General features: G+C 33.7%; 4 protein-coding genes and 1 long non-coding RNA gene across 9 annotated transcripts; 3 read left to right on the plus strand and 2 right to left on the minus strand.

The window, feature by feature from the left end:
* Positions 1-8,429: 8,429 nt before the first annotated feature.
* Positions 8,430-12,993, plus strand: LOC131008876 (calcium-dependent protein kinase 10-like). 2 transcript variants are annotated; one of them, XM_057935975.1, is made up of 7 exons: positions 8,430-9,350; positions 9,426-9,569; positions 9,642-9,794; positions 11,488-11,603; positions 11,771-11,938; positions 12,101-12,331; positions 12,420-12,993. In XM_057935975.1, exons 1-7 carry the CDS (start codon positions 8,705-8,707, stop codon positions 12,591-12,593), a joined length of 1,632 nt encoding a protein of 543 aa, XP_057791958.1. In that variant the 5' UTR covers positions 8,430-8,704; the 3' UTR covers positions 12,594-12,993. The 2 variants fall into 2 exon arrangements, with proteins under 2 accessions (XP_057791958.1, XP_057791956.1); XM_057935973.1 differs by having other exon boundaries at positions 8,535-9,350; positions 9,426-9,794.
* A 1,279-nt stretch (positions 12,994-14,272) lies between these two features.
* On the minus strand, positions 14,273-15,525 carry LOC131008877 (deaminated glutathione amidase, chloroplastic/cytosolic). Its single transcript, XM_057935976.1, has one exon. It carries the CDS (start codon positions 15,304-15,306, stop codon positions 14,440-14,442), a length of 867 nt encoding a protein of 288 aa, XP_057791959.1. The 5' UTR covers positions 15,307-15,525; the 3' UTR covers positions 14,273-14,439.
* Positions 15,526-25,614: 10,089 nt separating this feature from the next.
* On the plus strand, positions 25,615-36,382 carry LOC131008878 (plasma membrane ATPase 1). Of its 4 annotated transcripts, none has more exons than XM_057935980.1 (22): positions 25,615-25,921; positions 30,868-30,944; positions 31,048-31,167; positions 31,450-31,548; positions 31,631-31,768; positions 31,849-31,983; positions 32,058-32,237; positions 32,328-32,534; positions 32,628-32,747; positions 32,835-32,954; positions 33,045-33,167; positions 33,263-33,367; positions 33,448-33,592; positions 33,873-34,037; positions 34,138-34,376; positions 34,505-34,537; positions 34,653-34,734; positions 34,984-35,144; positions 35,254-35,439; positions 35,524-35,706; positions 35,787-35,965; positions 36,059-36,382. In XM_057935980.1, exons 2-22 carry the CDS (start codon positions 30,888-30,890, stop codon positions 36,153-36,155), a joined length of 2,874 nt encoding a protein of 957 aa, XP_057791963.1. In that variant the 5' UTR covers positions 25,615-25,921; positions 30,868-30,887; the 3' UTR covers positions 36,156-36,382. The 4 variants fall into 4 exon arrangements, with proteins under 4 accessions (XP_057791963.1, XP_057791961.1, XP_057791962.1 ...); XM_057935978.1 differs by lacking the exon at positions 25,615-25,921 and adding an exon at positions 30,237-30,465; XM_057935977.1 differs by lacking the exon at positions 25,615-25,921 and adding an exon at positions 30,515-30,765.
* Positions 36,383-40,358: 3,976 nt separating this feature from the next.
* LOC131008880 (uncharacterized) lies at positions 40,359-41,862 on the plus strand. The gene is made up of 4 exons (XR_009096361.1): positions 40,359-40,745; positions 40,822-41,075; positions 41,188-41,245; positions 41,599-41,862. It is a non-coding gene; the product is annotated as an uncharacterized LOC131008880 (long non-coding RNA).
* A 649-nt stretch (positions 41,863-42,511) lies between these two features.
* On the minus strand, positions 42,512-46,154 carry LOC131008879 (protein NRT1/ PTR FAMILY 2.11). The gene is made up of 4 exons (XM_057935981.1): positions 45,823-46,154; positions 45,522-45,739; positions 44,274-44,830; positions 42,512-43,448 (listed from the first exon to the last, which is right to left on the minus strand). The coding sequence occupies exons 1-4, from the start codon at positions 45,905-45,907 to the stop codon at positions 42,545-42,547; spliced, it is 1,764 nt and encodes a 587-aa protein (XP_057791964.1). The 5' UTR covers positions 45,908-46,154; the 3' UTR covers positions 42,512-42,544.
* Between the last annotated feature and the right edge of the window lie 10,791 nt (positions 46,155-56,945).

Below are 56,945 nucleotides of genomic sequence, written 5' to 3' on the forward strand. Positions count from 1 at the left end.
GACATTACCGACGGCGACCGGCCGCCGCCGGCAATTAACGGCGGCACAGCCGCCGGAATTTCGGCCGTTAAACGGCGGAGCAATGCCGGAGAATTAGCGGCGGCATTAATACCGTCGGTGATTTCCACCGGCGTCCGGTGGAGATCTCCGGAGTTGGCCAGACTATTAGCGACGGCGTTTGCCGCCGCTAATTAGCGGCGGCATTAATGCCGTCGGTAATAGTCCACCGCCGTCCGGTGGCGCATCGCCGAAGGTGGCCGGCCTATTATTTGGGAAAGAAATAGGTGAATGAAAAAGTTGGCAAAAAGAATAACAAAAGGACTACATCATGCCTCGATAAATTTGGATATATATATATATATATATAGGGAAGGGATCAAAAAAGAAAGCTAAATGTAGGAAGAATAAAGAATTAATCACAAGCTTTCATTTCAGTTAATCAAACGATCCATATATTTAGGGATTAAATTATTATATTAATTTCAAAAGGGCTATAGTGTAATCCTTTAGCTTGAGTAACGGATTCTGCATTGATTCACAAAAGACCATATCTTTTTTATATTAGGTAGGATTAATCTATCCATAAATATATTTAATTATTATAGGTCAACATTAGTTACTTTCTTTCACCGTGTGCCATTCAGAAATTTACTATTATTATTATTATTATTATTATTATTATTATTATTATTATTATTATTATTATTATTATTATTATTGCATTTTGTATATATGTGTGTTGCTGTATTTTTTTCGTTTTTATGTATTTTTCATATTAGTATTTAAAATTCGTGAAATAATATTTATCTAATTCATCATTTTAGTAATTCATGTAGCATTTTATTTTTTTCATTATTTCAAAACATGTACATATTAATTTGGTTCTTTGTGTGATAATAAATAATTGTATTGTATTTGAATACTAATTTGATGAATAACGTAACTGTTACTCATAAATTATGAATAAGAAAAATATTAGTTGAATAAAGTAACATTATTCATGAATATATCGTTTTCGAATAAAAATCATATTTATTTGAATAAGGATAATAGTTTGCTGAATAATTTATATGATACTCATAAATTGTGAATAAAGAAACTATTTTGTTGAATAAAGTAACATTTTTCATGAATAATCGTATCTGAATTTTGTTCAAGATTTATCGAATAAAAATCATATTTATGTGAATAAGGAATAAAGTTTGCTGAATAATTTATATGATGCTCATAAATTGTGAATAAGGAAACTATTTTGTTGAATAAAGTAGCATTTTTCATGAATAATCGTATCTGAATTTTGTTCAAGATTTATCGAATAAAAATCATATTTATGTGAATATAAGGAATAAAGTTTGTTGAATAATTTTTATGATACTCATAAATTGTGAATAATAAACAAATATGACATGACCACACATAATAAAGGTCAGATTTATTTGAATAAACTACAAAAGTTAATGAATATACATAGAAAATTTTAGAATAAACTACACAATATACTGAATTTATAACGAATATTCAATTTATAACCATGTATCTAACACGACAACACATGATTATAAACTTTAATCCGTTCTACTCTTTGAGTTTGTATGAATAGCTATATCATGTCCAACTTTTGCCTTTTTGCATGCCTGCACAACGTCTTCAGAGTGCTTACCCATTGGTGAGATATTTCCAATCATATATTCGCGATCTTCTTTGAGAGAAATTTGATCGCTACATCTGCATTTGATCTTGTTGGTTTCATTAATTCCAGAATATACACAAGTCATATTTCCTTTTTCTTCATGCAAAATCACATCTTAAACACCACGTTGCAATTAAATTCTGAATTGCAATCAAATTCACCAAATTGTCAACCTCCAAGATAAAGATAAAACATCCATATCATTAGAATGATGTCAGATATAATAGATAAATGCAGAAAATGTAAGAAAGAAACTACATATACACAGAGAGAAGACCACATAATTAATGGTCGGAGTCGAGGGAGAATGGAAGAGGGAGGACCGACGGCAGAGCGGCTCACCATGGCAGGCGGCATCAACTCTCAGTCCTCGGCCGAAGGAGTAGTAGCGTTGGCCCAGACCCAATACTTGTGCGACGACGGCGGTGAGGCGAGGCGAAAGGGCGGCGGTGGTGGTTTATGGTCAGCAACAATTTGACCGAAGGAAATATGAAGGTATGAGATGTGATGCTGTCCGGCTGCTTCAAATGGCGACATTCTCACTGGAGAATTTCTGAAATCAAAGATTTTATTGTTCGGAAAACCCTAGACTAGAGAAGTTGAAACAGAGAGAATATGGAAGAGTAATTTTCGGAACTACTCGATTTACATTCGTGGTAAATACCCAAAACTGTCCTTCCGTATTCAAAATCTCATTATTTCTGTATTTTTTTAATTTTTTTCTGTTTATTCGAAATTATATCTACCGTCAGATTAGGTAGATCTTAAGGTCTAGGATTATTCTCTATTCTTTACTTAGAGGTTATTCTTTATGGATCTATCCCCTATATATATATATATATATATATATATATATATATATATATATATATATATATAGGTGTGCGCTCCAGTGAGACCCCCTATTTTTCGTGTAACATGAGTACAATGAATAAGACATATAATACTAATGAACAAAACGTATATCTAATGAACAAGATGTATATACTGATGAAAAATAAAATAATATACAGGGGGCCGCTCCAATGAGACCCCCTAATTTTAGTGAGATCTAGGGCACGATCTGGTGCGTTTATTTTATCAATCCTATGGCTGATATTGTATCTGGAGGGTGATTTTTTTTCGCAGGGTTCGAATCCTGGAGGGAGCAGAATATTTTAAATTTTGTTATTCATCAGTATATACTGCATTGTTCATCAGTATATACGGCCCTGTTCATCAGTATATATGTCTTATTCATCACGAATTTTTTAAATTTTATTTTTCATCAGTATATACATCTTGTTCATTAGATATACGTTTTATTCATTAGTATTATATGTCTTATTCATTGTACTCATGTTACACGAAAAATAGGGGGTCTCACTGGAGCGCGCCCCTATATATATATATAATCAAATAGGTATCTATAATTATCTAATCAAATAAGCAACTCGCACGCAGGCAGAACCTCTACACCACATAAATATGAAAAAATAACCGCACGCAGGTGGAACTACTACCCACACAACAAAAGTGGAAAATTACACTCACGCATGCGGGATTGAACCCAAGATCTCTTACAAATGAGAGTCTTTGGCTATATTTTACTTAAGTTGAATATTTGATTGTTTCAATTTAGTTTTTTTTTTTTTTTCTACTTACTTTTATTTGATTGAAAATTTACGGAAAAAACAAATAAAGGAAATAAAAAGTTGGCAAAAAGATAATAAATGACTATAGTTAAAATTTAAGAAAAAACAAAAAAAGTAATTGAAATGTTGAAAAAAATAATAATAAAATGACTACAAGAGGCTTCACGGGGGTTTGAGCTTAAAACCTAGTATTTTAAATTATAATCCCTTGTCAATTTACCCAACAATAAAAACCACATTTAATTATTAAAAACAAATAATCTTATATGTTTAACCCTACTTTTACCAAAAAAAAGAAAAAAAAAAGTTGTATTGGTGGAGATTGATTACACAATTGCTCGATTTTGGATAATCGCTATTACTATTATTAGTTTTCCTCATGCAATGCACGACTATAGTAAGTTAGTTGAAGAGTAGTTAATGAGTTTGATTGTCTGAATCCCTGGTACTATTGTATTTGAGTGTTGATATTATTTCCTTTTCTCGAATTTATGGTTAGGAGACTTTTAAAAAAAAATAATTGAACATTGCTAAAAGTTTATCCATTTTGTAAGTACATATACATCTCACTCACTCAATTATTCAAAATGAGTTTAATTCTTGCTTACTCAAAAGCAAACCTCATTAAATTCGGTCGAATTAAAGGTAGGCAAAGTCTTCACATAGTCTTTTTTTTTTCTTATAATTATTATTAAAAGGAAAGTCTTCATATAGTTGTCATAGACTCATAATGTGATGTTCTCATGTTCCACAATTTTTACATCACGAGCATCATAAATCTCTCTCTCTCTCTCTCAATTTGAAGTTTAAGCCAAGCAAATTAAATACGTATTTATTTTTTATGTTAATCATAATTTTTAAAGTGGGGACTCTTCGAAATTTTGGGAAGTTTTGGTTACTTTCATAATAATACGCAATTCAAATATTTTATTGTCAATTTATGCGACATCTTCTATTGCATTAGTGAATTGAATAATTGAAATGTGATAATATTAAGTTTAAAATTTAAAATTTATATAAGAAAAATGTACACCATAATATTGAACAATCTTAAAACATTTAGGATTATCATATATTAATCATCCACAAATGCAATAAGATATTTCATATAAGTTGGCAATAGAGTATCTTAAATGAATTTTATGAATCCTCAAATTTTAAAACAATACAAACCTTTATTGGGCATTAATTAGCTTGATAACTAATCTAAATCATTTTCCCTTTTATCATTAAAAAATCAATAAATCATATGCCTTTTTCTTATATCTTCAACCAAACCAATTTCCTTGAATCGTGATTGATTCGTTACCTAAGATTATTAAGGGCATGAGTGCTCCTAGTATTTTGAAACAAAATATGGTACTGCATTATTTGATATGAATTAGATAATAGTATCACTTATTTTTACAAGCATTTAATTTAGAGATAAGTAAATTTTATTTCACGTAGACGAGAAGTGTTACTCATTATTGAGATACAAAGTTCAAGAAATACGAGATTAATGCCATATCCCAAAAAATCAAGAGATTGAGGTGAATTACGAATTCAATCACAACCATATTTGCAGTATATAATTCATAATGTTGTTTATTTATCGTCTTATTAATGGTATAAAATACGTGTAATTAATTGAGATAAATATTATTTACATAAAGGATTATTATATATGTAGAGGGGCCTCAAATTCCCAACTAGAAAAGCTACAGCTAACTTCATTTATAATCAAACTACCCATTGCCACTCTTTGAAGAAAAAATCATAGCACAAGATTGTTTTTCATTAATGCCGATGGCAACCGGCCATGCAAGTTTCTCCATCATGAAAGATTGTAATTAAAAAAAAAATCATCTCAGAGTGGAAAAGGGAAAATAAATAAATAGATAAATTCCTCTGTCAATAAAATTCCCATAATCTATAACATTCTTCTAAGTATAAAAATCAACCTTTTTGAATCTGCAGGTTGATGAAGATTATTCTATGCTGTTGTATTTTTCAACAAAAACATTTGTAGTAATTGGTTATGATCGGGTTAATGATTTTTAGTTTATATTGAAAAAATTGTGATTTCTGTTTTCTACTTTTAGTTGGTTTGATTACTTGCCCTGGTTATGTTGTTTTTTAGTTTGCCCTGCTTAATGATTCTTTTTTTTTTTCAGTGAACTTTTTTTATACTTATGTTTTTATAAAATTTGATTTATATTACTAATAATAAGTCTGTTAGTTAAACAAACAAAACGAAAAAAAATAAATTTGAAATTAAAATCCAGAATGAAGGTTACACACCAATATATTGATAGTTCAGTTTTATTTCCATTTGATGATTTTGAACACTATATATTTGTTCAACTAACTTAAATTTCGATTTCGTTCGATTTTATTCGCAAAAAAAGAGGACACCTATAGAAATTATAATAATAAAAGATAAAATAGATTATCATAATGTTGACTTAAAAACTTTATCATAATCAGGTGGTGTGGTGTGGTTAATTAGATGTTAACCACTACTCTAAGGTTAAGATTCTCCCAACATTGTCCCAATTATTTGGTTCACCAACACCAACTTAGGCCGCCACCTGCTCAATTAGAATGAAAAATTTGGGCCAACCTTTTCAATTAAATCTCAATTTAGAAAAAAAATTACTATATACCCTCCAATACATCATAAACATATATCAACTTCTAGAATAATTTCATTTTCTTGCTACGACTCTTAAGTCAATTCGCACGACACTTGTACAATTAAATTAAAAATCAAGATGTATATAGTCAATTTTAACAAATAAAAAAGGTGTATATAGTCAATGAGTAATATTGGCACGGAGAGCTTCACTTACAATGTTCACACCAACTTCGCACGACATTTATTCGTTCCACTCTCTTTTATAATCGGGTAAATATAACTTTAAACCCCAAATTATTTTCGCACTATCAATTATATTTTGAACTATTGAAAATAATTTTTTAAACCTTGAACTATCAATTTTGTATCAATTGTATCCTTTATTCATTTTTCATCCATTGAAGTTTTAATGAGTAATGCATATAATCACGTCGTTTTATATAATATAGGTAAAAAAAAGAATGATTCTAAATACATTGCAGTATCCGGTAAGTCGCGCCAAATTTTTGAAGCTAAAAAAATGAACTAATGGTACAATTGATACAAAATTAATAGTTCAAGGTTTAAAAAATTATTTTCGATACTTCGGGATATAATTGATAGTGCAAAAATAATTTGAGATTTAAAGTGATATTTAACCGCATTTTTATCTTATCGTAGTATATGATTATTTAGGAAGATTGTAGTGCAAAGATGTGTGTGCTCGAATTTATTATAGTACAATAAAGTAATTATTTAAAAATAAAACATTTCAAATCAAATAGGATAATCCAAAAAAAAAATATTCTTCTTGTCCCACTAAAAATGGTCCGTTTTTCATTTTGGGTCGTCTTATTAAAAATGACTCATTTTCATAACATACAATATTTAACTGTTTAAAAGTTATAGATCCTAACACTTTTATTTAATTTACTCATTATGAAGCGAGTCGTGTTTAATGGGACAGAGGGAGTACAAGTTAAGTCAGATGGGAGGGGGGAGGGGGGAGGGGTTGGTGGATGTGATAGATAAAAGTATAAGATTGGAGGGGGGTTTATTTGTTGATTTTAAATTCAAATTTAATGACGGGAGATTTATTTTTATTTTTTTTTAATTCACTTTTTTTTTGAAACAAAAATCCATCACACATTTAAATTCGTACTTTATATTTTAAATAAGTTTATACGTTTATCTACATTCTTCTAGTCTCCCTTTAGTAAACTAAGGTTGTGAAGAATAGTGATGCTTTAAATTCGACGGCAGTCGGTAGGTGTCTTTGGTTGGAGACTTGGTAAACGTAGTCAAAATGAAGAAGCAAAGTTTAATTTTAGATATTCGATTTCTTGTTTGTTTCGATTCCTTTCTGCAAAGTGGAAAAACACCTTGACTTTGACTCCTTCCAAGAGTAATTACCCGACAAAAGCAGTATGTGGACAGAATTTTGGTCTATAATTAGAGCAATCATTAACTAAACATTCATTAAAATGGCCGGAAAAATAAATAAAAAATATCAACTAGTTTCTTGGAAATTCGTTTTTTGTACACTACCTCTTGTTTCTATATTCATCAACGCAAGGATGTTGATTGATAGCAAAGGAAGAAAAAAGTTTGCCATGCATCTACTTGTGAGATTCCTTGAGTGATAAACACAATCAATTCTTTTATATTATTGAAATAATTTTTTTTATCAGAAAAAAAGAGAATATTGAAGTTTAAGTACTTAACCTCACTCTCTACTTCAAAATGTCTTCAAAGAGACATTGTATCTTCTTAATAGTGCATATTTATATTTTATTTTATACTCTCATTTTTTGGGGAAATGATACTCTTAATTATGGGATATAATAATAACAATCTTTAATTAGAATTTAGTAATTTTAAGTAAATTGTAGTATTAATTTATAATAAGTGATAATCAATCAAAAGTTTTTACATAATTAAACTTATACGACGCACCCATTCTAATTAAGTTCAATAAAAATGTAGGAGTATTAGTTTTCATTAAAGTTTATCAATTATGATTAAAATAGAGAGCCTCATTAAAATTTAGAAACACAAAACATAGAAACAATTCAACAAATGAATTGGCGCAACTCTCACTCCACGGCTCCAACTTCCCCACCAAAAAGAGTAGGCATGACCAAATGAGACCATTAATGCCACCGACTAATAATTTGTTGTTTTTTATTTCATCGCTCAACCAAAAAGACAATTCACCTTTCAATTCTTGAAACATGCTCACAACCACATCATAAACAACAATTTATTGCAGATATTGATTATTGTTGCATTAATTGAAGTTTGGTAATAGTTTTGTTAGCATCGAAGGTCGATATAAACCTTCTTCCTACACTACGTATGCACATCAATTTAACAATTTGAATCAACAATTAATTCCACCTCCAAATTAAGTTAAAAGGGACAAAATTGTTCAAATGTGAAACCTAGGGTAACTAAAAAGATAGTTCTCCCCTCAAAAAAGAAAAAGAAAAAGAAAAAGGAAAAGAAAAAGAAGAAGATAGTTTTCCGATTTAAATGTGAAACGAGATTAGAACGCAAAATACGCCAAAAGAAACACAATATTTAAATATTAAACATTATAAAAACTCCTTTTTCAAACACTAAAACTTTTCCTCCAAAATTGACCCCGCGTTTTCTCTCTCTTACTAAACTATCTTCTTCTTCTTCTTCCTCCTCCTCCCCATCGTTCTCCACCACCACCACCACCACTGACGGCGGCGCTGTCACTTTTCCTAGCTGCTGAAATCTCAACTATCCTCTATGGGAAATTGCAACGCGTGCATCCGACCTCCTGAAAAGGAGTCCCCAAATTCAAAACCACAAACCCCCAAACCCCGCAAAAACAACCGCGGCGAGCACGTCCCCAATCCCTACGCCCGATCTCCCGCCCCGATCCGCGTGCTGAAGGACTTCATGCCGCGCACGCGGATCTCCGACAAGTACGTCCTCGGGCGCGAGCTCGGCCGCGGCGAGTTCGGCGTCACCTACCTCTGCACCGACCGCGAGACGCGGGAGGCGCTCGCGTGCAAGTCGATCTCGAAGAAGAAGCTCCGCACCGCCGTCGACGTGGAGGACGTCCGCCGCGAGGTGGCGATCATGTCGAGCCTGCCGGAGCACGCGAACATCGTGAAGATGCGCGCCGCCTACGAGGACAGCGAGGCGGTGCACCTGGTGATGGAGCTCTGCGAGGGCGGGGAGCTCTTCGACAGGATCGTGGCGCGCGGCCACTACAGCGAGAGGGCAGCGGCCGGCGTCGCTAAGACGGTGGCCGAGGTCGTCCGGATGTGCCACCAGCACGGCGTCATGCATAGGGATTTGAAACCGGAGAACTTCCTCTTCGCCAATAAGAAGGAGAATTCGGCGCTCAAAGTCATCGATTTCGGATTGTCGGTGTTCTTCAAGCCTGGTAGGTTTGTGATTTCCATTGTTTTCAGATTTAGTTGCGATTAATAAACTCTGAAGCTTGAATTAATGGAATCAGGTGAAAGGTTTTCTGAAATTGTGGGGAGTCCGTACTATATGGCGCCGGAGGTACTGAAGCGAAATTATGGACCTGAAGTTGATATATGGAGTGCTGGGGTGATTCTGTATATTCTATTGTGTGGTGTTCCTCCGTTTTGGGCCGGTATATTCCTCATTTCGATCTCCAATCTTAGAGCCAATAGTAAACAGAGGATAACTGCTGTGTTTGTTGCAGAAAGTGAGCAAGGTGTAGCACTTGCGATTTTGAGAGGAGTGATTGATTTCAAGAGGGAGCCATGGCCACAGGTTTCTGAAAGTGCCAAAAGCCTTGTTAGGCAAATGCTGGAGCCAGACTCCGACAAGCGTTTGACAGCCCAGCAGGTTCTTGGTGAGTTACGTTTCTCTAGTACTAGTATTCTTTTACAAATCTGAAAAAGTGAGAGTCGTAGTGTTTGTGTTATCCATGAATACTTTGATGGTGAGGAGAAAGGAAATCACACAAAACTGACTTCATGCTATTCCATAGAACATCAAAATCTATAACTAGTCACTCAAAGATCTCAAGGTTTTGGGCTCAGAAACTTAAAATTTTCCCCAACAGTGAATATCAAATGCTTGGCTTGCACTTAGGAGTTAGGAGTGAGCAACACCGAACCAAAACCGAATAGTTGAATTATGGTCTGTTCGATTCGATTTTAGCTACATTTGGTTCGATTCGGTTATAATTTTAGGCATCGGTTCAGTTTCTGGATTAAAAATTTTGGTTGGAGCCGAACCGACCAAACTTTTAGTGTTTAATATTTCTTTAATTCTAAACCGTAAAAAAATCTTAGGCTTAAGATATTTATTATATTAATATATCTCTTTTATTTCTTTGATTGATTGATTTTGAATTTATTACTATGATGATTTTTCTTTCTACTATTTTGGGTGCTAATCTATATAATATAAAGAGGAGTTTTTTCCTCCATTCCTTCCCTCTATTTTTTCTCTCTCTTCTTCCATCAAATTTTTTCAATATTTTCTCTTCTTTTTTATAATTTTAATTATTTTCTAAACATCAAAAAAATTTATTTATGAAAAAAATATTCAATATGCATCTTAAATTTAATTTTGTGACAATTTTTTTAATATGGTGATTTTTTTATCAAAAATGAATTTAAAATGAATAAGTTATGAAAATTTTAAGATATTTTATTTTCTCTCTTCACTAAAATTTTATAATTTTTTTATTTATGTTAGTCCATGAGAATATTTATTCATTTAATATGTCGTGTAATACTCTATAATAATAATGTATAATGTTAATTTTCATTATCAAAAAATTTGAAATTATTTAATAACTATGATTATCATTACACATTATACAAAGTTAAATTTTTAATTGACGAGGTTTATCTTTAATTTATTTTTAAAATATATTTTGTATTTAATTATAATTTATCTAATATTTATATATTTTTATTTAAAACATGTGGTTGATTTCGATGTTCGTCGCACGAATGGTCATACTAGTTTTGATATAAAAATGAGAATATAAAAAAGTTATGGTTAACCGAAACCGACATTTGAAATTCGGTTTAGTTCCGTTGCCCATTTTTAAAAAATTAGCGTACCACCCACGTGGAAACTATTTTATAAATTGCGATATTAAATAAATTTAAAATATAAATAATAAACATAGACAAACTTATAATGTAATTGAACCAATCCAATCGAGTGCCCACCCCTACTTGTACTTACTATTCGGAGCATAATGTTCGATTCTTTCTCATAAACTTTGAGCAATCCTAAATTGCTAGCAATTCATGGAAAGTATTACTGATGTTTATAACAGTTCTTGTTAGATGTAGGAATCACGAATGCCTTAGCCAACTAGGCCTGTGGAAAGTCTGGATTAGTAATACACTTAAATCTTTTAATATAAGAACAAATTTCATGCAAATGTTTTTTTGGAGTAAAAAATGCGTATCAGAGCATATGAATATCACAGCTTGCTAATCTTGCAAATCAAGACATGTGAATTTATGCAGCATTTTGTTTCTGCGCGGCAGCTCTAACACTTGTGTGGTTTTGAGTAGATCATCCATGGATACAAAATGCGAAAAAGGCTCCAAATGTACCGTTGGGAGATATCGTGAGAGCACGACTCAAGCAATTTTCTGGCATGAACAGATTGAAGAAGAAAGCATTGAGGGTGAGCATCTAGCTTTAATGTGATATATTGGTAAACTTCGAGCTCGTTATTGCAAACACAAAGTTCTTCCTCAGCACAGTTTAGTTGTGGGCTCTGCCAATGCTTTTTTGATCATTAGTTACATCTCTCCGTCGTAACGATCATTTAACCTTAACACAACTGTGTAGGTAATTGCGGAGCATCTGTCAGTTGAAGAGGTAGAAATAATTAGAGATATGTTCGCGTTGATGGATACCGACGATGATGGGAAGGTTACATTTGAGGAACTAAAAACTGGCCTGAGGAAAGTGGGTTCACAGCTTGCAGATCCTGAGATAAGGCTGCTGATGGATGTGGTTAGTTCTCCAAATTTTTAACCTTGAAAACATCAAATGGATTTAAGATTATATGTTTCGCTATTTTATCTATTCAGCAATCCCTTTATCTGTAGCCCTGAAGCCAGATTTTTGCCAGTGTCCTATTCCTAACACAAGAAGTCTTGTGTCTATTTTGACTAGGCCGATGTTGATGGGAACGGAGTGTTGGACTATGGAGAGTTTGTGGCTGTCACAATCCACTTACAGAGGATGGAGAACGACGAGCATTTCCGCAAAGCGTTCATGTTCTTCGACAAAGATGGGAGCGGGTACATAGAACTAGACGAGCTACGAGAACCTTTAGTGGATGAATCGGGGGAACCTGAACTTGATGTACTCAACGACATCATGCGCGAAGTTGATACTGACAAGGTTTAAGATCCTAAATTCTTGCCCATCTTCTACTATATCTATAATCAACAACTGAGTGTTCACTATCGCATAAATGGAGTTCTTGCAGGATGGGCAAATTAGCTACGACGAGTTTGTGGCAATGATGAAAACTGGGACGGACTGGAGAAAAGCGTCGCGACAGTATTCAAGAGAGAGGTTCAAGAGCTTGAGCTTAAACTTGATGAGAGACGGCTCTCTGCAGCTGAAAGATGGTTTTACAGGTCAAACTGTTGTAGTTTAAATTTTTGGGATTTCTACCATGTCCCCCCTTTGCTGGAAAGAAAACCAGCTATTTCTCGAAAACTCGAGGCTTCTGAAAGTGAAGGAGCTTCGAGGACGACCCTCATTGCGATTCTGTATTCTCGATTTGCAATGTTCCATTGATGCGAAATGGTTTTCTTCGATGAGCAGAGGAGTTTCAGGGAAGATGTGAGTGAGTGAGTGGTAATTCTTTTGTTCATAAGATGTGCAAAGGATGCGTGATAGGTAAGGAAGGAGGTGCCCATGTTTGTGCTGTATATTTTTGCAATCTCTACTCTCTCTCTCTCCCTCTGTATATGTGCCTACTTAGGCACCTAAAATTGTGATTTGAAATGTTAAACGCTGGAAAGATTCATTTATTCAATGATTTATTACAATAATCTCAGAGTAGCCTAGTTCATTTTGATTGTATTCCTACCTACCTGCTTCTGAAAAGAGCAAATTCGTTCCGAGCATGAAACACTAATGTACAGGAGTCTGATAAAACTTCAACTACGTCGGAACAACTCATTTTCAAATGGTTACCACATTGTTCACAAACTCATTCTATTCATTTCAGAAGTTTTTTATTCATCCAAATCACTTCATGTTGAATGTACACATGACGCATTGAGATAAAAAAGATCCATGATTCATATAATTTAAATTGCAATGACCTCAATCCTCTACTTCTCAGTTCTCACATAAATGACACATATGCACATGTTGTATTCACGAAAGTAAACGTTTCAAGAAACAGTCGGATCACTAACCCGGTCTTATCCAGCAGTCTCCTCATGGCGGATGAAAGACCTCATCCACTTCACTTGAAGTACCACGGGCCATCAAATGACGTCGTGATACTGCTACGCAGCAAAGCAACATGGTGATGAAGGGCCATTAAACTGATTTAAGACTTGATAGCAAAGCAATAACATTCTTGATTCCAACAGATAACATGTTTATCCATGCACGAGACATATGGTGAATCAACAAAACAAGAAAGTAGATGAATCAACAATAGAGGAATGCAGATCAACCAACAAAGAAATCTGAGAACACTTATCAAGTCCCTCTTAACACGAATATATTCAAGATGACCCGGCCATCAAGAGATTGTCCGCCAAGCCAATAAAGCATTTTCCGAAGGTACATATCACCAAGATCAAGTTTGAAGACACTTCTTCATTTCCTTCTGTGGGGGGGTATATCTTTGAGATCACAGCAATAGATGTGGAGACATTAAAACACCAAACTAATGATTGCCTATTGCAAATGATCGCGGGAAAAAAGTGAAATATGAGGACCCCATAAGCGAAATTCACTTTTCATGATTGACAATCTACATGACTGAGTATTTCTATCCTCACTACAAGGATTTCTTCAATCTTATGCTTTCGATGAGATATGAATCAACCAAAAATAGCTTAATTATCAAGGGCATTGGGATATCCCAAAGTTTCAATTCATCTTAGTAAACAATGGATTAGCCTATACAATTTTTATCTATCTAGATTAATTCTGAAAAGTAGACATCCCTTAAAGGGTTCCATCATTTATAACAAAGAGTTCTATCTTCTATATCCATATTGTTAAGACTGCCAATATATATATATATATATATATATATATATATATATATATATATATATATAGTTCGATACACATGTAGCGCATATATGGCCTGAATGAGCAAATATTAATGAAAATGTTACGAGAGAATGTTATCATCATGTTCAGCAGTAGCATAAATTCAAGCACAGTATATAAATACAAATGCGGCAGCATGAAAAAGGCGACGCTGGGAAGGAGATACTGTACAGGAAAGCAGAGCTGCTTCTTCGAACTCACAAAGAAGCCGCCGATCTCCAGAACTCACTCGGCTTTCGGTGCCGATCGATCGGCATCTTCTTCCTAATCGAATCAATCGCCGCAAAATCAATATCCGCAACAGCAATTCCAGTGGACAGCCGATCAGGCAGCCGGCCAACAACCGTACCCCAAGGATCAATAATCATACTATCACCGTAACTCTCTCTCTCATCACTGTGGATCCCAGCCTGCGCTGCCGCTATCACGTAGCACTGAGTCTCGATTGCCCGTGCGCGGAGCAGAATCTCCCAATGCGCGTGCCCCGTAGGTTTAGTGAACGCCGCCGGCACCAACAACACCTCCGCGCCGCGGTGGAATCTCAGCTGCTGGTAGATCTCCGGAAACCGCAAATCGTAGCAGACTGTTAAACCTAATTTCCCGAACGGACTATCGACGGCGACGATTTCTTCTCCCGCTTCTGTAAAACTGCCCTCCTTGTACACCGCGCCGCCGGGAACGTCGACGTCAAACAAATGCATCTTACTGTACTTGCTCCTGATGTTCCCGGCGTCGTCGATTATCACGTGCGTGTTGCGCAGATGCGAATCGTCCGATCCTTTCTCCTGAAATCCGCCAAGCGACAGCCAGATACTTGAATCCCTAGCTAGTGAGCGGTACTTCTCCATGATCGGACCGTCTAGTGGCTCGCAGATCGTGAGGCTGTCGCCGGATTTCGAGCCGACGTAGGAGAAATTCTCCGGGAAACAGAGCAACTTGGCGCCGGCGGTGACTGCTTCCTTCACAAGGCGAGAGCAGGTGGCGAAGTTGGCGGAGAGGTCGTTGACGGAGGTCATCTGCGCCGTGGCGACCCGCACGGTGTTGACCATGGCTGCTGCTTCCATCAAGCGACGGAGATGAAGAGAAGAGTGTGTTGCGACTTGTGCTTGTGAGCTTACTTCGTAAAATGTTTGATTTTAACGGCCGTTGGATCTTCTATGTTTGGCTTATATCAAACGGCTTCAAATATCCTTACAATGTAGCGGGTCATGGATCATATCTCGGGTAGGGTACGACGATAATGGGCCTAAACGAAATTTGTCAATTTATATTGGGTTGGGCTTTTGCCTCGTATTTCTTTGCGTACCAAGAAATGCATTGATGCCTTCACATCCAAATCGAATTTGTGTCAAGTTTTCAAATTTCACGTGATGTCAAATTATTTATCGTCGCAAGTCAAATCGAGCTTGAAAATCTTTCAACTATTAATTTATTGACCATTGGATAATGCTATTTGGTATATATGGTCACATCAGCAACAGTGAATCTCAAATTATCAATCTACTAAAGTCTAGTAGCATTATTTGATTTTATAGTAATAAAGGGGCAATTCTGTAATCAGCACGTTGAGACAGAAAAGTGGGCAAACTTGTCTTTAAGCTCAGTTGGGGTGGGGCGAAGATTATTCGTATTTCGTAACTAATTCTTACTTTCAAATTTTATCAAAAAAAAAAAAAAACTTACTTTAAATTAATATGAATTATGATATTTAGAATGAACTTATAATTTCAAATGAGATGCAATTTATTTAATTATTTGAAAGTATAAAAATAAACATAAAAATATAAAAACATCTCGTACATTGCAATAACGCATAGTCTCTTTTTAATCATTAGTAGAATGCAGGGATGTCAATCGGGCCAGCCCACCGGGTTTCGGGTTAATTGGGTGCGGGCTAATCGGGCTGGAGATTTTGTCGGGTTATAAATTTTCAACCCTAACCCTAAACGTTCGGGTTTCGGGCTAGTCTAATGCGTAAAAATAAAATAATCATTTGTATTTTGTTATTTTTAATAATATAATGTATATATAATGTATAAAATATACATAGAAATCAAAGATATAAATTATATAGCAAGCATGAAATACAAAAATATAAGATATTGAAAAAAAAACATCAAGATTACATAACATATAAAATAAGTTGGTAACAATAAAATGTTCAATTTTGTTAACGAAAAAATAATAAAATATCCAACAATAGTTTCAATTTATAGAATCAAAGCATCTCAAAAATACAGAAAAGTGAAATGATGAGACTTTATAATATTTTGTCATTTTTTTATTTTTATATCTAAATATTTAATATTAATGTATTCGGGTTTCGGGCTAACCCATCGAGTTAGTCGGGTCGACCCTATCGGGTGCCGGACTATTCGGTTACGGGCTAATCGGGTTGTAATTTTTATCGGGTTGAAAATATTCAACTCTAACCCTTTCGGATGACGGATTAATCGGGCCAGCCCACGAATTTCGGGCTAAATTGACATCCCTAGTAGAATGCGCCACAATGTTCAACTGATTTTGGTAGCATTTTGAGGAAATGTTCAACTGATATGGTAAATGGGGAAATGATAAAATAGTAGTAGTAGCAAGTTATTATTAGTGGCTGTTCTAAAAAAAAGTTATTATTAGAGGCAATGAATGAAAACCCACTTCTGTATTTTGACCAAGAAAACAGATCGTTAATATGGTCCACAAAATAAAACATCTGTTATTGAAATATAAAAAATGATTGGAAAAAGCTGAAATCAACAGAGAACTGACTGTATCGTATTTTCCTAACTAAATATTCAAATAAACAAAACAATCATCTCATTCACATATTTTTCCTTACAAAATAAATTTATCTGCATTTTTTATAAATAAGATTGAAGATCCAAGATGGATCACTGATTGATGGGCCCCAACTTTAAATGCACATGAGTACAACTGAGAGTCGTTAGGAAAGGATCATGTAATCAAATTGGGCAGTCTGTTTCCGCATTCAATATCATGCCATTATCCCTAAAATAATGGATCCATGTTATTGAACCGAGCAATTAATATATTTGGTGAAATATTTTATCTATACATTATGAATGTGTTAGTGATTGTATGATTAACTATGATACGGTGGATAATGATCAAACTTATCTAATGTCTTATCTCTATATTTCATAAATACTATAGTTTGTGAATTGTGACTGTATTTGGATTAACAATAGAATAAATTGTGATTATGTTCCGGTATGAAGGAGGCATTAGTTATAGTAAAAATTATTGTTAGTGTTGAAATTATGAATTAATTTGGTTCATAGATTTTGATTAAATTTATGGTCATTGTTATTTTTCATGCCAACCTCTTCTATTATACAGTTATACTCCATGCGTCACACTACAATAGGCTCGTTCTATATTTATATGATATGATAATGCATCCATTTATGATAGATTGATAATTGTGAATTACACAATGATTAACGATCTAGATTTATTTTTTGTTTTTACAAGGGAATTTTTTCTTTCCATTCTCCCGTGAAACGCGTTATGTTATATGTATGAATATATAATAACATACGACATATTAATTTCCATTGATGAAATCTCAACAGATCTATTAGGCGTGGCTTTTTTGATATGACTATGAGATATCGAATCATAATAAAAATATACTGTTTTTGTATTTGAACGAATTAAACTACAATTGCTCTCAAATATAATGTATCTCGTGGACTCTAATATGAGCGTTGATTTATTTGATGATTCGTTAAACTTGACGCTCTAATGACCTTATTTCATGGATTAGTTGTATAAGAAATATTTTATTTACTTAAAAGTAAAAATATTTAAACATATATGATCGGACATAATTTTTGAACAAATGAGTTATATTTTAAAAGTTTAACGTCAAGAATGTTCGACTTGACCCAATTTATTGTGTTGGCTTCATAGGCTCGAGTCGGAGAAACCAAGCACGCTAAAACTTAGGCATAAAATAGCTCAATATTAGATGATCTTATACCTTAAGAAAAACGACATAGTAATATATTTTTTAGAATAATTTAATTGGCTTAACAGATTTTTAGATTTTTTTATTGTTCAGTGGGTTCAAGCTAGACCACTAAAGCAAAAAAAAAAAACATTGAGATCCTCTCCTTTGTTCTATCAGTGGAATAAGTTTGTTAATAAAGTTATGAATTTGAATTTTCAAAGATAACTTAATTACTTTTTATATTAAAAAATTATTTGTAGTCATAAGCTATTTTCATCTCCCATCAGTAGAAGATTTGCGAATCTTTATTCTTCACTAACTTGTAATCTTTAAATTTTTATCAGGACAACGCTCATGCTTTAAAATTGATTGATCGAGAGAGTTCAAATCATTTAATTCTAACTAAAATAAATTAAATTACACATAACTCAAATCGTGCTATTTAATCAAGATGGTGGTACAATATATTAAAAGCAAAAAGTTATAAATGAGCAAAATTTACTCTAGAAAAAGAAGTCCCCCCTTGGCAAGTTACTAAATTTGACGTGACATGAAACGCTACATTCATTCCTTCTCATACTTCTCCATTCTATTTTGTTTATAGATTAATTAATAGTAGATGTAACAAACATTCGTTTAGTAAACTGCAAAATCGAATTTACTATGAGAATAGAAAAAGCGAGCGACCAATTTGCGATGGCATGAGGTGTACGGATTTAGTACTTGTTAATTATATGGAGACAAATATCATGTGCCCTAAATTAATTTCTGCATGGCCATTGCCCATTGGCTTCTCCCTCTCTCTCTCTCTCATTAATTGTAAGCGTCGACCATACGCGCTTGTCTACTATTAGCCTACATGCACCACATGAATGCGGGCCCCACCCCACTTCTTTCGTTTTCCTTCCACAGCCTGTGTTTGGCCATTGTCTTCCAAATATGTTTTTCCTTTTTCCGGAAATGCTAAATATTTGAAATGTAAAAATAATCGGAATAATTAATTGGTCGAATTCCATCAATTCGATTTCACTAGTTACGTAGTACTTTCTTTTTCATAAAGGGTGACATCAAGTATTCAATTTTTATTGTATTTTTTTAAGGGTTAGATTTATATATTTAAATATAAGTACATTTTTTAGCTTTGATTTAGACTTATTTGGTGTATATATATTATTGATATGGATGATATTGTGGCTTTTTTTAATGGACTAAGTCCAATAGATTGAACTTAGCGAAAAGTCCGAAAACATAATAAAGGGATCCAGGGGGCCTAGGGGGGCTGAAGCTCCCTCCCAATTATTGAGTTTATTATTTATTTTTTAAAATTTATAGTTTTATTATATATATATATATATATATATGTATAAGAAATACAACAAGAAATAGACATTGTTTTAATTATTATAATATCCATATTGATTGCTTAATAATATTTTACATTGATTTATTAAATATATGTTATTTTTATCCTATTTTCCTTTCTTAATAAATTTTTAATGGTGAATTTGAGTTAATCCTCAAGTTAAAATAAAATTACGAACTATTAATAATGAAAATTAGTTTATTTGTTTAGAAGATGAAATATTTTTTTTTGAAATGCATAAAAGTATGTTTTTATATGCTTTTAATGTACTTGATGTTGAATTAATTGAATTGTGAACAACTATTTATAATATTAAGTGACTGTTAAAAAACACATGAAAATAAACTGTACGAAATGCTTAAAAAAAAAACTTCGAGAGCCCTTGTCCCCAAATCCCATGCAAATATTTTCATATGTCGTAGTTCAACAAATTCAGCCTCCCTAATGATAAATCCTGGATCCGCTCCTAATTATACCTCGCAAGGAGGTTTCCTTAAAATTGCAAGATTGATGGGAAAGTAGGAGTGAACATCTTTTTTGTTTTCCTTTAATGGGAGCTATCATCTTTATTTGAATATGAGGAAAGATAAAGCATTGCTGCACATATAACTTTAACTTTGCCTTTGTTCAATTATTTTTTAACATGCTCCAATTATTATGATTCATTTTTCAGGGAATAATTTTTTTAGGAATAACATTTTCAAGTTTTATCTATCAAACAAACATGCCATAAAATGACTACCACTCCAAATTATTTTTCTCTATTTAGATGAATTCAAAGTTAATTTAATACTAATGCATGCAAAAATTTAATAAAACGTAGAAACTTAGAAAAGATTCAAAAAATGAGAGAGTATCCTGATTTCAATAAACTTATGAAATTAAACAAATTCAAACTAATCAATACTCAATGTTTTCTTAGAGAAGCACATGCAAAGCTTAAACTTACTCCCATTAGGAATATACCGAAGATTGCAAGAATATTCTGCATATCATATATAAACATGTAACTCCAAATAGATTGATGAGATTATAAATCTCCAAACTACTCTCAAGTCCTTCCACCTAATATTGAAATACATGTTTTATGTTCCAATTCAAGCATAAGTTATCATCTCTCCATCTCAAACTAACGCAATTAACCATGTAAAATTGGTGGCAATCAATTAAGCAAACAATTAAACCAGTAACATGAAAAAAAAGAAGTCATAATTGATTAAGAAAAATCACGCTAAAAACTATCATCAATCTATTCCCTAACGCTAGGGCAAACGAAAAAATTAGCCACACATAGACTTGTAAACTAGTATACTAAGAGCATCTGCATCGCTTACACGATGCGGCCTACTCGTGTAAGGCCGCTATCGTGTAAGCCGATGCAGCCGCTTGTTACACGAGGGCTACACGTTATAACGTGTAGCCCTTTTGCCCATTGATGAAAGGCGCGTGTGAAACACGCGCCATTAAAAAAAATAGAAAATTCGAATTTTGAAGGATTTGTTTTTATTTTATTAAGTTTTATGTAATTTTTAGGATTTGTTTTTATTTTATTAAGTTTTATGTAATTTTTAGGATTTCAAAATTAATGCAATTTAAATTTGAAGTAAATTGTGTGATTTAAATTTATGCAATTAAACTTAAATGAAAAATGGATAAATCAAAACTAAAAAAATCATGTAGGCTATCATGTAACCCCAATGCAGCCTCTTTACACCATGTGGTCCCTCCCTCATAAAGTAAGCTATCATGTAACACCAGTGTGGATGCTCTAAAGCAAAAGAAAAATAAAATCATAAACAATCAAAACTTATGGAAAAATGCTTAGGTCTTGAAAGTTTGCAACTTGATCTTCACTGGTCTTCTATTTTCTTCTTCTCTACTCTAAAGATCTTTGAGAGGATATTTATATATAGTTGTGGATTGAGGTTTAGAAATTCAAGTTTATAAACATTAAGTTTCAAAGTGTTGGGCTGAAAATAGGCCTCAAAACCCTAAATTGGTATTTCCCACGCAGCCTCAACTTCAGAAAAACACGTTGAGATCGGTGTCACACACGATTTAGGTACACGGGCGTGTGTTTTGTGCACCTGAAAATTCCAACTTTGCACAATATTTTTGTTTTAGACCTTTCTCATATCCGTTTGAGGTTCGAATTTTGATTCATTTTCGCTTACGAATTCGTATTGAGTTGAACTCCAATACTATAAAGCCCAATCTCCATAATTATGGCCCATATTTATGCAAATTCAATCAAACATCCATTTCACAAGATAAAATAATTCAAACACAAAACTTGATTTCAATCATGTCTTTTCACCAAAATTAACTTCTAATAAATTGTAAAATATAAAAAATAGTACTCCATGTTTATCGTAAAGTACAATAGATTATTTATAAAGGTGACATTTTTTATGCCCACTTTGTTAAGTTAAAAATTAAAAATGTCCACTTGTTATAAAAACTTGATCTTATGCCCAAAATACTTAAATTACCCTTCATGTTTTAATCAATGTACTTGTAAGACAAAAAATAGTCAGTTGTCAGAAAGTAGGTTGCCGCCCGAGTGGCAAGCTAAATTTTCAGGGCGACAAGCTACTTTTTCGACCAGAAAAGTAGCTTGCCGCCCGGGCGCCAACCTACTTTTTCGACAGCAGACTATTTTTTCTTACATTTTTATTACATATTTGTACTTGTGTCAAGTGTAAGACATTACATAAAAAATGATGCAAAGCCATCAACATCCAAGGGAAATTTCAACTCTTCACTTTAATTTTGAGCTTAGAATCAAATTTTTATAAGAAGTGAGCATTTTTAATTTTACACTTAACAAAGTTGGCAATTTTGCCTATTCCTTATTTACATATGTTGTTGGGTTAATCTGATATTTTTTTTCTTTTCTTCTATTTTATTGCTCCCTGCGTCTCACCATAAGTGAGGCAGTTATTTTAGGCCCGAGATTTAAGAAATTGTTGTTTAATATATTAAATATATTTAAATATATGTTAATTAATTTTTTTAAAGATAATTTCAAAAATAAGAGATGAGTATTAATACGGGTAATTAAGAAAAATAAGAGTAATTAATTTTATTAATATAGTCTTAAATTCTCTAAATTTTATCAAAAATGAAACGACTTATTTTTATTGGAACAACCCAAAAGGGAATACGATTCACTTTCGGAGGGACATAAAGAGTATTTATTTATTATTATTGTTGTTGTTGTTGTTGAAACAAAACTTTTGATTACATAATATTGTTTGATTGCTCAAGTGGAATCATAAAAAGCCAAATTAAATTATTGAAACCGAAAGTTTGAAAAGGTTGAAATCCATTTAGAATTACAGACAAAAAAGGCAGAGTCATCACTGAGTTGATGATTTCTTTTTTAATAATCTTTTTAAGTGAAAAAAAAATTGTACATAAAATGTCGCCTTCATGGACTCTAGTTTACCTATACTTTGCTGAACCATATATTTTTTCTTTCCTTTTGTCTTTTCCACATTAAAATATCAAAAAGAAGTGATGTCACACACCAAAAGATAATATATAATCCGTGTGTATTACTTTGGTCGACATGTACTTTTGAGGTTTAATTATTTGGATCATGATATTTTCAAGCCTTTTAACAATTCTAACACAATCAATTAACTTTTGCCAAGAAGTTATCAACTTCCAAAAAAAGCTTCAATACGAATAAAATAATTACTCAAGATTTGTTGGTTTCACAAAAAAAAAATTATTCAAGATTTTTAATAAGGTTGACTGGATCATGAAGCAACTAAGGTTTCTTTCATTGCAAAAAAATAAAAATAAAATGATGGTAGCTTGCAATTTTTTGTCATGTACTTGGTGAACAGTTTCATCCATTTTCTATGAAGATAGCACAACAATTGCTGCACATCTCTCTCAAAAATTACCAATCTATTAATCTATAGAGATATTTTCTCAAAGAAAAAAAAAATCTATAGATATGTGGTGTCGAACATATTCCTTAAAAATTAAAAAATAATATATACTTATATAGTTATATTGAGGATTTAATTAGAACTCAATATTTGGCCCTTCATCTTAAAAACACAAAATTTTAAATAATTTTTACAATTTCAAACTGTATTGCCCTTAATTTGGATGAACTGAATTGGGTTGGCGAGGGTTCGGGTGGTATTTTTCACACTAATGTTATAATTTATGCCAAAAGTACCAAATTACTTAGAACGAATAATTATACCAAGCAATTTGGTACTTTTGACACTAATATTGTTATTTGTGCCAAAAATACCAAATTACTTAATTTTTCTTGGTTGGTGCCAAAAGTACCACCCGAATCCGCACCCAACTCGATCCGATCCGCTCAAATTAAGGACAATACAATTCGAAATTGTAAAAAATGACCAAACTTTATGGTTTTAAAATAGATGGCCAAATATTGAGTTTTATTGCTTAATATGCATTCTAATTTAATGAACATTAATTTGTAATTAAATAATTTTTTTATTAATATGAAAGCGACTTCAATTATCGTAATCAAACTGAAATTACTGATGAAATTATGCATAGGACTGTTACTGATATATTATAAAAAATAAATTAACACTCGACTAAATTAACGCTTGGGTAGTTTTTCACTAATAAATAAATCACTTTTTGACTTACTATCATAGGATTTATAATAAAATAGTTAAATATTATAATCAACGGACACACATGTACCAAAATGCAAATTATAAATATTTTTTTTTATTAGAGAATAAAAATCATTAGAGAAATAAAATTAATCAGACTTCCACTATTTTTATTTTATTTTTTGTAATGACTTCCATTTAAAGAAATGATTGTAAAAGCATTTGTCTATTATCCTAAAGAAAACCTTCCGTCCAATTAAAATATTTGTCCTTTTGGCTATCACAAAAATTATACTCCCTCCGTTTCATTATAAATGTTTCACTTTCTATAATGGAATGTTCCATTACAACTATTATATTCCATTTTTAACAATATATTCTGTTAAAGTAGGATTTACTCTATTTTATGTATTATCATTTATATAGCTATTTAGTTGATCATTGATACTGTCTGAGATACCGAAAGTAATACCAACTGCTCTAAAATTTTTCTTGAAGATTTTGTTAAAGATATATTTGAAGTCCAAGATAGCTATGTCAGAGTTATATTCGATGAAGGACTTCTCCTTATCTCCTGGATCGACTCAAACTTATCAAGGATGAGTTCCAATCAAAGAAGGAATCCTTGATTTCTTCTATATAAGTCGGATCGTCCAAGAATAGCTTTTTCGTGCATTTATTCAAGCAGTTGGTGAGCAACACGTTTTTTAGAGTAAGAACATTATTGCTTGGTTTATATGTTATAGTATTTTCTTACTTTGCATTTAATTTTGTTGATAGCAAAGTAGTTGTTCTGTTTATCTCCTTTGTGAGTTGGTGTTTGAGTTGTAAGGGAGTAAGTGTGTTCGTAGGGGTTCACACTTAGAAAATTAGTGTTATTGTAATACCCTGTATTTCGTTACCTAAGTTTAGAATCATTTTGAACTTAGAATTAAGATGATTCACGCTGGATAAAAGAAAATGAATTTACCTTAATTCCAACAAAAATAATTTTTGAAAGTTTATGTTATTTAAATTCTTATGCATCGCATATTTATTTAAATTGAGCATTTAACATTTACACGAGCTATTCATCTAGCAAACCCTGAAGAAATATTACAATGCCGATAATTTAATCCTGAGGGAATTTAATTGTCAAATCAACCACCTTAGAGCATCCACTATGGTGCTACCCCATAGTGGTGCCACATGTGTGCCACCTCAACAACTACCTCATTTTTCATATTTTCTCCACTGTGCCACTACCTCATATTTAACTATTCATGGACCTCACTATCATTATTATTATATTTACCACTACACAAAAAAAAACAATAATAAAAAAAGAAACAATTGAAAAGTAACGATGGGGTCCACAATTTAAATAACTATCCGGGCAGTGGCAGAACTTCCCCATCCAAATTGCTACCCCAAAATTTTATCCCTCACTATGGTACTACCTCACTACTACCCCATAACTTCCTCCGACAGTGGATGCCCTTATACCATGCTTCCCCCTTATCACTCACGTACTCCCACCACTTCAAAGCAACCCCAATTAAACTTTAAGTGCTCCATAACTCCTCAGCATCCAGAAGTATACCATATCCAAGCTCTCCTTCACTCAATTCATACAAATTATTTTGCTGTGCCAAGTTGAGACAGAAAGCAATTCATTCTCCTCACAAATCAAGCAATCGAACCATTTCAGATTTCAACGGCTCAACTCAAAACTCCTAAAGGTTCATCTATAAACTCCCTTGCCTATTCTACTCAACCAGTTTCGTCAAATTTTCATGAGCATTAAACTGCATAAGATTTCATTTTGTATAAGCATGCTAATTGAAAAAAAAATGTGAACTTTACTTGATATATGCATACAGTATAAATTTCATGGACTGCTTTTACAATGTTTTGTATGCTGTATGAATCAAACTTGGGTCTTGGGTTATTTTGGCTTTTGTTGTGGCGGTTGTGAGTATCGAGTCAAGGCGTCGGTGGTGTCCGTCCTGCGATATGAGAGAGGGAGACAGATGGTTGACGTCGATGGCGGCGGCTGAAGCTGCTGTTATCCGGCCAAGGGCGAAGAATGAGAGGACCGTGGTGTGTGTGTGTCGATGGTGGTGGCAGAGCGCTGCTGACTGTCCGACTATAGGAGAGAGAGAGAGAGACTTGAGGGTTGAATCAACGAAGGCGGCCATGGCAGCCGATGTGGTCGCCGAAAATTGAAGGGAAGGGTGTCGGTATGGGGGTCAGTCGGGGGATGCTTAGCCTAGAGCTTCAGGCGGCGACTTCACGCTGTTCTGAGCCGGAGCACGAGAGAGAAAGAGGCAGAGAGTGAGAACAGAGGGAGGCGGCGGCGGTACCTATCGCCGTTGTCAAGGAAGAAGGTGGTCGTGGTTGTGAGGGAGATTTCATGAATGAGGAGAAAGGGAGGGAAGATCGGCGGTTGTTCAGGTTCGAGAGGAGATGAAGGGGGTGTACGGCTGAAACTGATTTCAGCAGAAGAGAAAGATGGATTTGAGGAAGAGAAAGGTCAGAGGGAGATGAGGCCGGTAGCCTTTCGCCGGAGACGGAGCCACGGCGCCGGAACTTGTGGCTGAGAGGGAGGGGCGAATTTTGAGAGAAAAAGAGAGAGAGAGAGGTGATGGAACGGCTGTGAGGATTAGAGAAGAAGGGGGAAGATAGGGTTTAAGTGTTGGGCTGGGGTTTGGGCCTTGTGCTCTATTAAGTTTGGGCCACATTCATTTATTTAAGTCTGGGCTGCCCTTACTTAATCATTTGGGTAATTTTGCTTTTAATATTTGGGCTGTGAATTTCATAAGGAAAATGGGCTTTCATTTAATTATTTTAGGGTTGATGCATGATAATTATGATATTATTATGTGCATATATTGAATGTAATTACTTATTATTATTATTATTATTATTATTTTTTTTTTTTTTGATCGATCAAAGTCATGTTAGATGTTAGTAATTAGTTCCCCATCCACTCCAAGAACCACCTTATCTCTCCATTCACCAAATCCACCTTATATCTCCAATCTCCAATTCGCTCCCAAGAGGGATCGAACCCGGGTCACTTCACTTAAGTGAGGACCCGGTGGCCAGTGGGCTAAGCCATGTAATTACTTATTATATGATTAAGCATGAAACGAATTTGCATATGCATTTTTGCAAATAAAAGTACTCATGATTTAAATTGGTTTTCATTAAATTCAATTATTAAAGAAAATCGAGTAAGGATATTGTTGGTGTCCTAGACTCAAGAAAATTAGTTTTCAATTCTTATTATTAAATTTTGAAACCCGGCGTGACGAATTATAGAATGTTAAGTATTTTTCCTAAGATATTAAGTTAGATTCAAGAGACCTAGTAAGAGTAGAATTTCTTGTAGGCTTTGTGAATCAAGGGGATTAGCGCTGCTTTCCCAAGATGAGTTTATGTGATTATGATCTTCAGGCTTTGCCTAACCAGGTGGGCTTACTTTCCAAATGTATAAAGTATGATTGAGTTATTAAGCTCTAAATGTTTTAATGAAATGCAAATTGTTTATTCAATAAAATGCAAACTGTTTATCCAATAAAATATTTTGTGCACTCTGCTCCGTTTAAGGCTCGCAATAATGAATCGATCGAGGTTATCTCTTGACCTAACACGTTATTTGGGAATTGTGTACACCTATTAGCTGATCTGGTGGGTTGATCTCCATCGGGCACTAATCATGTATGAGGCGTTATAAGGGTGCTCGACGGGATGTGTTCCGGAGCATTGGGTCCCAAATAGGAACTTGGCTGGGTTACGCCCTCAGTTCAAGCAAACGGGAGTAATGGATCCGTCGATGGCTAAAAGATCCGGGATCACAGCGAGTAACGGAAAGGGTGTGTGACATGTGCGCACAAATGAAAGAAATTATTTTAACATGCTTAGAAGTCCTTTCACTTTAAAACCTTCTAAGTTATGTCAAGTATGATTGGATAAACTGTCTTTACGAAAATATGAAATGTTTATGAAAATGCATGCCCACTGAGTACATTAGTACTTAGCCCAAAAATACTTTCAAATATTTTCAAGTTGGCTGGCCGGTGCTGACGGGACTGAGCTGAGGCTAAGGTTCAATTTCTATATAGACTTCCGCTGTAGTAATAACTCTTATACACCTTTTGTTTTCTCAACTTAAGATGACTTCATGTCGAGCTTCAATTTAAAATTTCTAGTTTTATGTTAATGAACGTCGGTTGTCAGAAACATGAAACAAAACTTGTGATCCAAAGGGGCCTAGCCCGACTCGTTATCTTATTATTCGGGTTTTAACAAGGTTGTTCCTTGTTTATTTCTATGAATTAGTTGCACCTCGATTATATTTATTCATTCAAGAATTGGGGCCCGACTCGTTATCTTATTATTCGGGTTTTAACAAGGTTGTTCCTTGTTTATTTCTATGAATTAGTTGCACCTCGATTATATTTATTCATTCAAGAATTGAGGTGTGACAGTTATCTAGCTTTCAAGTTTTTACTAGTGTTGATCGTTAGGCCCCCAGAAGTAGGTGTTCTATCACCAAACTGGATTACCACACCGTGTATTATTGTGTTCGTTTTTATTGCTGCTTTTGATATTAATTGTGTTGTTGCATCATACTAGGTATCATCTATAGTATTTGTGCGAGTGTTCTATGTGTTGTTGGGCAGGCTGGTGTTTCATATACCTAATATATAAATAATTTCCACAAATTCACTTTTTCTACTTTTTATATACTCCCTCTGTACATGAAAGAACTTCCTATCTTTCCTTTTTGGGACGTCCACAAAAGAACTTTCTACTATTTTTGGACTATACCCCACCACTTATAATTACTCTTACTTTTCACTTTTCACAACTCTCAATATTAATTATAACACATTTTCACCAATCCCAATATACTCAACTACCTTTTCTCCACTCTCAATACACTCAACAATATTTTTTCTTAAAACCCGTGTCACTCCCTCCTAGGAAGTTCTTTCATAGACGGAGGGAGTATTTTATAATTTTTGTGAAAAAAATAATGAGACTTTAATAATGAGACGGAGGGAGTAGTTACTTTTATATGAAATATTTATAAGAAACAATGGTGTCAAATGGCCACATTGAACATGCAAACACAATATTTGGCCACTAATTGAAAAACCACAAATTATGGCCATTAATTAGGCAATATGCCTAATATACCCCTAATTGGGCGGACTGGGTAGGGTTAGGAGCGCGGGTCGCGTGCCGGGTAGGATCAGGCACGCGGGTCGGGTTAGGCACTTATGGCACTATTAGTGCCATAAGTGCCAACGAAAATTTTTTTTTACTCCCCGTGCCCTGTCTACCCCCCCGACCCCCGACCCCACCCACCCCCAAGCCAAACGGAACTTTTTAAACACTTCCCCTAGGGTTTAGATATTCCATTTAGGGTTTAGATTATCTATTTAGGGTTTAAATGTTCCATTTAGGGTTTAGATGATGTTGTTGTTTCCATATTTGTTCTGCATGTTTGGCACTTATGGCACTAAGTGCTAAAAAGATCATTTTACTTTATTTTATTTTGGATTTTCGTTGGCACTTATGGCACTATTAGTGCCATAAAATAAAATAACAAAAGTAAAATTTGATTTATTTTTATCTAGGGGGAGTAATTTTTTTTTTTTTTTGGCTTGGGGGTGGGTGGAGTCGGGGGTCTGGGGGGTTAGACAGGGCAGGGGGAGTAAAAAAAATTTCGTTGGCACTAATAGTGCCATAAGTGCCTAACCCGACCCGCGTGCCTGATCCTACCCGGCACGCGACCCGCGCTCCTGACCCTACCCAGTCCGCCCAATTAAGGGCAAAAACGTCCCAAAGCTATAAAAATGGCCAAAATTTATGTTTTTTCAATAAGTTGCCATAATTTGTGTTTTATGATCCATTTTTGCTATTCCAAAATTTTACTCTATTTATAATTAACATTATTTTGTTCTTTTATTGATTAGGAAAAAATAGATATCATTACTCAAAATAATAAATCCATTAAACGGATAAAATGCGATTTGCCCGCAATTAGCTTAAGATAGAGAGGGGAGAGGCGCCATGTGCGGTTATGATTCTCGGCCAATCTGCTATTTGGTTTGATGGTTTCTATCTAATAATCCACCAACACATGAAAATCTTTTCAAATCCAAACTTTACTTTTGCCTTTAAAGTAGTAATACAAAACCCAAGAAACGACACTTCAGAAAAGGTTAAATTTTTGGACTATAATCACTTTCTTCATCAACAGTACAAGGTAAAAGTAATTGCTGTGTGATGGTTCAAGTACCTTTTTTTTTCGAAACATACATGTTTACAATGAAGGTTTGGTTATTAGTTGTTACAGCCCTTGCAATTTCTTTGTTACATCAATTTCTTTGAGAAATAACACATATTCTGGTGGAATTCTATGAATAAAATAAATGATAATGGGAAATGCACCGCTGTAACTGTCACCACTGCTTGTAGATTTGGAGCTGGTGGGCTGGCCTCATTTTTTGCTGTCTTCAAATTCGGCTTCTTGTAATGCTATAAAGCCGTTCCCCTTTTAAGTGGGGTGCGTTTGATTTCGTTCTACACTGCAGCTGCTTCGACAGCTCTTGAAACCCATGGTGTTTCTTGAACTAGCTTCTTGATTCAAGAAATTGTTTTTTTGTAGTTTTTTTGGTTTCTGTGAAGATGGGAGAGGAGAAGCCTGAAGTTCTTGATGCTGTCTTGAGGGAGACAGTGGACTTGGTAATGGATCCGACCAGCTGAGTTTTATTCATTTTATTGGTTGTGGGATGTGTCTTGATTTTGTCAAGTTCTGTGCTAATGGCTATTGTGTCTGTGTGTGCAGGAAAACATCCCCATTGATGAGGTGTTTGAGAATCTGAGATGTACCAAAGAGGGCCTCACTAGTGAGGCTGCTGAAGAGAGGTTGAACATTTTTGGATACAACAAGCTTGAAGAAAAGAAGGTGTTGATTCTTAATTGATATTTTGTCCTTACATTTCCTTGCAGTTATGTGTTTAGTTCATTTTTAGTGTTAGAAGTAAAGTTTGCATCATTAATTCTTCTGTTCCACCTTTGTCTTTACTTTTATTAGTTTGTTTATGTACTACTAGTAGTTTGCTTGTTTAGATACGTAGTTATGAGTTGTTTTCTTTTTAAGATTTTTTTCTTGATGATTGATGATTCTGTTCATATTGGGTTGGAGTTCAACGATGAAGCTAAGTTTATGGGTTTCTGCTTGCTGTAGGAGAGTAAATTCCTGAAGTTTTTGGGGTTTATGTGGAATCCTCTTTCATGGGTTATGGAGGCGGCGGCAATCATGGCAATCGCCCTTGCTAACGGAGGGGTATGGACCTCGTTTGTAGGGCAAAGTTTTTTAAGGGTGTTTTCTGTGGAGGAGACACTGACCCTTGATTTGAACATGACAGGGAAAGCCTCCGGATTGGCAGGACTTTGTCGGCATCATCACCTTGTTAATCATCAACTCGACCATTAGTTTTATCGAGGAGAACAATGCTGGCAACGCAGCAGCTGCTCTCATGGCTCGTCTTGCTCCAAAAGCAAAAGTTTGACATCACCTTCTCTTGGAAACTCCTGTGGTTACATATTTGTGGATGCTTGTTTGATCTGTGGTTATCTTCTGAAGGTTCTTAGAGATGGGAGGTGGAGCGAAGAAGAGGCTTGCGTGTTGGTGCCTGGAGACATTATTAGCATAAAGCTTGGAGACATAGTTCCTGCTGATGCTCGTCTCTTGGATGGCGATCCGCTTAAAATTGATCAGGTATGTGTCTTTCTGTCGACTGCATCCTGAGTTTTGTGTCATTTTATTTAGTGAATTCGTGATCTTGTTTGCAGTCTGCTTTGACGGGAGAGTCCCTTCCTGTGACAAAGGGGCCAGGGGACGGCGTCTACTCTGGTTCCACGTGCAAGCAGGGAGAGCTCGAAGCTGTTGTTATTGCAACCGGGGTTCACACCTTCTTCGGAAAGGCTGCTCACCTTGTCGACAGCACTAATCAAGTCGGGCACTTCCAAAAGGCATGTTGCATTATTACATAAGCACTCTTCATATTTGATATGGACCTCTATTTGCTAATCTATTTCCATTATTGTATTGCATATGCTTAGGTTTTAACTGCGATTGGAAACTTCTGCATATGCTCTATCGCGGTGGGTATGGTTATAGAGATAATAGTGATGTACCCTATTCAACATAGGAAGTACCGCCCCGGGATTGACAATCTTCTTGTTCTCCTCATTGGAGGTATTCCGATAGCCATGCCAACCGTCCTCTCGGTTACAATGGCCATTGGTTCTCATCGTCTGGCTCAACAGGTTTTCTTGATTCTTAGGATTTGTACATTGGTTTAGTTGGTTTGGTGTTTACTGAACATACCATAACACAACGAGATATCTAACTATTGACAGGGAGCTATAACGAAGAGGATGACTGCTATAGAAGAGATGGCCGGCATGGATGTGCTTTGCAGCGACAAGACAGGGACTCTGACACTGAACAAACTTACCGTTGATAAGAATCTCATCGAGGTCTACTCATGCTCATGCTCATGCTCCTTCTTCTGATGATTTAGATGCATGTGTGCTTGTATATTGATTGTATCTTCTTGTCCACAGGTTTTTGCAAAAGGTGTTGATGCAGATACCGTTGTTCTGATGGCAGCTAGAGCCTCTCGAACAGAGAACCAGGACGCCATAGATGCTGCTATCGTAGGAATGCTGGCTGATCCGAAAGAGGTAGTGGCTCTTGGCACACTCTATCTGCCTCAAGTCTGGAATGTTTTGAGCTCTTTTGCGATTTTTTGACTTCAAGAAAATCGTGAACAGGCACGTGCTGGAGTTCGAGAAGTCCATTTCCTTCCTTTTAACCCCACTGACAAGCGGACAGCGTTGACTTACATAGATAGCGAAGGAAAGTGGCACAGGGTCAGCAAAGGCGCACCGGAGCAGGTACAGACCGTACAGTTTGTCATTGTTCATGCCGGTTTTTTCCTTGTTTTCATGAACGGCACTCCTCAAATATGGTCCCCGACATGCATTCTCAGATTCTAAACCTTGCACACAATAAGTCAGACATAGAGCGAAGGGTTCATGCTGTGATCGATAAGTTTGCAGAACGAGGTCTAAGATCACTTGCCGTGGCATACCAGGTATTCATTATGATACCGTGCTTCTATCTCCTGATACTATGTGTCGAACTATCATACGAACTATCATACATTTCTTGCAGGAGCTTCCAGAAGGAACGAAAGATAGTCCTGGAGGACCATGGCAATTCATCGGTCTCATGCCTCTCTTTGATCCACCTAGACACGACAGTGCAGAAACTATAAGAAGGGCACTAAATCTTGGAGTAAATGTCAAAATGATAACTGGTAACTCTTCATGTTAATTTTTTTTAAGAAATGACAACGTGCTATTACAAGCTTGAATGATGATCATGTATTTAGGCAGTTAACCTGCGAATTGCAGGATGTGTTACTATGATGTTTCTCTAGTAATTTCCGTGTTGTAATTGACTCCGCTTCTCAAAAGCAACACATAGACTAACATAAACTCTTCTGCATAATCTGTATTGGAGTTAATCTTTAACTTTTATTTTACTTGTACTCAGCTACTATGGGACTTAGATGCCAAATCTGTCTGTTTCAACAGGGGATCAGCTTGCAATAGGAAAGGAAACGGGGCGAAGGCTAGGAATGGGAACTAACATGTATCCCTCATCAGCTTTACTGGGACAAGATAAGGATGAATCGATTGCTGCTCTACCAATTGATGAGCTCATTGAGAAAGCTGATGGTTTTGCTGGTGTCTTCCCAGGTAACGACTCTTTCTCTCTCGAATTGGAACCTCATGCACCTATTTCATCCTAATGAATGCATTCTCGAGTTCTTATATGTTCATATTGGATATTGGTCAGAGCATAAATATGAAATTGTAAAGCGCCTGCAAGCTAGAAAACACATATGTGGAATGACTGGTGATGGAGTGAATGACGCTCCTGCTCTGAAGAAGGCTGATATCGGCATTGCTGTAGCCGATGCTACTGATGCAGCACGCAGCGCCTCTGACATTGTCCTTACTGAACCTGGACTCAGTGTTATCATTAGTGCTGTTCTAACTAGTCGAGCGATCTTCCAAAGGATGAAGAATTACACGGTACACCTCTTGCTTGATGGGTCTACTGTTCACATATTAGTGAAGCAAAAATTCAAGTTTTTCAGGCGCTACTCATGAGCTTGCTTCAAATATTTCGCGATCTCACCAATTTCCGTGGTTTTTGACAGATTTATGCTGTTTCTATTACAATTCGTATCGTGGTAAGTTATTATTGGCACTGGTTTTCCAGCACCCCACGAATTCCTTATTGCTAGATTTTATCATTTTTCATTATGCAGTAGTTTGATGTCTTTCCCTTTCTTTTCATGTACCAAGGTTGGTTTCATGATGTTAGCGCTGATTTGGGAATTCGACTTTCCACCTTTTATGGTTCTTATCATTGCAATACTCAATGATGGTTAGCTCTTACCCCATCACTCTCTCTCTCTCCCCCCCTCCAGACAGAGACACACACAATGGCACAATGCATTTGGGAAAGTATAGAGTAAAAAGTACCTACTTTCTTAAAGTACTTTTAACTGCCAAACATTTTGTTTAGTTTTCACCTCTAAATGACCATCTTGACTATCTGGTGAATCCAGCATTTCGACTTGTCTCTTTTGCTTTACATTTTTGTGGAACTTACGTTGCAACTTGTATGATCAAGGTACCATCATGACTATATCGAAAGATAGAGTTAAACCATCTCCTCTGCCGGATAGCTGGAAGCTCGCTGAAATCTTTGCAACCGGGATCGTTCTTGGTGGTTACTTGGCAATGATGACTGTCATCTTCTTTTGGGCAGCATACAAAACAAATTTCTTTCCTGTAAGTTTGCTCATAGTTATACATCATGTGATCTATACTAGCTGTGCACACATACATTGGTTGTTCTTGATTATATTTTTCCCTCATTTGCTGCCCGATAATTTGGCAGAGAGTATTTGGGGTGGCAACGCTCGAGAAAACTGCCCACGACGACTTCAGGAAGCTCGCTTCAGCAATATATCTGCAAGTGAGCACCATCAGCCAGGCTCTCATATTCGTGACACGGTCAAGAAGCTGGTCGTTTGTTGAGCGCCCCGGTTTGTTGCTTGTGGCTGCATTTGCCATTGCCCAACTGGTTAGCAATTTGACCATCATTCCCGTTGATTGAGGTTTCACTATTACATAAACCTAATCTCGTAGGTGCTTGTATCGCCTTCAGGTTGCTACTCTGATCGCGGTATATGCAAGCTGGAGCTTTGCAGCAATTGAAGGAATCGGTTGGGGCTGGGCAGGCGTGATCTGGCTCTACAACATCATCACCTACATTCCACTCGACATCATCAAATTCTTCACGCGTTATGCTCTTAGTGGCAGAGCTTGGGATCTTGTTCTTGAAAGAAGGGTAACTCTCAATCAATTTTACACACAGAAAACCAACACCTCATTCATTTCTGTTGTGATGGTTTGTTTCTCGCGTTGCAGATTGCTTTCACCAGACAAAAGGATTTCGGTAAGGAGCACCGTGAGCTTCAATGGGCACATGCGCAGAGAACCCTTCACGGGCTGCAAGTGCCAGACACCAAACTTTTCAACGAGGGGAACAATTTCTCCGAGCTCAACCAGTTGGCAGAGGAAGCTAAACGAAGAGCTGAGATAGCACGGTAAGGATATTGATGACTTGATTTTCTTCTAGTATCGATTGCTCTGTACATTCTTGCTGATATGGGTAGCTCACATTGTGTCGTTGGGCATAGGTTACGGGAGCTGCACACGTTGAAAGGGCACGTTGAGTCCGTTGTTAGGCTCAAGGGTCTCGATATAGATACGATCCAGCAAGCATACACTGTCTGAGAAGATCAACCTACATTTGATGGGAGTGAAAGGTATTTGATCTTACACATGAGCTGACTTTATAATATTTGAAATCTGCTTTTTCTTAAATTTGGAGAAGTGTATTTTTTTTAGAATTAATTTTCTGAGTTTATTTTTTTGGATTATAAACATCTAGTCTATATATGAACTGAGATTATCATGTTAGAAGTTAATGTTTATAATACATGAAGCCTTTTCAGACTCAAGTTTTACTGCTTAATTGGTTCTGTTTTTTGTGTTGAAAGTTTGTTTATATTTCTTTTAAAGTTAGATCATTGTTTTATTTAATTGATGCGTATATTTTACTAGTGAAAAAATTCAAATGATAATTTGATAGTAACATTTAAGTTACACAAAAAAATGATTGTTGTGTTGCACAGATTTCCTTTTTATCTTTTTTGTAATTTGTAATTGAGTCATCAAATAGCTTTCTCCTTTCCTTAAATAGAAAACATGATAAGCATTTGATCCGTGACGGCTAATTGATTCGTACTAAATTTGGTATGCCCTATATATTGATTAAAATTAAGATCAAATTAACTTATTGAGCAATCATTTTCAGTATATGTTGGAAGATTCGCCCAGTCTGTCAAATCTCATTACCATCTTTTTATTTTAAAAGGAGTTAGAAATAATTTCTCATAATATTCATTTTTATTTATTTTTGTTATTAAAATTCTATATTATAACTTTATTAGAAATTATACAAGACTGTAATTGTTTTACAATACTCTAGATTTGCTAAGAACTTTCTCAAAAAAAAAAAAAAGTTATTTCTAACTAATTAAAGTCATTTTTTCTATACACCTACACATTCAGATTCCATTTAATTAAATGCTTTTTAATAATACTTCATTCATTCCATTTGACTTGATTTGTATTTTTTTTGTTACCTCATTTGACTTGACATATTTCCTTTTTGGGTAATCATTTTATTATATATTAAATATGAACTCACATATTTTTACACTATAATATTACTATTCTGAATAACTGTGTCGAAAAAATTAAGTCAAGTAAAATGAGACAAAGAGAGTATAAGACAACGTCAAGGTATTGAAGCATACATCTTACAAAAACAAAATAATTTAATTTGTTTCCAAATATTTGAACACTTCAAGCTAAAAAGTAAATTAGGAATATCAATTTAATGAATAAATTTTTTGAAATTTGATTCTTATATACGCACTATAAAAACTCCAATAACCTTAATGAAAATTCAACGTTACACTACAAAATAAATATATCAATTAGAATAAAATGTCATAATTTTATTTTACTTGTTGAATAATACTCCCTCCGTCTCACGAATCTTGACACGTTTGGTTTTGGCACGAGAATTAAAGAATTGTAAATTAGTGTTTTAAGTGTGTAGTTAATAAAGTATAAAAGTGATAAAATATGAGAGATAAGTAATAAGAGTGATAAAGTAGGAAAGAAAGAAGGTAATAATTACTTACCTTATTTGGAAATGTGTCAAGATTCGTGAGATGGCCCAAAAAGGAAAACGTGTCAAGATTCGTGGGATGGAGGGAGTAGTAGTACTAATAAAAATATCCATGAGAGCCCACGGGCCCACGGGCCCTCCGACAGTCCTATTGTGGCCCGCTCCACCACTGCAGCCTGCACTCTGCAGGTGTCTAATGTGAAAAAAGTTACTCCTTCCGTCCCACTAGATTTGACACTTTTGAGTTGGGCACGGAGATTAAGAATAAAGGGTTAAGAGTGTAAAGTAGGTAGGGTCCACTTATTTTATGTGAGTAGAGAAAGTAGGGACCACATACTATTTTAGGAAAGTGCCAATTCTAGTGGGACAAACAAAAAAGACAAGTGTGCCAAGTCTAGTGAGACGGAGGGAGTATATTTTGTGCAAATCAAACTCATTTTATTGAAAATATCATGAAAACATGGGGGAGGTTTCGTGGACGGGTTGTGATTGATTTAACGTAGATAAACACAAACACTCACAGAAATGTTTGCATGAAAACTGATGAAATTGCCCATCAATTTTGACTTCAATAGTGAGAGATTCTGAATTTCTAATGAGTCGGCAGAGTATTGCGCCATCAATTATTAGTATTATCGAAAAATAAAACGTGCCGCTTTCTAAATTGATTTCAGACATACTCGACAAACTAGAAATGATCTGGATTGATATTATTTGTAATTTGATGATAGTAGTAGCAGACCAAACACAAGACGTAAACTCAATGGTCCTTCTACTCTAATCTATCCTTGGATGATACAGACCACTCATTTTTGCCATTTTTCTTTTTCTGTTGAAGGGATTAATTGCAAGTTGATATATTCATGAATTTTTGTGTTTTTATTCTAAATATATTATAAAGATATAAAAATATAAATTTTATCTCCTAAATTATCGGTTTGAGCTATTTTATTATACTCTCTCCGGTCCACGAAATAACTTCATATTTTTTCTTTTCGGAACGTCCACAAAGAATTTTCTACCTATTTTTGGAATATTCCCCACAGCTTATAAATATTTCATTACTCTATACTTTTCACCTTTTCATTACTCTCAATACGAATTAGTAAAACACCTTTTCATTATTTTCAATACACTAAATAACATTTTTCATAAAATTCGTGTCATTCCCTCCTAGGAAGTTCTTTCGTGGAAGGAGGGAGTATTGTAATTTGCAATTGACATACAATTAAACTTTGGCGTTGAATTAACGTTTTGATGAAGTCAACACTTAATTTTGTGCATATCATGCTAGAATTTTAGAGATTCATTTTTTAGATTTAATATTGAAAAGTTACTTCACCTTTTAAAATTTTATTATTAAAATATACTTATATTTGTAAATGTTACTATTGAAGGTATTATAGGGATTTATTTTAAAACATGAAAATTAGGAGAGAAATGTGTGATTTTTAAAATATTTATGTTTATTTTGTCTTTTACTTGTTATGTAATGTAATTTAAATGACATTGTAATTATGTTAATATTATTATTTAGTTTTAATTTAATTATTATTTTTATTAAAAAAATTAGACCTCCCCATAATCTAAAGTTTGGCTCCGCCACAAGCGATAGTTCTCGTATATGGACTATGAAATGCATTTTCCCAATGCAAAACCATACGAGAAATATTGATTTCTAACGTAAATGATTTTCTTACGCATTATAGAATCAATATATTCGCCATTTTTAGATATGTGACCGTGAATATCACATGTACACACTCTTGTAAAACCTACATGATTTACACGTACGCCTATATAATTGATCATTTCAAGTTGAGAAATAAAATTTGGATAAAATGCACTTTTAGTCCCGTAATAAAAATACAGACGAATCATTATTTTCTAACAACTTGTTTGGTAACATATTTCAAATGAACTTCAAGTTATTAAATTTATTTTAAGAAAATTTTGTTTTTTAAAAAAATGAATTAGGTAAGTGGTTTACGAGATGTGCACGTTGATAGCTTTTCTGCTTTTATTATTTGCCTAACACTTCTCATGTATGGGCTGCATTATTAAATGTATTTCCGACAAATTAAGACACATAATTTTCGAATAACGTATTAAACACAAATCAATACTCAAAAAAGTCATTTCTTCACAATCAACTTCTATTCCAGAAATGTAAGGAAAATGCATATATTCTACAAAAGCAATTAAATGTTTTTAAATTTAAGTCATTTTCTCATAATTCTTTTAGATTCCATTTTTTTTTTGGTAATAAATGCTAAGTTAATAATTCTCTCACTACAAGAATATAAGGGTTTTAGCCACACATAATTAGCCACACATAATTATGTGTGGCAATATACCCACACATAATTAAATATGTGTAGGTAAATTCATTAGACAGTTTTAAATAATTAATGACATTTAATTATGTGTAGGTAAAAATATTTAGTCACATTTATTTTTTTATTTTTTATTTTTCGTTTAACTCTTAATATATTTAATGCTGACGTGGAAATTTTAGCCACACATAATTTGTCACACATAATTATGTGTGGCAAAATACCTACACATAATTGAATATGTGTAGGTAAATTCAGTATACGATTTTAAATAGTTTAAGACATTTTATTATGTGTGGATAAAAAGATTTACTCACATAAGAAAATTATTTTACAAAATTATTTCATTTTACCGCCAGTTTCTAAAACTCCCACTAAATACTATTCTAATTAATATTCCCACTACTCCACTTCACATCCCCACCAAAACTCTCTGGCTTCCACTACTAAGTGTAATTCACGCTAATTCCATCTCCACTTTCACCTTTTCACTAGGGATCGAAACCCTGGAGCCGCTCGCCGCTGAGCACCCTAGCGCGTCGCCCGCCGTTCTGCGCCCTAGCGTCGCCCGCCGCTCTGCACCCTAGCACCGCCGCACGCCGCTCTGCTGCATCAGCCGCCGCACGCCTCCAGGCCAGAACACGCAGCACCGCGTTCTATAGGCCCGTTGGAATCGTTGGAGTTTAAAGAGAGAGGTAATTGAATTTGGTTGGTTGTTGCAGGGAGAGAAAGGCGAAACCCAAGGCTGCAGCAGAATCCAAAGATCCACAAAGTGTTGCAGCTAAGGTTTCACTACTCATCCATGACCAAAATTATCAAGAATGCTTGCTTTTAATTAGTTGATTTAGAATTAATGTTGCAGAATCGAAGGGAACGGATCAGTGAACTGCTAAAGATTATCTGCTTGCTCAGCTGCGATGGTATGACCATCGCCGCATTCCGTGCGCCTGCGACTCGCCAGGACTCTGGTTTGAATCAATGCGTTGAAAACCTAATTGAGCGCGAATCTTTTTAGGTTAGAGGGTTTTCTGCGGAATTTAATTGGTGAGCTCCAAATTTGAGGGGAATTGTGTGAAAAAGAGGATTTTTCACCAGCTGCACATGTCGTTTCTTGAGGTAAACTCTCTCTCGGCGTTACAATCGAGATTTAAAAAAAAAAATCAATTTGTGCTTGCTTATTTCAAGTATTTGGATTGATATTTGATTTGGTTTTTGAACTCTGGCGCAGGATTTGTTGCCGGTTGTGTGGGGAGGGGAATTTGGGGAGAGAATTCGAGTTTATTCTGGTAAATTGCAGCAGCCCCTTTTTTAGCTTTTGGATTGATTGAATTTTGATCTTTATTCGTATTTTATGCTTAGTTTTATGCTTGAATTTGCGTGACATATATGGAAAAAATGGCGAATTTTTCTGCTAAAGAATCATACTATCATGAGCTCTCAATAGTATGATTCGTGTGTACTGATTTTTCTATATACCAAGTCCTTGTCAAGTCTTTATTCGACTCATCCGCTCATCTGAAGTCTTTAATTTATTCATCCCCTATATGTTAAAATATGTTATTTTAACTTTGTTATTTGTACCTTAAAATATGTTAAATTGTGTATGTTGACTAATATCTTGTTTCTCTTATCTTGGCAGGAGTCATTGAAAAAGTTGTCACGATGGTTAGCCAATGTTCAACTTTTCCAATGTACAATGGAGTTGCTTTTTGATCAAGAGCTTGAAGAAAAATTATGAGTCCTAGATTAATTGGAGTTGTAGATTAAGTGCTTAGTAATTTAGACATTTAAAATTATATGTAGTTAGTAATTTCAGACTTGTACTTTGATTTTGTTAAATATTTTTTTATGTAAATGTTCTGTATGATATTCTTGTTATATTTAATATTTAATGTGTTGAGTATTTGATTTTTTTTTATATAATTATAATTATGATTATAATTGACTAATAAAAGGTATAATATTTGAAAATAGTAATATTTTTTCTAAAATACAATTACTAAAAAAATATTTTTCTCCACACATATAAATATACATTTAGTGACATATATATGTAGGTAAATATTTGATGATTTACCCACACATAAAATTTGCCACGTGTAAATGCCATGTCATTTCCACATCATCTTTGCAGTATATCATAAATATCTTTTTCCACACATAAAATGTATTATTCGTGACATATATATGTGTAGGTAAATGTTTGGTGATTTACTCACACATATACATATGTGTAGATAATACCCTTTCTTTACAAAGTTTTACCCACACATGTTGACATTTGACTTATGTGTGGGTAAAAAGAAACAGTGACACATAAATATACTTTTAGCCACAAATACATGTGTGGCTAAAACCCTTAATTTCTTGTAGTGTCTTATAATAATAATTACTCCCTACCCTTCGTCCCATGAATCTTGATGCATAATATTCCTTTTCGGACCGTCCCATAAATCTTGATGCATTTCTAAATATAGTAACAATTAGCTAAGAATAAGGGTTTCAACTCAACCCTTGGCATTCGATCCAGGAAAGCATCTCTCCCCTCAGTAAAACATCAACTTATTCAAAAATATTTAAAAAAACTATACAGATTTTGGAGCATCACCAAGCTTCTCCATTTGGACACTACTATCACTAGTATCATTACTCTTATACCTATACCACCTAGCACAAACCAAAAAATACCCCAAATTGAGCGCCTCCAACCCCGCCACAAGGTAGTAAAAGTAATCCAACCTCCCCTCGTTCAAATCCTCCGCCAGCCAATTCCCCGACGCGCCCACCCTCGTCGTGTTGTGCACCACCGACACCAGAAAGCTCGTGAAGTAGCTCGAGATGGCGAACCCGCAGAAGAGGAACGAGCCGGCGAAGCTCCTCATATTCTCCGGGAACTGCTTGTAGAAGAACTCGATCTGCCCGATCACCGTGAACGCCTCCGACACCCCGGCCAGCGCCAGCTGCGGCGCCAGCCAGTAGCCCGACATGGCCGACACCGCGCCCCGCCCCCGCTCCACGCCCAGGGTGGGGCGCGTGAGGGCCACGCCCCTCCGCCGGGCCTCCACCAGGCCCGACACCAGCATCGTCACCACGGCCAGGAAGATCCCGATCCCCATGCGCTGCAGCATCGTGATCCCTTCCTCGCGGCGCGTGACGCGGCGGAGGAGGGGCACGAGGAGGCGGTCGTAGACCGGGATCCAGATCGTGAGGCTCATCATGGTGAGGATGTTGTAGGTGGCGGCGGGGATTTTGAAATTGCCGCTGCGGGAGAATCTGCGGTCGGTTTGGAGGGCTTGGAAGACTAGATAGGTCTGGGTTAGGGCTAAAATGACGTAGTAGACGACGCCGGAGATCCAGATTGGGGTCACTCGGATCACGCATTTCATCTCCTCCACTTGTTGCACGCTGCACAGATTCCATGGATCCGCGGCGGATCCGTCGGCGTTTATCTCGTCTTCTTCTCTTATTATCGCAGCTTTGTTGAGCCACCTAGTAATTAAACAGAAAACATCAAATTCATAACATTCAAACATAAAAATTTGACTCCAACCTCCGACCTATTGATTGAGGTAAAATCGTCTTACCAATTGAGTTGTGTTTCGTTGTCAGAAAAGAAAAAAAAGAAAAAAACATAAAAATTTGTAGAAAAAACATGAAAATTGATTTTATTCTTTTTTTTGGTGCATGCTAATTGCGCCTGAAATACACAAATTTTTATCTAATTTTGATTCTACACGTAAACTAAATTTTTTGCCTTTAATACACAAACATTTGATTATTCTGAATTTTCATATGATTGTGAATTTTGAATGAATTAATATAGTTAGTTGAAATGACAAATTAATATCATTATGAATTAAAAATTAATTAATACTTATTAAAGTGTAGTGGTTGAGCTAGTTGAAATGATCCAAATTTTTACTTTTAATTTTTTATGGTTTTAATTAATTTTTCAGTAATTTTAATTTCTTATGTTTTAGTATAGATTTTAACTAGGTTTCACTTATTCAAAATTTATAATCATTTTTTTTATATTTATTTTTCAATTTTAATTTGAATTAATAACTAATTATCATGATTGATTAATCTAAAGTTAGGATATATAATTCCGTAAAATTTCAAAATTTTGTGATAATTAATTACTAGAATTCATAGTATTATAATTTTTTTTTTATTTTTACAGTCTAATTAATGGCGGGACAATGTGGGACATCAAAAACCGTGAGAAGGAGGATTTCATGAACGAAATAGGACACTTATTTGGGGCAAAAAAATTCATTTATACGAAAACAGAGAGAGAGAGAGAATGTTTACCTGAGTTGATTGGTATAAGCAAGTTTGGAGTTGATGGAAAGGGGAGAGTGGTAAGTGAAGAGGGAATCCAATTCCAAGGGGTTATCCGGCAGCTGCAGCTTCCTCTTCTTGAAAGCGACAACCAATGTCTGAATAAGGCTGGTCATGGGGCTGCCCAGCGGCAGAATCATGACGTAAATCCTGGTGCCGACGAAGAAGACGGCGCAGGAGAGGAACATGAGGAAGGCCGGGATGGCGAGTCCCACGGCCCAGCTGATGCTGGCCTGCACGTACACGATGACGGTCAGCGACACCATCATCGCGAACGTGAAGGTGAAGTAGTACCAGTTGAAGAAGCTGTTGATGCCCCGTTTACCCGACTCCGTCTTCGGGTTGAACTGGTCCGCCCCGAACGCCAGGTTGCACGGCCGGATCCCGCTCGCCCCCACCACCAGGAACACGAACGCCGTGAATAGAAACGCCAGCTGCCCCACCGTCGCCCCCACGCACTCGCCCGACCCGCATTTCGGCGGGTGCAGACCCGGTAACGTCGCTGTCATTGTCAAGATCAGCATACCCTGCAATATATTACGCTCTCCCAGCTTAGCGTATTCCTCTCATTTTTTCCAATTCAAATAAATTCATCCAGTCTCTCAAAATAGAAATACTAGTAATTCAATATATATATATATATATATATATATATATGAAAAACTATCATATGATAAAAATTGAAAAAATGTTGAAAATATATATTTTCCACCATTTTTCATTAAAGAGATACACACCCCTAAAATTAATATTACTGTGAATTTACTATAAAAATTGATGAATAAAAAAAATGAAATTTTGGCCACATATAGGTCAAAACCTTAGCATAAACTGAGCCAAGCGGCCCAAGCCCGTGCATGCATGACTTGTAGAAAAATGTAATTTAGCCCGTCCATTTATAAAACAAAAAAATTCATGTGAAACGGGTTTCACAAAATGACACTATTTCAACATACAAATGACACTATAATATTTTAAAGTGTCATTTGTATGTTGAAGTAGTGTCACTGAAAATATTAAAGTGTCATTTGTATGTTAAAAGTAGTGTCATTCGAAAAACTGGTTTTACCGTGAAACCGATTTCACGGGGAGACCAATTTATCTCTGACCCGTTAATAAAAAAGTGATGAATTTTCCGTAAATCTTTACTATCAATGAGTTTGGACCACTCACTATGTGTGTGTGTGAAAGAGAGAGAGAGAGAGAGAGATATAGTACCAAGAAGGAGGAGATGGAGGCGATGCCGAGGGTTTTGTAGCGGCCGAGGTAGGTGTCGGAGATGAAGGCGCCGAGCAATGTGCCGAAGTTGCAGGTGCCATTGAAGATGTTGATAACGTTGGTGGCGGTGATGGACTTCATGTTGAAGACGGTGGTGAGGTATACTAGAAGATTTGATGATGTCCCAATTGTTCCAAGCTTCTCAAATGTCTCATTACCTGCACCCAACCAAACAAAAAAAAAAAAACATGAGATTTGTAGCTATGACGAAACGATATAATTTCGGGATCGGGATTTGTACCTATGACGAAAGGCATGGCTTTCACTCCTCTGTAGTTTGGTTCTTTTTTTGTTGCAGGGGCCTCAATCTTATCATTTTTCTCCATTGTTGATGTAAGAAAAGCTCAAATTTGGATCTCTTTTGCAACTTCAGATGGCACATATATATATAAGTGTGAGGCTGTGTATATAGGGATTTTAATTTAATTTTGTGTCACGTCAGATATATATGTTCAAAATTTACATGGCTTCCTCTTTGATTGGAGGTCGTCGATCGGTTTTTGGGATATTCTTAAATCTACTGTGGAAATGATGTAGAATAGTTGGCAGCAGTAGATGATGTGTGTTTTATATAGTGTGTATGCATTTATAAGCTGCAAGTTGAATATATAAAATGACAAATTTAGAGAGCACAAAGAGTTTGAACATATATTTCACTTGCCTTTGACTCTGACTCGTTTTAGTTGTTTTAAGGTAATAGTGTGGTTATTGGTTAATGATGAAGATTGGTGTTCGAAGTAATTAACTATGGAAAATGATTAATTCTAGTTGGGATAATTAAAGTTTATACTAAAAATCAATAAATTGTGGTTTACTTTAATTTAGTTGCAGTACGTGTTAGCTCAAGAATAGATAAAAAAACCCAGTATTTCTTAGAAAACCAGTTACGGACAGTTATGATGTCACCCAATAATAATGAAAACTAGTCAATCAAAAATTGAGTGAATTCATCTTCCAAAAAAAAAAAGAGAGTATGAATTCTCAAAAAAAAAAAAAAAAAAAAATTGAGTGATGTTATGCAGATATATAATATGACTAGAATAAATTTATTAAATAGAATTTTTTTAATTTATTTATTTTTTAAATAAAAAATTATTTAGCAATTTTACTATATTATCCGTATTGTAGTTATTTTTTTAGAAACTAAAAATATAAAATAAAGAAAATAGCTATAATGGTAAAATTAACTAAATCATTTTTATTTTAAAAAATAAATTATTTTTTTTTCTATTAATTATTTTATTTTTAACCCATATTTATTGTTAAAATTTATATCAATATAAAAATTTTCAACTCCTATAACTAAAATATGTGCGGTGCAAAAAGTTTCCACTGCTGAAGGGCTGCAACTTGTCATGCCAAGGATAAAAAGGCACTTCTTAATTTTATGTTAAATGCAATATGTAATTTCTAATATACAATAAAATTACATACTTTGTTTATGAAAAATTTATCATAAATTTTTTCAATTAATTTATAAAAAATTATCACTTTCATTTATAATAATAGAGTTCATACAATTTCACTCATATTTAAAATTGAAGTCTTACTACACTTATAACTCTATTTACGTTATTAAAATTCATTCCCTTTATAATACTCCTATATAACAAATGTTTTTATGGACTAATTAAGCAAGTACATGCATATAGCAATCAATTGGTTATACAGATGTATTCCAATATAAAGAGATAGACATATGAATCATCGACTCGACTATCACAGGATTCTCTCTCTCTCTAGAAATGTGTGCTGTGAGCCAGAATATCCAGCATCTATCCAATTTGACTTGAAGATGTGCACGAGTACTCAAATCAAGCTTAATTAATTATGAATAAAAATCTTTTTAATTATAATGGGATGGGATCCATCTATATGTAAAAGCCAAATATATAGTATACTATATTCACCATATATTTTCCGTGTTGAAGTCTTATTTGACTATCAAAGATGAGGCCCTCAAAATTTCAATGGATTTTGCATTAATCCACCAAATCAAGCACTTTGAACTGCATCGTTTAATTACTTCCCATTTACTTTGATTAGATAGAGTGAAATAATAAAATAGACATTTTAATATAGAAAAAATAAAACAAACTATTAATACTATTTTATCATTTTTACGATGAATAATAAGTTTAATTTTGAATTTTTCTTTCAACGACAATTTACGAACAAATTCATTTTTTATTGTAATTTACCCCTTAAAACATGTTCAGTCTCGAATTGTCTTATATAAAGGGAATAATTTTTTTATATACGTAAAGGGTATAATTGGTTGTAAATTGCTCTATTTAAAGGGCAATCCACGACCACAAATAGAAATGATCACAAATTTATTATTGAATATTAGTCAGATAAGAACAATATTACTCTAAGAAGGTGTTTTATTTGGTGGATGAAATAGATAAAATTGATAGGATTGAAGGGGTGATTAAATACATGCACTCAACTTTGAGGTTATAAATAATCATTTACTATGATTAGATGCAGATCAAATTATCAGTTCAATCTTGCAAATCGTGAATTATTTTATCAATCATATATTATCATTCAAATTAAACTCACTCTAAGTCAAAAAGTGACTATTTTATCGTTATAGCTATTTTTCTTTATCTTTACAAAAAAAATGGCTATTTTTTAATATATTAACTCAATTGATTTAACTACGAGTTATTCTAAGTACAATTATTTGTTTCGAATTCATCGCTGAAAATAATTAAATAAATATCCATATATGTATATTCTTTATATTGTAACTAACTCTCGTCACACATGGGAGTTTTCAACAGAAAAGGGTACAATTTAACCAACTTTTTTGAGAGTTGGTATAGGAATTAGCCTAATATGAGCGAGTTAGGTCTAAAATAATGTCATATTCATATACCATGCCTTCCACATATACCGATACATATAGTCACGTCACGTTCAAATTATTGGAGGCAAAAAGATATAATGTATTAATTTTATTTTTTAAATGAAATACCAACTAATATATGTACGTGTTATTATATTACGTAAGTATATAATCAAGTCCAATGTTGAAAGTTCACTCCTCTATTTTCAAAGTGTAGGGTTGATTTATTTAATTTTTACTTTAGTTCTAGGGCGTGTTCCTTCGTTAATAAATTTATCATGGAAAAATAAAAATTAATAAAAAAATCTTTTTAAATTACTTCTTTCTTTTTTCATTTTCTACAAAACATAATTAATCTACCATTTCTCATTGCTCATTTTTTTTTGTGTGTGTGACAATATTATCTAAATTTTTAAAGAGAAAATGAGAAATGAGAAACGATAAAAGTCTCTTTTACTATAAAAGTTAGTTTTATTATTTATATTTTTAATGATAAATTTATCGATGAAAAAAACACATCATTAGATGATAATGACTAGAAAGTAAGTTGTACACATTAGCTGTGGCGCAGAACATGCATGGTACTGTTTTAGCCAACCACGTTAAAAATGTAAATGTTTTTCTGCTATTGGAATTTTCGTGTAATACATGTTCATTGTCTGTCAATTTTTTGTGAAAAATTTATTAATTTTATTTTGGTTACTCTCTCTCTCTCTCTCTCTCTCTCTCTCTGTAAACTCTTGAAAAGATTAATCGAAAGTGGATCACAAATTAAGGCCGCTGCTTCACCTCTCTTTTTTTTCGACTTCCACTAAAACGACGTCAACCAGAAAAAAATAAAAATAAAAATAAACAACTAAAAAATAACCGACGTAAATATTGAGCCCATAATTTCCCACCGACTGTCGATGGATTAGCGTCTGAATAAATACAAATGAGATATTTTCACCGTCTTGAGAAGGAATCAAATTCATATTCAATATCATTATTACATATTTTTCATGTCCATAAAAAAAAATCCTCTTTATCATTTTGACATATCCATACAAATTATTCTTTTTTTTTTTTAATTTTTACCAATATCCCACCTCTTATTATTTTTAATATATCTGTTTATTTACTATTTTTATTGCATGATGCATCTTTTATTTACTCACAATATAATTAATTATCATTATTAATTTTATATTTAATTTTCTCTACTCACAATATATTCAACTATTTTTTATCAAAACAAGTATCGTCCCTTTTTATTTTATTTTTATGGACAGATAGATTACACAATTGTCATTAAATATTATTTAAAATATGTATATATAATATATATCATGGTGAAACGCAGGGGTGTCACACAAAAATTAAATCTCCTATGATAATACAGTGCAATTCAATTGATTGATAAAACTTTTCACTTCCTCTCCAATTATTGGGTTGGGTTTTGAGTTACCATTGAAGAAGAATGAAGAATATATAATTGATCATTGTTTTTTTTTAAAATCTTATAGTTAAAAAAATCTCTATCATCTCTCATCTTTTTTTAATAAATGCAATTCCATAACTGAAATATTATGGGTTCGAATTTCACCACTCTCATGAGTCAATAATCACGTTTATGATGTATTTTTAGTTCAATTTTGCACCTCACGGGCACATAAAATTTCCTAGGGTCATATATTATGATTATCCTATTATAGACTTCATAGGTTTTTCCTCAACTTCACTGAATTATTTGTTTTATTTTATTAAACAAATATTTTGTTGAGAGTCACGGGTTCAATATATAGTTTCCCATGTACGTATTATTGATCGCCCAGATTTATTATCGTATTTAAATACATATATTTATGTGAGGCTGAGCTATACTTTAATTGCACTTTAATAAATAGCACCAGAATATAAATATCACTGGCTACGACACGACTACGAGGGAGCATAGTGTAGTCAACCGTCAACGAAGTAATGAGTTAAAAGAATAAATATTTTATTGCAGAATTTCTGCATGCAATCATTTTATTTGCCAGTTTTGATCGCAATTCATTGAAAATTCATATCAATGTATCAAAAGTCACGACCTACCATTTTAAATTTTATCTAGCAATCTTTGTTACGAATCTTAAAAATTAATCATGTGGGTGTATCAATAGTATAGTATATTATTTCTAGTTCCTTCTGGGGCAGTAACATTAATTATTGTTCATGATGAAGTTAACTATAATTGTTAGCTACTAGAACATAAATATATATACTTTTAGAAACTCTCTTTTAATTTGCTATAGACAATAGTAGTTACAACATGTGACAGTATTTTGAAAAGGGCAATGTTATAAAATTTATGAACTAAAATTAGAGTATGTACAAAATTGAATACTCTCTCCGTCTACCAATTCGTGTCCTAATTTATATTTTGGTCCGTCTACCAATTCGTGCCCTACTCATTTTTAGTAACTATTTCCTTAACAAATAAGTGCTCGTTTGGTTCAAGTAGAGGAATGGAAAATGAATGGAATTAAATAAAGGAGTGAAATGGTAACATTAATAACCATTACTTATATTGAGTGTTTGGTTTAAGAAATCAATAGTAAGGGATTCCATTTCTTTTGTTTTCCCTTTATTTTGATGGATAACAAATTGGGTGATTTGATTACCCTTAAGTAGGGTAATGACTAACTCATTATCCAAATCAAACAATAAGTATTGAATTCAACTAATTGAATCAATTTCCAACCTCGAAAAACATTCAACTAAACATGGGCTAATTAATCACTTATTTTTAAAATCGTGCCTCTTTCTCAACTCAATAAATAAACAATGCATTTTTTCGTAAAAACTGTGTCCCTTCCCCTAGGACGTAGCATTACTAAAGTTCTTTACTAAATTTAATGTAATCTATAGTATTGGAGGGGACGTAGCATTACTAAAGTTCTTTACTAAATTTAATGTAAACTATAGTATTTCCAAAATTTAATTTGTCGGCCTACAATCTTTCCCATTCCGAATGTGCAGTGTTGATAATAAGTTGTATATTTGTGTACGTTACTATTAATAAAATAAGAATAAGTTGACTATTATTGCACATGCTAGATGTTTTCATTAGTGATTCAAGTTGGGTAGTATTTCGCCTCTATACTTTGTTTTTATTGAATCAATCGTTCTCCTACACTAGTTGGTCTAATTATATCAACAAATTAGATATGTATGCTAATAATGCTACTTCGTTTTCAAGGGCTTGTTTAGCTATTCGCTTTCAAGGGTCGTTTGTTTGTTTCTTTTTCCTTTTTTTATTTCTCTCTTTAATAAAATCGCATTTTAATAAGATATGCGCATGTATGTTGCTTCTTGCTATGATGGTAACGTCGAAGAGACGTTAAAAATTGTCTCACATTTGTTACTTATAATAGAGATTTCTTAAATGATTATAAAATCTAATTAGTATATATTTTTCATAATTAGGCAAGAAAATTAATTCTTATAATTAATCCCATCCAAATAAATTAAGCTAAATTCTAGTATGTAATTAAGACATCGGTTGCAAATATATACAAATAAATGTCTCTCTCTCTCTCTCTCTCTCTCTCTCTCTCTCTCTCTCTCTATATATATATATATATATATATATATATATATACAAAGTTTTCCCCGAAAATAAGCTTAATTAACAACTTCCCTAGATGAGGTAGATCAAAGGTTTTTGACATAGTTTATTTGGAAGAATTTATAAGTTAGTATTACATTTTAAGATGTTTTTATTTTATAGCTTATACATTTTGGAAATAAAATGCTAGGGTTCTTGGATTGATTGGCGGCTTAAAGATGTTTTTTCTTTCAATGTCATAAGATGTTCTTTTAAAGGAAATAGTATTACTCATAATAATATTGTGATTACATTGACTACAATTATAAAGGGTTTTGGAGGATGCTTAGCTCTTAATTATAAGCTTTGTATAATAATTTGTAAGCTTTCTTTAAAGCATCAATTAAGCTATTTCAAAATGCTTGATTTCAGAAAAAGATGCTAGCATTTATAAGGGGTATCCGAACCCTTTCTTTCTTTTTATGAAAAAACCTTTAATTGATTATAACTTTTATCATTATCATAGTTACTTCTATTGACATTTTTTTTAGAGATGTTATTGACATTTTAAGAACTCAACATCCAAACAATACAAAAATTACCTTTAATTATTATGAATTTGTAATTAATGAGGAGTGTAGAATGGAAGTTTTGAGATGAGCTACTCTGATGATACTGGAATCAAGATAAAAAAGGTGTAGACCGATATATCCAATTTATTTTTGGTAAGTTTTTCACTCATAATAAAGTAGAACTCCAATTCTACTCATAATACATTCAACAGTTTTATTAAAAATCGTGTCATTTAAAAGTAAATACTTTTTATAAGGATTAAGGGAGTATAAATTATGGAGTATAAAGCATTCATAGTTCATTTAACAAGAGATTATCAATCTCATAATATAATTTCTGTATCTTGAATTTTAAAATGAAGATAAATACACATTTTGAACTTGAATAACACCGACTTCAATTTCTCTCAAAAAAAAAAAAAAAAAAACACTGAATTCATTAGGACACGTGAAACGGGTACATGACAATGACACAATTCATTATTGCACTTTAGTTTCTCTTAAACTATGTATTCTCCATCAATGTATTACGTATGCTCATTGGACTAAAGCGACTAATTCACATGGCAAATATATATATATATATATATATATATATATATATATATATATATATATATATGGGCGCGCTCCAGTGAGACCCTCTATTTTTCGTAAAACACCGAGGACAATAAATAAGATATATAATACTAATGAACAAGACGTATATCTAACGAACAAGATGTATATACTGATAAAAAATAAAATTAAAAAAAATGGTAATGAATAAGACATATATACTGATAAACAAGACAATACATAATAATGAACAATGCAGTCATTGACGTAGCCAGAGGGGGGGCAGTGGGGGCACTGGGCCCCCCTGGAAATTTCAAAAAACACTAGGGGTATTTTAGTAATTTTATATTTAATATTAAATAAATACATAAATATTCTTATTTTAGTAATAATCCCAATTTTTCTCTACGTGTAGGAGATAAGTTATTGAACGATTGTAAAACTAGTGTTTTAAGGGTGCGTTTACTTTGGTTGAAAAAAAAATTATTGGAAAATGATAGATAAGAAAAGGTGAGATTTTTTTTTTTTTTTTTTTATCATATGTTGTGCTAGAGATGAAAAGATGATAAAATGTTGAAAAATATTTTCACACCCATACCGTAGAATAAGATTATCTAATACTGGAGAGAAAATGAGTGAAAATGGGATGCCCGATAAAATATTTTACACTGGCCAGAGAAAAATTTCTATCATAATAAACATGTGAAAATGGTGAAAAATGGATGAAAATATATTTTTTCTCTGTTTTTCCATCAAAATAAGTGTATTTGGTAATAAAATGAATAAGTGATTAGATGCTTTTTGCTTATATTTATTCCATATTAGAAAATTGAAATAAATTTAGTTGGGATGGTCCAAAAACGAACATTGATTAAATTAGTTGGGACGAAGAGAGTATTTGGCCCCCCTAGCTAAAAAGTCTGGCTACGTCACTGAATGCAGTATATACTGATGAATAAAAAATTTTAAATATTCTGCTCCCTCCAGGATTCGAACCCTTGAAAAAAAAATTCTCCCTCCAGAAACAATATCAGCCATAGGATTGATAAAATAAACGCACCAGATCGTGCTCTAGATCTCACTAAAATTAAGGGGTCTCATTGGAGCGGCCCCCTATATATATATATATATATAGGGAGAGGTTCAAGAAAAAACCATAAATAAAAGAAGACCGGAGAACCATTTTCAGTCATTCGATCATCAAGATCTACGGTGGATGCATCATCTTGTTGGATGAATGCAGATCCTGGGTTCGAATCCTGAAAGGAGCATTTTTTTTATTTTTTTAGTGCATTAATTTTAACAGCGAATGCATTAATTTTTACAGTGGATGCATTAGATTTGATGGTTCTCCCGTTGTCACAAATAATGTAGTTCTCTCTAGAACCACAACATATATATATATATATATATATATATATATATATATATATAGTCATTCAATCATTAAAATTCACGATGAATGCATCGTTATAGTAGATAGAATGCAATATATGCATTCGAATCTTGAAGGTGTTGCATTTATGATTCATTTGTCAAGACGATGCATCCATCGTGAATCTTAATGATCGGAAGGATTCGAACCCAAGTGCTTCATTCATCTATCAAGACAATGCATTCATCGTGATTTTTAATAATCGAATTACTGAAAATGATTCTTCGTTCTTATCTTCAGGATTCAAACCCAGATGCTGCATTTGTAAAACCCTAATATAATTAAAGTGTTAGATATAAATTTAAAGAACTATTTAATGTGAAAAATCATAAATTAAGTAATTTTGATTATTTTAAAACCATTTTCAAAAGAGATAAATTAAATAGAATACTCAAATAAAACTTGAATTTAAAAGTACAAAGTCATAACATAAACACAACATAATAATATTATGACTTAAATAAGTCGAACGTGATATGGAAATAGTTTGGATCCAAAACTTAAGCTAGATAAATATTAGATGTTATACTAAGTTCAAAAGAACGTCTTTTTTATTGAAAGATGATTTGACGTGCCCATTCACCCTCCACGGTCTCCATCATCAATTATCTAAAATATTTGTAAAGTACTAGATGAGCAATATAAAATATACTCAATATGGGATATCATGTAATAACTGTTCAAGTTAATAAAATAGTTATACATACCATCACAATATTTATTTAGCACGGTAGCATACCAATGACCTTTACATCCTGAACCCATTCAACGAGCCCTTGACGATTATGATTGCAACCTTAACTTTTACATTTAATTTGCATTGTGGCATACTAAGGATTGTGACGTCCTAGATCCATTCAGCAGACCCCTAGCTATACATAATTTAACTCACACATGGTAAACACATAATGTTAAAATGATTAACAATTAATCACATTATGTATTTAAATAAATTTCAATTCAAAAATTTGCACTTGGTAGCTAACTTGAGTAATTCAATTCAAAAGTTACGTCATAATCGCACCGCACCTAGTCAGATAAATTTAAATAACAAAATCTAATTGCCTAATGAAACTTAACAATTTATTCTATAAGATCATTAAGATCATTCAAATAAATGGCCTAGTTAATAAGAAATACTATATATATATATATATATATATATTCTTATGGAAATTTAATTCTAAACTTAATTAATAATGTAAGCTCAAATATTTAAATATATTAAAAGTAGATATTCAACCCATTAGTGGAATAACCTTAAGTCCAGAATTTTGAACTCAGTAAATGACTTTAAAACTGGATCCAATAGCTAAATAAAATTAAACCTATCAGTTTAATTAATTAGGGTCCAAAGGTTGGCCCAAACCTTTGATCCCATATCTTATTTAAAAGTAGACACACACACACACAAATCAGCACACGCGCACAAAAAGAACACACACACACAGAACATAAATCACACGCACACAGCACAGGCACCGTCCCATTGAGTAGCGTTATTTTAACAAAATTTATTCGAATAAAAAAATTAAATATTTAAAAATAATAATTTATTTAAAATTTTTGGTTCAAATTTTAAAAGAATTTAGTTAATTTTATTATTTTATCCGCATTGTAGATTTTTTTTGTAATTTATTAACATGTATTTTAATTTTTATAGTTTTTTTAATAGTTTTTGTACTTTAAAAATAATAAAAATTAAAAAGCTTATTAAAAAATTACAAAAAAACTATATTGTGGAGAAAACAATAAACCTAACTATTTTTTTTTTAAATTTAAATTTATTTATTTATTTATTATATTTTTTTTGTAGTTCAGGATGACATGATTTTCAAATGATAGGATGTAACGTTCTTATATGTCATTATGCTCAATTTGTTGGCTTTCAAGGAGGAAGGACGAAGAAGAAAATTTTTAATATCATTTGGCAGTGTGTTTGTTCGAGCATTTGGAGAGCTATAAATGATGCTATTTTTAACGGGATCAAACTAGAGGCGTAAAGCACTGTGAAAAGAGTTCAATTTAGATCATGAAAGTTAATTCATTCTTTTTCTATTTTTCTTTTGCTCATTCCCTTCATGATTGGTGCTCTAGTCCGATTGTATGCATTCCGTCTATTTTTAAATAAGGCGATTTTTTGTAATAGAATTATGGTGTAAGAGCATCTCCAGCCCTTGGCGCTTAGGGGTGGCGCTAAGGTGGGGACCACCAATTAGCGCCACCCCTCTCCAATGTATTAACGCTTAAAGTGACGTTAAAATCTCTATTTCCAATTAATCTCATTTTTTACTCTTTTTAATTTAGATTTCAAGGCTTCTTATCAGTGTAAGAAAATATCCAAATCCCCTGTCGCCCAACTCGGATCCTC

This window comes from Salvia miltiorrhiza, chromosome 2 (assembly GCF_028751815.1).
Source record: "Salvia miltiorrhiza cultivar Shanhuang (shh) chromosome 2, IMPLAD_Smil_shh, whole genome shotgun sequence".
Taxonomy (NCBI): Eukaryota; Viridiplantae; Streptophyta; class Magnoliopsida; order Lamiales; family Lamiaceae; genus Salvia; species Salvia miltiorrhiza.

Excerpts from the sequence above, each read along its gene's own strand:
- LOC131008876 (XM_057935973.1), top strand. The coding sequence starts at position 8,705 with ATGGGAAATTGCAACGCGTGCATCCGACCTCCTGAAAAGGAGTCCCCA. Across the intron at positions 9,351-9,425 it reads GTCGGTGTTCTTCAAGCCTG|GTGAAAGGTTTTCTGAAATT; the intron begins GTAGGTTTGTGA and ends TAATGGAATCAG. Across the intron at positions 11,939-12,100 it reads TAAGGCTGCTGATGGATGTG|GCCGATGTTGATGGGAACGG; the intron begins GTTAGTTCTCCA and ends TATTTTGACTAG.
- LOC131008877 (XM_057935976.1), bottom strand. The coding sequence starts at position 15,306 with ATGGAAGCAGCAGCCATGGTCAACACCGTGCGGGTCGCCACGGCGCAG.
- LOC131008878 (XM_057935980.1), top strand. The coding sequence starts at position 30,888 with ATGGGAGAGGAGAAGCCTGAAGTTCTTGATGCTGTCTTGAGGGAGACA. Across the intron at positions 33,368-33,447 it reads CACTTGCCGTGGCATACCAG|GAGCTTCCAGAAGGAACGAA; the intron begins GTATTCATTATG and ends CATTTCTTGCAG. Across the intron at positions 34,735-34,983 it reads CATTGCAATACTCAATGATG|GTACCATCATGACTATATCG; the intron begins GTTAGCTCTTAC and ends TGTATGATCAAG.
- LOC131008879 (XM_057935981.1), bottom strand. The coding sequence starts at position 45,907 with ATGGAGAAAAATGATAAGATTGAGGCCCCTGCAACAAAAAAAGAACCA. Across the intron at positions 45,740-45,822 it reads AGCCATGCCTTTCGTCATAG|GTAATGAGACATTTGAGAAG; the intron begins GTACAAATCCCG and ends GGTTGGGTGCAG. Across the intron at positions 44,831-45,521 it reads CCTCCATCTCCTCCTTCTTG|GGTATGCTGATCTTGACAAT; the intron begins GTACTATATCTC and ends AATATATTGCAG.